Here is a 72,089-nt window from a genome sequence, read left to right as displayed (position 1 = left end):
TCTCTCACTTCTTTTTTTTTTTTCTTTGTTTATTTTTCTTTTTTTTCCTTTTATTTTCCCCTTATGAATGGAGAAAGAGGACATTAGTCACCTGTCGGGGTCCCTCCCCCTGCCATGTGGTCCTGGGAGAGGGGCCCTGGTGGGAGGCACGGTGTTTCCCTGGCCCTGGTCAGCCTCGTTCCCCATTGGTTGTTTTGTGTTCCCCTGTGCGGGCAAGGACCCTCGGGTCCCGGGATTGCAGCAGTTCCTCAGCAGAGCCCCGGCCATGTGGCTGGGGAAATAAACATCTCTCTGAAACAGCTATCAAGAATTGATCCATATCTATTTCTTTTCCATGGGCCTCGTTGATTGATACACGTGTTGCAGTATCCACACTGTAACAAATCCCCGATCCCTAAGGACAGCAACTGATTTGTGAGTAAACTCTGGATTTCTCTTCTTGCTTTTGTTTTGCTGTTCCATCTCTAAACTACGGAGGAACCATGGAAAGACTCTTGGCTCTCAGAGCCACATATGGATATTTATCTTAAACTTGAAAAGATTCTTGAACAACAATTTGTAAATTTTAGCTTAATTCAAGCTCAAAAGGAACTGAAACATTTCCTTTCATGGCTGTTTAAGAACTTTTTCTACACTTCTTGGGATTTGATTCTTAACAAAGACTTTTGGAAGACCGTTTGGACACAGTTAATTTCTGAGTCAAAATATATGCCGATGGAAGAATATTTTCATGAATATTATTTAATTACCAAAACTGTTGAGCAATGCCAGGTGTCCTTGCGAAGGTAAAACTCCTTCAGGGACCGTGGCGACCCAGGCCACGTGCACCGAGCGCTCTGCGAGCAGCAGCGAGGCAGTTCCCGCGCGCGGGCAGAGCCACGCGAGCCGCGGTGTCGGCGGCGGAGCGAGGCGCGGCGGGAGCGGCGGGACCCAGCAGTGCCCGCCCGGCCCCGCGCAGCGCGTGGTGGAGCGAGCCCCGGGAGAGGAGCGGCACACGGGCAGTGGCTGGCGATGAAGCAGAGCTGCACCCAGCCGAAACACACGCTGGAGCAGGGCGTGGGGGGGTCGTCGCTCGGGGGCCCGGCCGAGACGTGGGCGCGGCCCCAGGCAGCGGCAGCGCAGCTGAGGGCAGAGGCGGCGGCGCACGGGGAGCTGAGCAGTGCAGCACGGCCCGGCCCGTGCGGCCCCGAATGCGACCCCAGGAAGAGCGCGCAGGCACGAGCAGCCCCAGCAACCCTGGCAGTTCCAATACGGGAGTGACCAAAGGAGGAAGAGAATGCAAAAATGCAGCAAGACAGAAAATAGCAGTCACTTGGAAAAAAGGAAAAAATCATCGTAGCTAAGGTTTTAGGAATAGTAAAATGGTATAATGTTAAGCAAAATTATGGTTTTATAACGCGATGTGACAACCAGAAAGACATAGTCGTTCATAGAACTGCTATTAAAAAGAATAACCCTGAAAAATACATCCCAAGCTTGAGAGATGGAGAGGTGGTGGAGTTCAAAACTGTGCAAGGTAGAAAAGGGTTACAAGCAGCAGAGGTCACTGGGCCTGATGGTGTTTCTGTGAAAGGCAGTATATATGCTAAAAATCGTAGTCATGTTAGACAATATCTCCATTATAAGCCCCCCCTACAGTCTCCCTTTCCTAATCCCACCTTTCCCTTTTACCCTGTATCCTATTACCCCCAGTGTATTCTCAATCTGTTTTTTCACCCATGGTTTCCCAATTGTTTCCCCAAAAATCCCTTTCCAATGCCAAGTGGGGGATGAGGATGGGGAGGGAAGAAATTAACTATTGTTGTTTAGAGTTCCAACAGGTACAAATGGAAGAAACCCTCTCCTGCCTCAGTTTCCCCACAAAGCACACTCAGAAAGTCCTGTCTCCCTTCTGTCAGCCTTAAGATGTTCCAGAGAATCTGTTTGGACATTTAAAGACTCAGGAGAGTGGCTTGTTTTGTTTTGAAACTGTCCTTGTTATCTCATGTTTATCCAGTTGTTTTCAATGTTAAGTTTTAAATCTCTTTTTATTAAAAATAAATGGGTGAAATGTCGGGTCCCTCCCCCTGCCATGTGGTCCTGGGAGAGGGGCCCTGGTGGGAGGCACGGTGTTTCCCTGGCCCTGGTCAGCCTCGTTCCCCATTGGTTGTTTTGTGTTCCCCTGTGCAGGCAGAAGGACCCTCGGGTCCTGTGATTGAGCAGTTCCTCAGCAGAGCCCCGGCCATGGGGCTGGAGAAATTAACATCTCTGAAACATCTATCAAGAATCTGTCCATATAGATTTCTTTTCCATGGGTCTCGTTGATTGATACGCGTGTTGCAGTATCCACACTGTAACAGTCACCATGAAAACATTTTTATCGCAGAATCACAGAACCACACAATAAGCTGAGTTGGAAGAGACCCACAAGGATTACCAAATCCAACTCCTGTCCCTGCACAGCACCATCCCCAAGAATTACACCATGTGCCTGAGAGTGTTGTTCAATGCCTCTTGAGCTCCATCAGGCTGGTGCTGTGACCGCTTCCCTGAGGAGCCTGTTCCAGTGCCCAGCAAACCTTAGGGTGAAGAACCTTTTTCTAATATCCAACCTAAACCTCCTCTGACACAGCTTCACCCTTGAGTCCTGTCACTGGTCACCACAGAGAAGATATCAGTGCCTGCCCCTCCTCTTCCCCTCATGGGGAAGTTGTAACTGCAGTGAGGTCTCCCCTCAGTCTCCTCTTCTCCAGGCTCAACAGACCAAGTGACCTCAGCCACTCCTCACACGGCTTCCCCTCAAGGCCCTTCCCCATCCTCGTGCCCTCCTTTGGACACTCTCTAACAGCTCAGTGGCTTTTCTGTGTTGTGGCATCCAGACCTGCCCCCAGCACTCGAGGTGAGGCTGCCCCAGTGCAGAGCAGACTGGGATTATGTGTGGGTCATTTTTGTAATGGGCAGTAGTAACTCCAGATAAACCACTCTCAGCAGACAGCAGCAGCAGACTAATGACTTGACTACAGGTTTTGGAGTCTCCAAGCCAATTAGCAAACTATGGGGCTTCTCTGCTGAAATCACAGAGCCTATAAGCAGCATTTCAGAAGTTTGCAGCAGTAATGAGACTACGGCTGTTTGCTCAACTTTTGTGATTCTGCATGCTGACACTTATGCAGATGGCGCCATCAACATTCAGAACCTGCTTCAGAATAAATTTTGTGCTAAATCTGGAATAATCTTTGCAGTGACACCTTGTAGTGAACCTGTCTTGGAAAACTTACGTAATATTATGAATGGTTTAGCATGGGCTACTATGCTATCAACAAAATTTTCTGAATTAATGCTTTTATCTGTTTCAGTCCTTCACCTCCCTTGTCAATGCTTTTAACTGTATAAATTACAACTCTTCTGAGGCCATTAAGCAACCCGCTTACCCAGAAAATTTTTGTTTTGCAGGCTGTTAATGCACTGTAAGAAGATAGCCCTGACCTTGCAAAACAAGGAGAGAAAATTTTCCATGACTCTACATACAGGCAACAGTGAGAGATACAGAGGGAGGAAAGGATGAAACAGAAACTGTAGCACTTTCCATGGTGGAAAATTGTTAAAGCAGACCATGTTTAGAATAAAGCAGAAATTATATTCCTTGCTATTCCTTTATGAAGGGAGGGAAACTCTTACTTGACAAAACTAATGGTTAAGTTCTCTGTCAAGGCATGTTAATTAAGTACTGCTGAATGCATGCCATATATGAAGGCATGCCTGTCACTGTGTCTACTTAGAGGTACAACATGCTGCCAAATTGAAACCTTAGCTATGATTGGCTTTATCTTGTGAGCTCTGGCAGACATGTATTGTTTTCCATTAGCAATGTACAGCTTTTCACATCTTGTAGCTGATATTGGAAAATACTAATAAAGGACGAACTCTTGTCATCAAAATGAAATCAATGCATTATAAAAGCATTCTGTGAAATATATCACTGCTTTGGGAAATAGGCCTTTCAAGGTTATTTTGGTTTTGCGACATTCGAAGGTTTTGTCTATAAAGAAAACATTTGCTGATGTGCTTTGTTATATCAACAAACGTTTTCCGGGATCATTCTGAGTAAACTTTGCTTGGCATATTCTTTACAGGAAAATATTAGACAATTATGTTGTAGAGAATAGTGAGAGAGACTCTATTTTTCTGCAAGGCAAGTGTTTTGATCAGAGGCTGGAACAGGAGAACAACAGAAACGGCATCAGTTTGAAATACTTTTTTTTTTTTTTTTTGCATTTCATGTATTATAGTTCTCAAGCATATTTGAACAGATATAAGAAAATTCTTCAATGTTCTTTTCTCCTCCTGTACTTGACTTGTAGGACTGCTAGCAGTGAGTTAGTAAGCCAGCTTGCATTATGTATCACTATAGTTTTGTATTGGTGATGTGAAATGTAATTACTAAAATAGCATTGGAAACCTTTGCTCTTTCTGGTAGAAATTAGATTAAACATGATGATTTATTATTTTCTGAACACCAAAAACTGGCTGTTCCAAATTTAAAGACAGTTAGCTCTGAGCAACAATTAGTTCCTTGCTGAAGACAAATGGCAGTAAAAGGGGCTTTCATGTCTGGATCAGCATCGGTGATGTTGCTCCTGTTGTTCAGCACCATGCTTGTAGGAGGTAGCTGGTGTGCTAGATGTGACAGTGCTTTCATGAGGTGTGATTTTTGATACATTGTTTTGTGCCCTGACTGTTCCTTTTGTTGCAAATGAGGAGAATACCAGCTGGGTGTCTCTGTCTCAAAAATTTAGGCCAAGAATCATCTATGGACACGCCATGTGCTTCAGCCACATGCAGGCTGTGCCCTTGTGGTGCAGGAAAGTAAATTTGTGGAGTCGAGGGGCTGTTGGGTATCCACAGCCCTTGCAAAGTGCTCTCAGTGCAGCCAGTCTTGGTGCCTGGGATTGCAGAGAGACCTGAGCAGAGTAAGAGGCCTTCTCAGTTAATCACCCCCAGTACTATGAGTGGTACCTATCAATGACAGACAGCTGCCTGCAGCAGTGCAGGATCACCATAAGCAGGGTGGGGCTGGGCCTCTGCTCCCCTCTGCTCCTCTCTGCTCCCCATGCCACAGTGGGGTGGCCGGAGCCACCCAAGCTCCTTGAGGAGAGCCACAAGCACTGTGAGCAAGGGTGGAGAGCTTCAGCTGTGGGAGGCTTTTGGCGTTCCTCTGCCAGTGCTGATTCACTGAAGTGCTGTCTACAGTATTTATACCCTTTTTTATTTTTCCCCACAGTGTAAAAGTACTTTTTCCTGTGATATTTAAAATGGTAAATGTAAGACAACATGTCTATAGCATACAGTCTATAAATTACACCAATAGGAGGTTTATGTGAAGAAAACAGAAGGAAAAGAAAATGGGAAGGTATCTAAGAGAAACAGGGGTAGATGCAGCCTGTCCTGAAATCTTATGCAGATGAATGTTTACAGAGGGGAAAAACAGGCTTGAACCAAACCTCAGCAACCCAGAGACTCCTGTTCTTGAGCTCCTGAGCTGTTCCATTGTTGTTGCTACTTATTTGTTCCACCTCTATAAAATCATTCCCTCTGTGTGGTCTCAGAAAGTACCAGTTGCTTTGCTGGTGAGAAGCCCATACTTGCAGGTAGTCTCCTACTGTGTAGCTCTCAGCCAATGTTTGGCAATTAAAGTCCTCAGGTCGTTTACACTTTAATCCTCTTTCAATAGCGAGTTCAGAAAAAAAGTGTTCCCGCAAGTGTTACTGTCTGCTCATACTGCTGCATAGAGCCTTCAAGAACCACACAGACAGCTGTCTTGAACTCTAGGTGCCTGCAAATAAAAATTACTGTCTCACTTCAATGCAGAGATGTGTTCCTTGTCACTACTAACCACTGCCCATACTACTGCCACACTTACCCCGATGCTTACTGTGCTGACCGGCTGGCTGGCTACTGCTGCAACTCCAGCCAAATGAAGCTCCTGTTACTCCTGCAGTCTGAGGCTGCACTCACTGCTGACTGCAGCTCTGCTGTACCTCTCCCAGGGAGCTGCCTTCATGCTACGTGCAGAGTTTCCTGAGCACTGCAGCAAAATGCAGCACTCAAAAGGGTATGCAGGGATACCCTGGCAAAGGGTGGAAATTTGTATCCTTCTATGAGAAAAGTCTAAGAAATGAGAATTTCATCCAGTTGTGACCTGATCCCGCTCACACAGTCACTGATGCTAGTGCTGGAAACGCAAGCTGAGCAACCCTCCCCTGTGTTTGGAATGGTAAAAGAAAAAGAATTCCAGAGTTCTGACTACAAACCAAATATATGGAATCACGACTAAAGCTGAATTACTGCTCTGAAGGAAAAGCTGAAGAAAACCGTTGCCATGACTATTGCATTTGCAAGGGAGACTCTCTTCTGCATCTCAGAGCACTCTGCAACCCGCAGCCTCCGCATTGTCTCCTCTCTCTGGAGGTTCCAAATGTTACCTTGATAACACCTGTCCCATTTGTACACTTAATCCTGGCAGGAGTGAACAAAGGTTCAGAGATGGGGAGAGACCTTGGGGATGCTGAGCATCATGAGGACTTGAGTGAAAGGATACTGGCCTGGGTGGCACAGACAAGGAATGATGGTCACCTGGTTCAACAGCAGTGTTTGAAGCAGGCGCTTTATTAATGGTTGGAAATCTGAAGTGCCCAAACAGATGAGGAAAGATTGTGGTGAGGATGAGGGATCAGACAGCAAGGCAACACACTGGAAAACTGCACTCTGGCATCAGTCTCAGCCCCCTCTCCCCAAAGGAGGTTACATTTTCAGAGATGGCCCCATGCTCTGCTATGTTCAGCTTTTAGATGAAGACAATGATCCTTACGTCACAGAAGGCTACATGTATTTTAGTAACAAAGTCTTGTAGGCATTGTACAATGGAAAACAGAGCTAACATATTTCATATGCCTAATGACTTACTTGACTTTCTCTGCAGCTGAATATTTGTGATTTTAATTTTTTCTTTGTTCTGCCTGAAGGCCTTGTAAGGATTTCTGCAAAAGCACTGAGACATATTAGCTGGAATAAGCCATTTTCTGGGAATTTTTTTTCTCTCTTAGAAGTATAATCCTATTGCAAAATTTCTGGCATTTATTTTACAAACAACTTGACCTGCGGAAAGTGTGAAGTCTTGAGGCTGCCACCTTGTCCCACACTGTATCCAACCCCTAGAGAAAGGGCAAGGTAAAAGCAGCAGCTCTTCGATCTCAGAAAACCATCAGTCTCATATGATGTAACCACTAAATGGGAGGAAAAAAAGCAAAACTCAAAGCTGAGACAAGGCAGCTTCTTCTCAGATTTCACTGCTGGGGATGGTCTGCCTGCACTCCCTGGCTGATAGGCAGAGTTCAGGGGTACCCAGGGTACCAAGGACAGTACCTCGGTACCCTAGGTACCAGTGGCATATATCCCAGAGATTTATAATTCTTAAATAAACTAAGCAATCTGTGAAGAACAGCTTTAAAGACCTCAGCGCAGTTAGCATTAAAAGCCAAGCAAGCATCTCCACTCTGCTCTGACTGAATCTTCTGAGGCATGCTTGCAAGAAGCCTCAGTAAAATGTGTATCAGTAATTCAGCTTGCAGAAGAAAATGGAGCAGAAGCTTATACGCTGCAGCAGTGGAACACACAGCCTAGATAAGGAAGGAATTGGTTACATGAGTGTCAGTTGTAGACTAATGCAGAAATGTGAAACCCATTGTCAAAGGGCAAGTGCTAAGAGCTTGTGGACTTTCCTCAAGCAGGCTGGTTGTCTGGATATGAGGATGTGGGACAATGCCAAGGGGATGGCTGTGATCAACAGCAGCTCCACAAAGAGAACTACTACTGAAATGAGACCAGTCCTTCTTATCAGAAAATCACCAGACAGGCAGAGACACCTCTGCACAAGGAACTGAGAAACTCAGTAGCTGAGCCTTATATCGTTTAAAAAAACCACTGACCCTCTGCTTCCTAACAAAGACTTAAGCCAGGTTTGCAAATAGTTTTCCTGTTAGTCCACGCCCTGTCTTTCTTCAGGGTCAAGCTAGAGTCAGCAATCAGAGATAGACTAACAAAAGAGTCCCTAGTCATGATTTAGTAGGAAGGTACCTCCAGAGAACTCTTCACTAAAAGGCCACACACTTGACTCTGACCAGCTGCTTATGGAAACGGTTAGAAGGCAGAAAATAAGAGCAGAACTTTCCAAAGCATGTAAGCATGTGACAGTGTGCATGCATACTCACACACACACCCATGTGGCCAGAAACCACTGGGAGCTGGGATTCTTTCTGACAGACAGAATGGTTTCAGGATATATATGGCAGTGTAAAAGGTCATGGTTAGTCTGAACAGCTCGATGCCTTTGCAGATTTCCAGTGACAGTTACAGCTGCAGATGACTAAAATGTAGGGATGCTTACGGCACTTGCATCTGAAGCCAAGGACTGAAATACTACCCGTGTGCTCCCAGCCACTCAGCAGCTTCCGTGAGAGCTGCAGCGCGTGGCGTGCTGCAATCCAGACCGTTGCCTAGCACTCGTACTCTGTTTTGTTTGCTCTCTCCAGTTGTGCTGGCTGGGGCTTACGGTAAATGGAGTATTCATCCAATTACCCCTGGGCACCCCTTTCTACTGCCATCTATTTGAGGAAAAGTAGCTTTACCACATAGATGTTTGCTCCCAACTATTTTGAACTCCCTGGAGCCTTTAGAACATGCTGTTAACCCAGAGTGCTTGCTGGCTGATCAGCTCTGTAGTTTTTCTCTGCAGTGAATTAGTGGAGGGGTCTGTAAAAATGCCTGGGAGTTAAGTATGCATATTCCCAAGTATCATGACTAGCCTAGTAGGTTTCATTGTAGGTGAAATGTCTGTTCTATTCTTGGAAAGCAGAGGATGTAAAGTATTTTTTATTCCACCCACTAAGGAAATCTTATGAATTCAATAGCTAAAATTCTGTTTATCAACACTGTTGGGCCTATCTTTTCTTTGGCTTGGGAGATAAGAAAGGAAAATAACAGGGAAATAATTTGTGTCATGTCAAAAAAGGGCAGCAAAGAGACTGTGAGCAGTCTGTTCTGAAAGTTTCACATCTATAATATACCTGAATGGGTACAGCCTGAGGGACACCAGAGGCTTCTGATGTCAGAAGGGCACAATCTGCAGTTTAACAGAGATTAAATATTAGTCAAACCAATCAATTGTAAACAAAATCACAGTGCATTCCCAAAATGTCTCTGGTAGAAGATCACACCATGTCAGAACACTGTTCAATCCCAGCATGACTAGCAAAATGAACACGCCTGACTTTACCTAATAATGGCCCAGTTAAAGTACCATGAGCTAAGGCAGCTTATTTGTAAGCCAAAACTATTTTTTTATGCTTGCTTTTTTTTTCTTTTTTAAACTGTATCTTAGACAACTGTCAAATTTAAACCACTGTTCTGGTGAATCTGAGGCTATCTCATATTTTGCAGATGTTACTTTGGTAGTGAATTTTACTCTGGTAGTTGATTTTGTTACATTTAAATCCTGCCCTGTAAATTTACAAGTCTTACTGCTCAAGATCTGCTATGGAGCCTAGGGCAGTTTCAACCAGGATGCCATACTGGCTAGCAGGAATGTCTTTGGATATATGAGTTCAAACATGTGGGTCTTTTACAACGTGTGCTATGGATTGCCAGGAGAGGGAGAAAATTTTGTCTTCTGGGAGAGAAATTCAGCTTTCACAAGCTAGGCAAATACTGCCTTAAAAGTTAGGTGCACCACTGCCGCTGATTTTAAAGATATAAATGTTTGAATTTATGAAAATTGCAATCTGTCAATGTACTTTCAACCTCTTGAAATAATATCAGGGCAATGGAGAGAGGAAAGGAAATTTTGCCGCTTGCACATCAAATACCAAAATAATGTGGAAAGCTGTAGGTTAACTAGAATGTATAAAACCCCTGAATTCCTTTTATGAGGATAGTTGTAAATTTGCCTTATTTATGTCTGTTAAAAATTCTTGCATCATGTGGAATAGCACCTATGTCCTGTAGCATGTTTCCATTACTAAACTACTGTGTGTATTTGAGGGAAGTTAATCTATAAATTATTTCTATTATATGAAAATATATACATGCAGGCATACAGCTATACAAATAACTTGTAAAATTAGTATTCTTTGTAAAACTTTTTACAGATTGTAAAAAAACATAGCTCATTATCTTCTTATTTCCATTTTCACAGTACAGAAAAAATTAGTCAGCCAAATACTGTCATGGATGGTTGTGACAAAACCCTGACTCCCCTGGAAACAAGATGTCACTCTTACACTCCAGGGTGAATAGGCAGAAATCCTTATTTCCTCATAAGAAATGAGGCACCTCCAGAGACCAGACTTCTCTGTCTCAGTCTGTGTCCACAGGCAGACTGCAGACAGTTTCTGCTGTCACCTGTGAGTTAAATGCCAAGGGACAAGGAAAGCTCACAGCTTGCAGGGGTTCAGCAAACATGCCAAAACTTTTCAAATCCTGCTGACTCATATCTCCAGCCATCTCATAATTTCTCAGGATGTTAACACCAATCTGCACGAATCTATTTGCCTACATAACAACTAATAATTCAGCTCCCAGAATTTTATTGACAGGATGATAGAAAGAAGAGTTTCCAGTTAAAGGAAGAAACTTTGTCATCTGGCTTGTCCAGAGTGCACTTGCATATGAAGAGATGGGTTTTTAGACCAGAAGCTGAACATCTAGATCATTAATGTCACCTAATGTGTGCAAACACATTTTAGGAGATGAAGCCTATACATGCAACTACCTCATGTGTACAGTCTCCCCTACCTGAGGGTGTGTCTAAGGCACGTGGTGGTTGCTGCCCTGAGGGAGACAGGGTTATTTTGTGATACAGCACACACAGACATTGCTCAGGCTTAGGCAAGGTGAGCAAGTCCCTTGAGCCTTCATCCTGGCCCTGGCCCAGGGGTGCGGTTTGCATCCCTGGCCAGCCAATGCAGGGGTCTCCCTGCTGTGTCTCAGCCCCTGGCAGCAGACATTTCCAACACGGGTGTCTCTGCTTGCCCTCAAAAGCTCTTCTGCTTTATATGAAAATACATAAATATTCATGGTTAAGGGCAAATTTCAGTGATTGCATGTAGCATCAGTGGTGGCATCTGTGACACCATGGGGCGTCCCAGAGGTGTGGGCAAGCACTGGCAGCCTGAAAGGGGCTTTACTAAGGTAAGTTTGGCAGCAGCTGACAGGTGTTGCAGTTTATTGAATCATTTGGCCTTAGCTCACATGCAGGCAGTTGCACAAATGCTTTACACCCCTCTCTGCTCAGCCTGCCACTTGCTCCAGCTCCCCTTTTTGGAAGCATTCTTGATCTAATATCCTATATTGCCTTCCTGACCTGACTGTCAGCCAGGTCTGTGTAGGCAACTAGGTGCCAGTTTAGGGAAGACACAGACTGCAGACATAATACAGAGCAGCTGGAGTGCCTGTCCATCTTGCAAAATGTAACATGTTTTTCTGAGTTAGCTCGGGGCCTGACAGAAGTATAGTTATGGTGGGGATACTAACTGTTGTATGAACAAAAGCAGGATAAAGAATTTGAGGAAATCACTGTATTAACACATATATATAGCTTCTAGTGGCAAAGCTAACAACTGAGATGTGGATTAGATTTCTCATTGCTGAGCATGACCTGACTTGAGGATGAAGAAATCTCTGCAACTTGGGTCATAGGGATAAGGAGGTGAAGGGTTGAAACTAAATACAGCACTTTACAACCACATCTCTTGCTGAAATCAGAATCTGACTTCCAAAATATTATCAATAGTGATCTTTAAAACCCTTCAGCTGGTTCAGACCAAGCTCTGTCAAGAATTGTCTAGGGACCTGTAGCTTTTTTCTTACGTTATTACCATTGGTACACAGAATGAATATCTATTCTTCAATCTGGAATGAGGGACGTGAATGCACTGTGAATGTGTGTATGAGACACAATGCTACTGAGCTGTGACCCAGACACTGAGGGTGCAACTACTCCACAGCAAACCAGAGGTGTCTGCAAGGTGAGTAGCACGTTAGTCCCTTGCATGTGTGACAAATCCCTTCTGCTGTCTTATGCGAGCAGCTGTGAGGACAAGAATACCCTGAGGTGAGAACTAAGTAATCACAACACTATTATTTCCCTTAACACCATTCTCCACTCATAGCTTTCAAAACCAGACGGTTTTGAGGAGTGTCTTGGTTTGAAAGACAGGTGTCTGCCAAGGAAGGCAGGAGTCTCCCTTGAAATGAAAAAAAAAAAAGGCAACCCCCCTTCCCTCCGAATTATTACAATTTTGAAATCAAGGGGCTTTTAGGCAAAGATGTGGGAAAATAGGAATAACAGTTCTTTACTATGATATATCTCTATGTGTATAACCAGTCAAGCAAACAGCAACAATTCTGGCAGTAGCAGCAAACAATCCCAAGCCCAGTGCCAGCCCTCTGGGCTGTCGGGCCCTTTCCCCTCGGGTGCAGTTCCGCTCGCAGCCGGCAGGGGCGCTGGCGGCTCCCGGTGAGCAGGGCAGGTGCGATGGTTCCCCCGCGGCTGCAGGGGGCGCTCCGGAGCGAGCTCGGGGAGCACGCGGCCCTGGTGGCCTGGGATGCCGGGAAGGGATGGGACAAAGGCTTCACAAACCGCTGGGCAGCCGATCCCGGTGTCCGGCCGGACCCTGGGCAACAGCAGGCTGGAACGGCAGGCTGGAGCGGCAGGGATGAGCACAAATCCCAGGTAGCAGACGAGATGTATTGAAGTCAGGAGCTGCAGCAGGAACCCCCGGAGGTCTGGGCAGGCAGGGTGTGCGGGGCTACAGAGTAGCAAAGGCTTGAAGCAACGGTGGGGGCAGGGCAGCCGCAGCTCGGCTCCCAGCCGGGCAGGGAAGGCGGGCTTGGGAGTCCCGGGGTTTCTCCGGTAGAAAGAAGGCAGCCAAAAAAGCATTAGTCTTCAATGCTGACAAATTCCTTCCAGCCTCTCCATCCAAATGCCGGGAACTCACAGCCCACAAGCCCAGGTGAAAGAGAGCAGCCAGATGGACCCCTCCCCTGTGGGGTATGCCCAGCCCCTGCCCTGGAGGGATCTCTGCTGAGATAAGAGATTTCACAATCACCCAGCAGGACTCCCTGGAAAGGCAACCACTTCTTTGGTCATGGTGAGAAAAGACAAGCCCACAATCCTTTAGGAGACCCTATGCAGATTCTTTGTAACCCATTGGTCCCCACCCATCCCCTGTATCCCTATAAAAGCAAGCCCTCTGCCCCTGTGCAGAGAGAGTTCTCATCCCTGGCTCTCCCCTTCGCTGGAGGGCACCAACAATAAAGCTCCCTTCGTGTGGAACCAGCCACACGAGCCTCTTGTCTCTCTCTCTGGTCTGGCTTGGCCTGGAGGCTGCCCTGCAGAGCTGAGCTGGAATCACGAGCTGATATCACTAAAGAGCTGACAGTCTCTGCAAGGGCCCCTCTGCCAGCAGCTGAGGGAAGACACCGGGCCTTGGGAAGGCGATTCCTTTCGGGACCATCTCCCCGGACCCCGTCACCTCTTCCTGGGTCAGAGCTACTGACCCCTCCACCAGCTGTAATACTCCCCCTATGGCCAGGTCTTTTGCTTTTCTTAAGCACCCAGTAATTTGTCCCCCTGGCAACATGTATGGGGAAAATTCTTTAAGAGAAAAAGAGAACAGAAGGAGAACTCCTAAAACCCCAGCAAGGAGGGAAACTTCAAAACTGAACAAGCATCAAGACCGATTTGCTCTTTTTCATGGCATGCATTGTGTTTGTGGCACCACCAAAGATCCCAGCCTGCCATCAACACTCCTCTTCCCCATGGGCATGGGGCCATTTTTCCCACATCTGGCATGGGGCCGAAGAGAGGGGGAGGTAAGACAAATAAAATTGTCACTGGAACTGTGTGCCCATAACAGATTGACTAGCTATGAATGACTGAAGTTGAAACCTTAAAGAATGGATTGGTATCTCTTATTTTTCATGGTGCTTCTGGTACACTGGGTCAAAATATTTGCTTTTTTACCTCTGGTAAGTAGGGCTTAGGTTCATTCTGGGAGCCAGAAAATAACTGCAGTAGGGAAGTGCAGGCTGGGGCCATACCATGCTAGCTCTCAGTGCCCCCAGAGCCAAGTACTGCCAAGCTAGTGCTCCCTCCACAAGGCAGTATGAAAGCGTGAAACCCATAAAACAGAAGTCAGGAAGCAGCCACATTGTTAGACCTCCTTAAGTCCACTTATGTAATCAGAATGGCCTCCTTAAAATATAATTAAATTATTCTTGAAGACGTATGTATAATGAGATAGGAAAGAAAGATGGCAGAGGGGCACTTAGAGAAGTATAACTCCTGTAAAATTTTCTTTAATAATTAATTTCTCTACTTGATTCATAGATGGCTACACCTAGTTACTCCAAGGTAGATTTCAGAAATATCCAGGCAGACTTATTATTTGCCACTGGAGTAAGATATTCTTACATAAAGAAGCCCAGTGGTCTGATAGGCAGTGCTTAAACTCCCCATCAGTGTGCCTTGTGGTTTCATGCAAGGGCTTATATTCTGCCACAGTCCACAGATTACATCTCTGCAGAAGCCATTCCTATTCTCCTCTGGCCTAGTTGACCAATATTCCTCCCCCAGACCCTGTCCCAGGACCTTGGCCTAATTCAGAGCTGGGAGGGAGTGAGGACAGGCTGTGTTTGACACCCACAGAAGCATTAGTGAGCCCACTGCCCTGCAGTTTGCAAGCCCATGAGTGCTGACTGCACTGCTTGCTGCCTGCCCTGAAAACTCCAGTGACTGACAAGGGGAAGGTCAGTCAGGTCATCATCTCCGTGCTCCCTCCAGCACAGAACTGTTCCCTAGAGTACCTTATTTATAGCTATACATGCTGTACATGCTATGATTTGCACAGCTCACCATGACTAACAATTAGCTCCAACAACTTTCAAATTATTTTTCTGGCTTCACAGAGCCTACCTACCAGGATATTATTTTTGATGCTAAGTATTCCTTTTCATCTGTTCATTTTGCTTCCAGCTGCTGTTGACTACACCTGGTAAATCTCTTCAAACAAATTCTCCATTGCACTCACATTTCTTGAAAAAGTTATTTTCTTCTTTCCCCCATTTTCTTTTAATTTAGCTTTTTCACACAGTTACATCTTTTAATCCCTCTCCATAAATTAATACCACCACTTCCATAAAATTTTTAATGGTCTTACTCTAAATTCCCATTAGTTTCTTATGATCTTTCTTCTTCTGAGTCTGGCAGACAAAATAATCAGCAGCTTATGCACCATCTTGCCAGCACTGGGTACAAAGGGACAAAGGGCCACCCAGTCTCTGATACATTGCTTTTGTACATAAAATTGCAAATAGAACTGTTTTCTCTCTCTCTTCTTCTTTTTTTTTCCTTTTTTTTTTTTGGAATGAGGAAGCTACTAGATTGCACTTCAAATTGATATACAAATTACTGCCCATTAATGCTTATGGGCCTTCTCTGAGCTTGTTTCTGGATGTGGCTCCTTTCTAAAGCTTGCAGGTAACATCTTTGTTTGTGATAGAATTTACATTCCCTTGCTCAGGTGCAGCTCTTAGGAGTTTTTTTCCCTTTTAGGATTTTTTTCCCTTTCTATTGTCATAGGAACGAAGTAAATGCCACATCCTGAGCCTGTAGCAAGCCATGCGCAATCTCAATCAAGAAAACCAAATTTTGCACCAAACAGAAACATTGTCCAGGGCCAGAACATCCTCTGAGCTGCAAAATTTGGACTTCTAACCCATTTTTTTTAGTTAGTGAAGCATATATGTACAGAATCACAGAATCATAAAATGGCTAGGGATGGAAGGGACCTCTGGAGATCGTCCAGTCCAATCCCCCTGCCAAAGCAGGGTCATCTCCAGCAGGTTACACAGGAATGCATCCAGGTGGGTTTTGAATGTCTCCAGAGAGGGAGGCCTCCCTGGGCAGCCTGTTCCAGTGCTCTGCCACCCTCAATGTAAAGTTCTTCCTCAGGCTGAGTTGGAATTTCATGTGTTTTAGTTTATGGCCATACTCCTTATAGTATTACTGGGCACTACTGGAAAGAGTCTGGCACCATCTTCTTGGCACCCGCCTTTGAGATATTTGTGTGCATTGATGAGATCCCCTCTTAGTCTTCTCCAGACTGAACAGGCCCAGCTCCCGCAGTCTCTCCTCGTAAGAGAGATGCTCCTGACCCCAGCTCATCTTTGTGGCCCCCGCCGACCCTCTCCCGTAGCTCCTTGTCTCACTCGTGCTGCGGAGCACAGAACGGGACCCAGCAGCGCCGGTATAAAGCAAAGATACGTCCGTACAGAGTCCATGGCGTGTCCATGCAGTGCAATGCCCAAAGCCCCGCTGCGCGGCCCCGGCGCCCTCCGGCCCCCGGCCTCCCCGCGCTGCTGCTCCCCGCCGCCCCCTAGCGGCCGACTGCGCCCGCGCTGCGCCCTCGAGCGGCGGCGTAGTCCCGCCCCCGGCCGCGCCGGGCGTGGCTCTGATTGGCCGCGGCGGGGCCGCGCCGCCCCCTGCAGAGGGCTGGCGCTGGCGGCGGGGCTCGGCTGTCATGGAGGCGCCGGACGGAGCGCGGGCAGCGGCGGCAGGCGCGTCCGTCTGAGGGCGGCGGAGGCGGTGGGAGACGGCTCGGAGCGCCCCGGGAAGGTAACTCGCGGCCTGGCGGGCCTTTCCGGCCGGCTCCGAGTACGGCGGCCGCGGGGGTTGGGTGCGGTGAGGGAAAGGAGGGAGGGGGATGGGGCCGGCGGGCTCTGGGCGCCCGGGTCCGGTCGTGAGGCGAGCGGAGGGCTCTGGCTCTGGCTCTGGCTCTGGCTCTGGCTCTGGCTCTCTCCGCCGCTGGGAGCTTGGCCGGAGTGTGGCCGTCACCTTCCCCGCCCGGCTCCCTTGGGGTTGCATGTCCGCGGGTCTTCTGGCGGGAGCCAGGTGCTCTGTACTTGGGATACGCCCCGAAGCGACTCGGGGGTGCAGCTCACAGAGGAACGAGGGAGAAGAGGATCGTTCTGTGTCTGGTGTGGATAACGCGCTGGTAGGATCAGCCCCCTCCTTCCCGTAGCTTTCCTCAGGGGCCGCCGCGCGGCCCGGGAGAGTCCCAAGGAATGCAGCTGGACACCGGCGCGCCACAACAGCGAGTTGTTTGGGTGTAGCTGTGGGAAAATACAATGCGGTTACTTGTTTGCGAAGTAGGAGGTGAAAACATCGAGAATTCTCCTTTTTGCAGATTTATGATAAGCATAGCCTGCCCTTCGTCAGGACCCTGTTCGGAGTCTCCATGTTGTCCTATCTGGACGAAACTGATCTGAGAAGAAGCTGGGGACATTCTGTTTGGGCTAAGCAGTTCCAGTAAGCTCTTGACTGAAAAAATCAGGTGTGTATCTGTCAGGAAGCAGAGAGGTACAGACTAAATGGATCTAAAGACAGCGGTCTTCAACGCAGCTCGTGATGGCAAGCTGCGACTCCTTTCCAAGCTACTGGCAAGCAAAACAAGGGAAGAGGTGGCCCAACTGATGTCAGAAAAAACCAATGGTGCCACACCACTTCTGATGGCAGCCCGCTATGGTCACCTCGACATGGTGGAATACCTGTTGGACCATTGCTCTGCCTCGATAGAAGTTGGTGGCTCGGTGAATTTTGATGGTGAGACCATCGAGGGGGCTCCGCCGTTGTGGGCAGCGTCGGCCGCCGGCCACTTGAAGGTTGTTCAGTGTCTGTTGGATCATGGTGCATCTGTCAACAACACAACACTGACAAATTCAACGCCGCTTAGAGCTGCCTGTTTCGATGGTCACCTGGAAATAGTCAAATACCTTGTGGAGCACAAAGCAGACCTGGAAGTATCAAACCGTCACGGGCATACGTGCTTGATGATCTCATGCTACAAAGGCCACAAAGAAATTGCTCAGTATTTACTTGAAAAAGGAGCTGATGTGAACAGAAAAAGTGTTAAAGGTAAGTTAGTTTTTTCACTTTCGTTGTGGTAAATAGGGGTGAAGTTACTAATTTACTTCTTCAGGAGTTTGATATAAAATATTATTCTGCTCTCATAAAGCTTAAGAGATAAAGTGTTCAAAGCTATGTTTTTACTTTTTAATGCACTCTTTTGTTAACATGGATTATAAAATTTGGTTTAAAATTGATACCTTTTAATCTTAAATTCTTAATTCTTGAAAGACTTAGTTATATGAAGTGTTGCATTTATGCATGTGTTAAAAGCTAATAAACTTGCTGAGAACTACTCTGTGTAGTAGGTTGGTCTAGCAACATACTCAAATACGTGAGCATGTGTTCTTGGATTTCGTACTATTTCTTAACAAATCAAATATGTTGTACATAAAACTGATCTGTGCCAGGAAGGCTGGTGTAGGAAATGCACATAAAGGAGAAAAATTACTTTCTGCACTGGAAAATGAATAACCACCCTTCACCCACTCCCTCCAAATTATTGAGTAATTTTGTACCTTTTTCAGTGTTAGTAAACAAAAATATATATTAGGATTAAAGAAGTGAAGATGCAGGTGACTGTGATCTCAACAGAAGGACTTCCAGTGGCTGACAGATCTCAAAGGACACCCGTTTGCCCCTATTTACAATTGCTCTTGTGTTACCACTCCAAGTGAAGATTTTTGGCTTTTTTTTCTGTGATCATAATTACTTGGACATATAAATATTTTATTACATAATAAACTTGTATTTGGTTGTAATATTAGCCTGGAAACCACATCAGTTATTGCAAGTTAGAGTTAATTTTTTAGCTAACTGAGCCAGGATTATGTTTCATCAGGTTTTGGGTTTTTTAATATATATCTATATATAAAAAAACTAATCTGCTAACCATCCTTTTTGTAGCGTAATACATCTACTGCCTTTTTCAGGCAAATTACATTTGTACCTGTATACTGTACCTTCCAGTTATTTGTGTTAAAATACCCTTTGTGTCTAGATTATTGTATGATGCTGGTAAATACCAAATGTGAGAGTAATCCTTAGAAAAGCTGCTTGGTTAAATATGCCTTTTTTTCAGAAAATCATGCAGATATGTGGGTTTAGCGTAAAGAAAGCTAAACTACAGATTTGTCATAGAGGTGGGCAGAGCAAAATAAATCTTCCTTTGTAAGGGTTTGAGGTTGCTTATGAATCATCATGGACTTGTGGTAGGATAAAAATGTCATTTTTCTACATAACTTTCTTGGAATAGCAAGCTAAATATAAAGTGTGTAAGCAGCTAAAAACTTGGGTTTAGTTTTAAACCTATCCCTTTATATGATAGGTGTGAACCAAGCAGTGCTGTTAAATATTTGATGTATTAGGGAAAAAGATGTAACTGCAGCTCTTTTTCTCCCTCATTTTGTGTTGGTGGAGTAGGCTTTACTTTACTCGTCCTTTTTATTCACTTTATTAGTGCATTAGCATTATTTGTCTTTGTTTAAATGACTGAGGATTTTCTCAGGGCCGTCAATTATTATCTTAATTCCTTTCTCTCTCTACTTCCTTTAGTTTCTGTGTGGCTTGCATCTAGGTACATGAGCAAAGATTCTTAAGGTAGATAAATGATCCTTAATTAAAGAAGTTGGATTGGATATGGTTCAGCTCATTAAAACTCATTTTATACTTCAAACTGTCATGTGTGCAAATGGATGGGTGTACGTAATAGCCATCTATTGGTAATGTGTGGAAATCCCCTCTGGTAGGACAGGAGCATGCTTTTTGGCGTCTTAAAGAAGTCTGATCTCTGAAGTTACTGAATAAGCAGTGGTGAGGTAAAGCAAGCAAGAAAGTACTATAAACCCTGAAAGTGAAAGTCGTCTATGGAAAGGCAGAAGAACTGAGGAAAATAGGTAGCCATAAGTATTGTAACAGTGACTGAGATTGAGCAGGTAACCTCCTCAACTTTGTTTTGCAAAAATGCTATTAATTTTAAAATTAATTCAACAGGAATAATTCTGCATTGTCACCCTCCCCCTCAAAGGGTCTTGTGCATTACTTTGTTTGTACTCCTCCTTGCTATGTACTAAATAGCTGACAGTGTGTCCTGTGCTTGTAGCAGGAAGATAACAGAGCACCTTAGCATTCTGCTCCTGAGTAGTAGAAGTTGTTGCTGCCCTTGTATGTGAGTTCTTTTTAGACAGGCCCCTTCCTGGGCCACGTATAGAGAAGCCTATTGTTCTGTGAAAGATGTAAAAAGAAAAAATTGTTGCATTTAAAATTGCAGTGCTCCTTATAAGAGCAGAGCTATGTAGCTTCAGTAGAGTTGCTGTTGTTGGAGACTACTATAGATCCTTTTTCAGATATTATTCTTAGAGCCTGTGTGAGGGTGGGGGGCAAAATTACTTGAACTATTTCTTGTGGTTTTCCACTGGATTTTCATAATACAAAATAGAACTTAGTACACATTTTAAACCTCAGGAAAGTATAGATATGAAAGTGTTTCAAAGTGTTGACAGTTCCAGGGAAAAATCTGAATACTTTGATACGAAAAAATAGGTATGTGAACATACATGCATCTAAATGTATAAAAGAGTAGGTGAAAACATGTGGCAAAATCCTGCTTCTAAAATGCAGAATCCCACAACTGTGTTTTGGACTATGGAAATTCAGAATGCAGAGGTCTTTGAAAAATGGTTCCAAAAGTACAGAAGTACAGCCAGGAAATTAAGATGTTCATAAAGATTTCAGAGTGTGTCAGGTAAGATGCTGCACTGAGGCGAATGAGGTGAAGTGCAGGTCTGGCAGTGTTGCGTGGTAGATGGTGCTGAAGGAGGTTATAAGATATTTGGAGTAGATAAGTCCTCAACTGTGAAAGATGGCCAGTGGTTCTGAATTTAAAGTGTGAGCACTTGTTTGTATTTGTTCCTACTGTTTTTCAGATCTGGACTTTCACAGTTTCCTTGAACTTCTGTGTAGGACATAGGCCACAGAACTGTAAGCAAAGGATTTAAAAAAAAATGTTCTAATTTACGTGAACAGTGTAAGCAACGGGGACAAACTGATAGCTGGGGTAAGGAGGGTGGACGGGTTTTACTATTTTGTAGTTGTGGAAAGCAGCAAAGATATCAGTAGATAGGAAGCAGCCAAAGCAATACTTTACAGAGTGAATTAATTTACCACTGTCGCTGATGCACAGCTTTCTCCAGTGTACTACTGTCATGGTTTAACGCCAGCCAGCAGCCAAGCCCCAGGCAGCTGCTCGGTCACTCCTCCACAGTGAGACCAGGGAGAGAATTGGAAGGACAAAGATGGAAAACTCACAGGTTGAGATATAGACAGTTTAATAGGGAAAACAAAAGCAGTGTACACAAGCAAAGCAAAACAAGGAATTATTTCACTGCTTGCCATGGCAGGCAGGTGTTCAGCCATCTCCAGGAGAGCAGGGCCCCATCATGCGTAACGCTTGCTTGGGAAGACAAACGCCATCACTCCAAATGTTCCCTCCTTTCTCTTTCTTCCCCACAGCTTTATGTCACATGGTCTGTAATGTCCCTTTGGTCAGTTGGGGTCACCTGTCCCAGCTGTGTCTCCTCCCAGCCTCCCATGCAGCCCCAACTTCCTCACCAGTGTGGAAGTACAAACAGCAGAAAAGGCCTTGGCTCTGTGTGAGCCCTGCTCAGCAATAACAAATACAACTCTGTGTTATCAACCCTGTGTTCAGCACAAATCCAAAACATAGCCCCATGCCAGCCGCTGTGAAGAAAATTAGCTCTGCCCCAGCTGAAACCAGCAGAACTACTCCTCGTTTAAGAAGCTGCAAATTAAAAATAAAGCTCAATGAGTTTCACTTGTGGTTTATGATCTCTCAGATGGCAAGGTTTTATGCTGTTCCTAGAAGTAGGAATAGTGTGGATAATGTTTGAGTAGCAGAAATGCAGTTTTTTCTGGAGGTAGAATCCTATACTAAACCTCAAGTGAAGCATAGCTTTGTCTCTGTGCCAGATGAGGAACACGTTCTGTGTTGGCTGCATGCAGTTTTCTGTTCTGCTGCATTATGAAGCCTGCCAGTGATTTGTTGTTACAGTGGTGCTCCCTTACTATTACCTTCAGAATAGACCACTGAATTCTCAAATACAGGGTTTTGCTGATGTGTTTCTGTGCAGTCTTCATTCGGCAATGTGTAGGCAGGGAAATGCTTACTCTCTTAATACAAGTGTCAGTCATCTTAGGGATTTCAGATTACAGACATGGGCTCTTTGGGGCTATATTTCTTTGGTTTTATATTTAAAACACAATATTTCATGTAAATTCTCCAATAAAACTATTTTTTGCGCAGGATGTGAAGAAATCTTATACATCCGTTTTAATTACAGACAGGACAATTAAAGTCTTGCATTTTGAAAATTTGCTGTGTGTATTTTAATAGTTTGTGTTATATTTTATTCTCCTCTGCCAGATCTGCAGAAGGGAAGGGAAAAAAATACCCATTATTGCAGCAATTACTTAGTTAAATTATAGATAAAGTATACATGTGCTGGTAACCAGGATGGGCTGAATGCAAGGAAATAGCAACTTTTTTTCAAAATACTTGCTTGAAAGGCAGGTGTTTTACCTGAACATAGCTGGTAAGTCTTTCCATTGCTTGGTGGCTTGGTACATGGTCTCTCCCTTCAAAGTGTTTTTTGTGGTTTTGTTAGTGATTTTCACCAACTCTGCCTCCCTTCTGCAGCTAACAGACTCATCAGCTAGCCTAAAGACTGGTTTTTCTCCTCCAGAGTATTAGAAAACCTTGTGAGAAATGCTGGATTAGGCATTCTCTTAGGTGTCTCTGGAGATACACAAAGGAGTGTTTGATTGCATTAAAAAAAAAATACTGTGATTCTTAAATTCCACTGGTATATTATTTGATAGTTTTGTAAAATAATAAGGTAAACAAGGTTTGTTGACTTTGCTTCCTCATTTTGGGAAGTATAGAAGCATACAAACCTCTGTCTCTATGGGTACTGTATCAAAGGCTAGTGCTATTTCAGTATTGTTGTTTTTAAGGGTACTGGAAGGTGTAATACTCAAACCTCCTGGTAAGGGAAAAAATCTTTTTTTTGGCAGACCCAGAAGTAGGGGGATTATAGAGTCATGCTCTTTCCTTTATGATAAGTGTGGTTTAGTATGTGTTGAAAATAGTTAATTTTCTCTTGCTGTAAACATTAAGGAGTCTTGACAGGTTTGTTCTCTTCTGAGAGTGTTTGTCTTGTCTGCTTGACAAGGTTCATAGAATCATTGACGGGGCAGAGAGGGGGTAAAAAAATCACAGAACAAAGGTCCTTGGGTTTTATTTCTGCTTGTTTGTTTTACTTGCTGTTGTTGCTTTTTTTATATATTTTTTTTATTCTCGCTGTGAATAAACACTTGCTCTAAAAGTATGCTGTTATCTTTTCTTGGGGGGGGGTTGCTTTTTTTCCTTTTTTGGTAGGTATTACATGGTACGGGGCACTGAAACTTGTAGATATTTTGTGTTTGACCATGTGTGGAAACTGAACTTCAGAAGGAATGTCTGTAAGTTAAATAAGGAAGATGAAGATACAGTTTAATTCTAACTAGGAAGTTTTTGTTTAAATTAAATAATTAACAGCATATTGTTATTTATTTAATAATTGATAATCTTGGTAATACAAGTTCTCATGAAGTACTTCAGTGAGCAAGACAGCAATTATTCTCTTACAGCATATGGAAATTAGGTTAAAATAAATTGTTGAGATTAGCAGTTAGTTGCGTTGTTTAGTTTCTTGAAAGAAAGACATTTAGTTTTTATTCACTAGGCATACTATGCATAAGGATGTGTAACAGTTTTCTTGTGCACTGCCCATGTTTGTATCTATCAGGCAATACTTTTAAATGAGTAAAGACTCTTGGAAGACTGAATTATTTCTAGTGCTGTGATAGAAAAACTAATGAATGTTACATGAAAAATTTGACTTCATGAAAGTGATTGATTCATCTGTAAGGCTGCAAAAATATATACATGTGGTTAATTTTGCACATTGGTCAGTCATTTAACTGAAATACTTTTTTTCTTTTATGTTTAATGATCTTGGGTATAAAATCAGATTGGCGTTAAGTTTTAATGTAAGTTTTACAGTGTGGAAATTTGATAAAGCATTTTACATGAATACATGAAGTATTAGGAAGTGGATGCACTTAATTGGTTGCAAATCAAGTCAAATCACTTTCTGTGTCATGGATTCATTTTCTTTCATTCCCTTGTCACAAGCTATCAGTCTAATTTGGGAATTATTTGCTTCTGACATAGAAAGGCCTGTCCTCCTTATGAATTAGAATACCCACCCCCACTCCAGTAAGCTTTTGGAAACACTGGGTAGCTAGAAAACTAATTCTGCGATACGTGAAGTGTTTCTGTAATGCTCATAACTACTTTTAAAGGAGTGCTGTTAAAAAAAGAGTGAAGTGTGAAGATGCGGTGCCAACAAGCCATACCTTTTTCCTGACTTTGTATCTGCAAGATTTGGAAGGACTTGAGTTCGGGTTGTTCTGTTTCTTTTTGCTATTTATACTAAGAGGAAGTTATTAGGTAATGTGAGTAGTAAAGTTTATACGGAGAGAAGCAGTTTGTAAGCAGTATTAGCAATACTATATAGTGACACTCGATTTTTAGCAGTGAAGTATTGGGACTATCAGAACATCTGAAGTCCAGTTTTTTGTCTGTGCAAGGAGGAGCCTTTCATGTTATGGTAACACTAGCTATCTTTGATACATGATTAAATTCCTGCTGGTCATTTTGCAATTAAAAATGGATTTAAAAAATTAAATGAAACCTACTTTGAAATAATCATTCCCACCTTTAAAAAAATACTTTAATTTGACCAACACCATCATATGTGCTGCTTGGAAAATTGCTTATCAAAGAAAATGACTTTCAAATTACTTTTACTTAGTTTTAGCCTTTTTTCTTCTTAATACAGCAATAGATATAATGTTGGTTTTTAGGTTTTTACTGAATAGATAATGTTACAAAAATGGAATTAGCTGCTGAATTGTGTCCAGACACTATTTATCACTATGGACAATATAGTGACTATAGTGACACTACAGACAATGTAGTGTTTTGAAGTGGATGAGTTAATTCACGGAACAGTGGTTGATTTGCTGTATTTATTTGAGCTGTTCAATTCCTGGTCAATATGTGGCCAAGCCTTTGATTTACACATTAAAGCCACTGCCATGTTTTCTTTCAAATTCTTCCTCAAATTTAACACTTGATGCTTGCTAGGTGTAGATGGCTGGCAGTGTTATTTCTTAAGGTTTGGGTTTATGTTTGGGGTTTTTTTAAGTTGGCAGCTCTCAACTATCTGTCTACCCTAGGCACTTTTCTATGGAAACTTGTGTTTCTTACAGTGTATTCTTCCCACTGCTGTACCTGTACCATCCAGTCAAACTTCAGTGAGGTGCAGCCACTAAAAATAAGTGGTGATTGCCTTGTATTATTTGTTTATACCTGGCATAATATAAACTGTGGTTATTTTAATTCTAATTTAATTTATACTGCAGTATAAATAACTGAAAAATGTCACTATTCTGATAGGCTGTCAGTAGCAGCTGTCTAAACTGAAATTGGTAATTGTAATATCAATAAAAAGACTAAATTGTTTTAAGTTTAGAGCATCCAGTTGGAAAGAGGAGTGAAATTCCTTGGAGTCTTAAGCATATTTCCACATGTTCTACATAGCTGCATTGTAAATTAATGACATACAGACTTCTGGATTGAGTTTACCTGGACAATGGCCAAGCTTATTTCGTGTGGATTTATTTCAGTCATAGCATGTACGCCTAGCGATTGATAAAAGAGTGTCAAAAGCAGCATTACATGGTGGTGGATCTGGAGTATGTAACATGAATAGCTGACACTGTTTCAGATGTCAAAACATGTATTATTAGTTGTGAAACACCAGTAAGAGCTTTGTTGTTACTGATACCTTTTGGCTTATTTGTCTTTAATATGCTTTTATGTTACATTTTTTAAAATATCTTAAAAATACTGACTTGAAGGTAGAAACAGCTGCCTTGCAGAGCTCTGCTGTGAAGGATGGTGTATGGAGTTGAGTACACCCTGAAACATCTGTGTTAACTGCTGGCTCAGCCAACACCCATGTGCATCTGGTTTTGCCTTTATCACTAAGTGCAGAATTGAAGATGTCTGAGGGACCAGCCATTCTTTAGTTCTGGATTGACTGCTGTAGTTTCATTTTAATTAGACTTTCGGCAGCATACCAAGAAGCATTAAAGTGTATATGTGTGTTGGTAAGTTTCTGTATTGATCTGCATTTGACATTGTCTTCTCTTAGGAATGTTAAGATCTTGTCCTTTTTTAGTTGGCGTATTGAAATTTTCTAGTCTGTGTTATCACATAAAGACAGAGGGAATTATAGTTGGTAAGCTATGTATGCCAAATTCACCAACTTTCAATCCACCTAAATTTGCTTAAATCTCTGCTCCTGCAATAGAAAGTTTTGTTGGTCTCTGTAGTGATTGTAGTGTGGCCAGACCTATAACTGACTTAATGCTATTAATGTTAAAAATTGCCTGTGGTTTTAGAAAGGTGGAAAATCACTTCCCTTTGTATGAACTAGATTTAGCTTTATGAATCTTGATCTAACAGGTAGTTTCAGGAGCTAATTTCTGTTGGGATGTCTTCCTTAGCTTACTTGTTAGTAAATGCTTGTAAAATCACTGGCCACTATTCAGAAATTTTTCAGGAAAAGAATATTTTCCAAATTAAGTTCTCTGTCAATAAATGAAGTGATCTAATATTTTCTATTGGTTTTTTTCCTAAAATGTTTGAATTTTGCACTTAAAATGTGGTTCAGGGGACAAAATATGTTCATAACTCTGCTGTAATTGCAAAAACCTGAGTCAGAAGCTTTTGAAAATAACTTTTTATTCATCTTTTGTATGAATTTGATTAGTGTATCAGCTAAATTTTGACATCTGCTGTGCCTGGACTGAGACTCAGTTTGTTCTGGATAACTCTGTTCTTATTCTGTTACTGGTATTTTTCTAGTTGCTGGAATTGAGAGCAACAAAGAGGCTTTAAAATGTGCTGTGAGTTCTTTTTCAGATAGTTCACAAAACAGTTTGAGGAAGAAGCAGGAGATAATTTACATGTGAAGTTTTGAGAACTGAAAGATAAGGGGAGGAGTGAGGAGTGGATGTTTTGGATCCTAGGGATGAAACCACAGCAAAATGCCCAATGCCCGTTAGCAAATAGTCATCTAAACAATCTTTGAGTCGCTATGTTCTTCTGCATATGAAAACTTGCAAAGCATTAGACAAACATTTTCTGTCTCAGTGGCTTGACAACAGAAGATAAAAACAAGCTGCTATGAGATAATCTGCTAATATAAAACACGGAATAGAGGTTTACATTGTGGACCTAAGGTGTCTGGATCTCCTGGTGAAAGAGGATATTAGAGGAGAGTAATTATTGTTTGACCAGATACTTCTGAATTTTGCTTTCCTATTTTTTTTTCCTTCAACTTTATTTACTCTTACTGTGCCTTGTTAGAAAGGAGATGTGTGCAATGAAGTCACATAGGTAAAAGCTACAAGATTTCAAAATTATTTGTGTAGATCTACATTAAATTCTTATAATTGATTTGTAAATGGGACATATTTACTATTTCTGAAGTGTATTTAGTAAGTATGAAATTCTGTTTCTTATAAACTTAAATATGTATGAATTTCATGTTTGGTTTGGAATTTGACATATTTAAGCCAGTGTAAACAATACATTTTTGGCAGAAAGAATGTATTAGTAGAAAGACTTCACCTTTAGTTTTAATTTATTTCTATACACTGTTAGGCTTTTAAAACAGATCTCAGGCACGCTTTTGACTAGAGTTTCATTAATTAAATACTTTAGTACAAAGAGTGAAGTATGCAGTCTAGTTATCAGAGCCTGGAAAAAAAAATGAAAGTGTATGAAGATAAATAGGAGCTGTTTAGATCCGTAGACTGTACAAATATGTTATCCCTCACATGACCTGAAGATTTCTGGTGCTTTCTTTCCTAACCCACCGTAGTTTGCTTAGAGACTAGAAATACAACAGCAAGGTGCACCCTGTACCTCTGTTTTGTCGGCATTTAAAACAAAAGCCTACTAAAAATAGAAATAAGGAAGTTTCCTGAAACTCTTAACTTTTAAAAGCCAATCTTATTACTAGGAATGGGCAGAGAACCATTAGAAAAGGAGGTGTCCTTTGTGAATGAGGAAACTTGCTAGCAGTGTAACAGAACCTGATGATTTGATGAGCAGTTAACTGAATTTGCAGGGCTAACAATATAGGATATCTTGATCAGGTTGGGGGGTAGATACTAACATGAACTTTCTGTTAATTAATTTTTTGTGAGGCTGAGAAGCTTCTATGCCTGAGTCTGTAATACATATCATATAATATAAAGAAAAAGGTAGATGTAAATCATGTGGTTTTAAAAGCAGTCAACCACATAAGAGACTTTATGTTAGGAGGGGGCCTGGAGAGTTTGTCTCCATTTTTTCCTTCTCCTCCAGTGAAGTGCACATATTTGAAGTTAAGTAAAACCTTCATCTAGTTGCAGCCTAATAGTTATTTAGCTGTGGTGTCCAATACTTGATTTCTAATTTTCTGTGAATATTTTCAAACAGGTGGCACTAGTACTTACTAGAAATTTTCCCACATTGTATTGGAACCTGAATGCCATTAAATATAAAAGACTGTGCTATGTCATGCTAATGAAAAATAATTTGCATGTAAATCATAAGTTGCTTATAACATAGATGTTTGCATGTTGTGTGTTGAGGGCATTTTTTTTCTTCTTGTCTTTGGGAATCCTAGCAAAAAGAGCATAGGGGTTAAAGTGGGAGTTAAGCAGAAAGGCCTAAGAATGTATTAAGAATAGTTTGTCTGGGTGTATACATTCCCTTGAGAAAATATCCTACTCCTTTAGGATATACCAGCAATCTCAAAGGTCCCAGCTGAGATAAAGGGTCTGTTGTGATGGATTGTGGTTTCCATTGTGTAAAGTCATTGCTTCAAAACATGAAAATCAAAAGATGTGGCAGGTGAAGAAAGGAAGAACTATGGGGTAGGTGAAAACAAAGCAAATACTGAGTTAGCCCAGCTTTACTTTTCATACAGATCCCACTATTTTTTAATAATTACTGGAGATTGAGAGGAAGGGAAATTTAGCAATGAAAGTGGAAAAAGTGAAGTAATGTGGAGATAGCCAGCTTAAGTTTCTGTTTCATACTTAAATGCGGATACAAAATCCCTTATGGAATAGATTATTCCAGTTGGAAGGGACTGGAATATGAACACTGATCATCTAGTCCAACTGCTTGACCAACTTTTAGCTAACTGAAAACTGAATCAAATTAGTAAGGACATTGACCAAAGGCATCTGAAACACTGGCAGGCTTGGGGAATCAAACACCTCTGGAGGAAGCCTCTCCAGTGTTTGAACACCTCTCTGCAAGGGAAGTTTCCTCATGTTAAGTCTGAATGTCTCCTAGCACAGTTTTGAGCCATTCCCATGTATCCTGTCACTGGATACCGAGGCACCTCCCCCTCCACTTCTTCTCAGGAAGCTGTAGAGAGCAACAAGATGACCCTTCAGCATCCATTTCTTTAAACTTGACAGATCCAAAGTCAAGCAGCTCCTCACAGGACATTCCTTCTAGCCCTGTCACCAGCTTCATTACTTTCTTTTGGGTGCATCCAAAGACTTTCACATCCTTCTTAAATTGTGGGGCCCAGAACTGCTCACAGCACTCCAGCGGCAGCGGTGCCAAAGCGGAGAACAGGAGGATAATCACCTCCGTGGGCTGGCTGGCTGTGCTGTGTTTGATACACCTCTGGATGGGGTTTGCCCTGGCACGCTGGTGACTCACACTGAGCCTGCTGCCAACCAGCACCCCCAGGTCCTTTTCTGCAGGGCTGCTCTCCAGCCACTCCTCTCCCGATTTGTATTTGTGCCAGGTGCTGATCAATGCCAGGGACAAGGTCCAGTGTTTGTTGCTAGATTTCACGCCCTTTTGGAAGGCCTCTTGCCCCATGAGAGAGTCAATGGCACATTCCAGTTTGGAATGATCAGCAAGCTCTCTAACGATGCAGTCAACTCCTGCATCCAGGTCATTGATAAATACGTTGAACAGCATTGGCCCTAGACTTGAGCCCTGAGGAGCAGCTCCGGTGACCAGTCTCCAGCCACCTGTAGCCCCTTCACTGCAATCCTTTGAGCTCTGTCCTTCAGACAGTTCTACACCCAGTGCACCATGACCCTTCTCATCTCACAGCTGGACAGCTTGTCCAGAAGGATGTTGTGAGGGACAGTATAAAAGGCAAAAAAGGCAAAACTCACTAAAAGGCAAAAATCCTACATTCATTGTCTTCTCTTCATCTGGATGGGTGACCTTATTCTAGAAGGATATCAAACTAGTTAAAACAGAACTTATCCTTTGTGAACCCAAGTTGATGGTGCCCAGTGATTGCATTGTGCACCATTTAAATGCTTCACAGTAGCATTCAGTATAATCTTCGTAATTTTTCCACGTGTTGAGGTGAGACTAACAGGTCTGTGAGTTCCTGTGTCATCCCTCTTGCCCTTATTATATAATGCTGTAACATTGGTTAGCTTCTAGTCAGTGGGGACCTCCCCAGACATTTGGTAGCTGATGCAGAGGGGTACTGCCATATCATCCATCCGCTTCTTCAGTACTCTGGCGTAAATACCATCAGGTCCTGTGGACTTGTGAATAGTTAGCTGCTGCAGCTAGTCCCTGAGAAGTGTCTAAACAAATGGGGAGTCATTCCTGAAGTCAGGGGACTGGGCAGAAGACAGTTTATCTGTGTTATTAAATACTAAAGCAAAAAAAAGTATTGAATGTCTCCACACTTCTTCACCCTTAATAGTCAGATGACCATCTTCAACAAGTATCAATCTAGTATTTTCTGTAGACCTCCTCTTGCTGCTAGTGTACTTTAAAAAACCCTTCTTATTGTCTGACATAATACTGATCAGCTTCAACTCTAATTGAGCTTTGGCCTTTTGCATCTTGGCCCCTGCATATATGAGTCACAGCTCTGTCAAATTCCTGCAAAGCCTGTCCTTGTTTCCAGAAAACATAAAATTTCTTTTTCCTTTTGAGCTCTGTGAGGAGTTCTCTGCCCAACCAAACTGATCTCCTGTCCCATTTGCTTGACTTTTGATACAATGGAATTGCCTGCTCCTGTGCTTTTATGTAGTGAAGAATTCCATTTTAGTTCTGGTTTGGTTGGGTTTTTTTTAATCTATTTATTTTTTTCAGGCAATGATATGAAACATTTTGATTTTTATAAGTGCCTGGCAGCCTTGCTTTCATATTACATAAATGAGGAAATAAAAGCCATTTTGAATCTATTAGTATTTGATTTTTAAACTTTTTGTACCTATTAGCATGGTGAGATTTTGACTATAATTTGATTTGTGTAATTGTATTTGTTCTCTTGCAGGAAATACAGCTTTACATGACTGTGCAGAATCTGGAAGTTTGGAGATCATGAAGATGCTTCTCAAGTATTGTGCTAAAATGGAAAAGGATGGTTATGGAATGACTCCCCTTCTGTCAGCCAGTGTGACAGGCCACACAAATATAGTGGACTTTCTGACCCAGCATGTACAGACTAGTAAGGCTGAGCGCATAAATGCCCTGGAACTTCTAGGAGCAACATTTGTGGACAAAAAGAGAGATCTGCTTGGTGCTTTGAAATACTGGAAGAGAGCTATGGAGATGAGATACAGTGATAGGACTAATATCCTCAGCAAACCTGTGCCACAAACACTAATTATGGCTTATGATTATGCTAAAGAGGTAAACAGCTCGGAAGAGCTAGAAAATCTTATTGCAGACCCAGATGAAATGAGAATGCAAGCATTATTAATTAGAGAACGTATTCTTGGCCCTTCTCACCCAGACACATCCTACTATATTAGATACAGAGGTGCTGTGTATGCAGACTCTGGAAACTTCAAGCGTTGCATCAACTTATGGAAGTATGCTTTGGACATGCAGCAGAGCAATCTTGACCCACTGAGCCCTATGACAGCCAGCAGTTTGCTATCATTTGCTGAACTTTTCTCCTTCATGCTTCAGGATAGGGCAAAAGGCCTTCTAGGTACTACTGTCACTTTTGATGATCTGATGGGTATACTGTGCAAAAGTGTTCTTGAAATAGAACGGGCCATGAAACAAACCCAATGTCTGCCTGATCCAGTACAGCTGAACAAAGCCCTTTCCATCATTTTGCATTTAATTTGCTTGTTGGAGAAAGTACCTTGCAGCTCAGAACAGGAACATTTTAAGAAACAAACTATTTACAAGTTTCTTAAGCTTCAGCCTAGAGGAAAGAATAACTTCAGTCCACTTCACCTTGCTGTTGACAATAATACTACATGTGTTGGTCGCTACCCAGTTTGTAAATTCCCCTCTCTCCAGGTTACTGCTATCCTGGTGGAATGTGGTGCTGATGTAAATGTCAGAGACTCTGATAACAACAGTCCATTACACATTGCTGCACTGAACAACCATCCGGACATCATGAATCTTCTTATCAAGTCAGGTTCACATTTCGATGCCACAAACTCATGTAAACAAACAGCTAGTGATTTGCTGGATGAGAAGGAAATAGCAAAGAATTTAATCCAGCCCATAAATCATACCACTTTGCAGTGTCTTGCTGCTCGTGTAATAGTGAATCATAACATATCCTATGCAGGGCATATCCCTGAAAAACTGGAGAACTTCGTTGTGCTCCATAGATGATAGTGTGGTGTCCCAGAGTACTGTTCCTGAAGCACGACATGGTGATATTTTCCTTGAGCACTGTTGTGATACACCAGCGTTCCCTTAGCTTGCTCTATTTCGCTCTCGTTGGCTAGTGTTGTTAGCATCAGATCTGCAGAGCTGGTTACCCAGTATTTAATATGAATATGCTATATAATATATTTTGTGGATTATTTAGAAATGTAATGCCATATTTAGACTTTTTAAATTGTCTGCCAAAGGCTTGTCTTTTCTGGTCTTATTTGCCTGTTGGGTGTTCGGGACTGAATTGAGTATTTTCCACTGATGTCTTTTTACTATAACTGTTATGTGGATTTTATACGGTTGGAAGGTCATCTTTTTTTGGTTTTGCTTGAGCGTTTCTACTCTTACTCTCTTCTTTTTCTATGAACTCATTGCTAAACTGTGCAAGTTGTATGGACTTGTTAACATTTGCAACTACCATAAGTGCTTTTACCTTCTCTATGCACTGGCTTAAACATGACTGTTGTGTGTGAGCATATTTCTATGCAGCACTTGGCCAATTTCAACTTAAATGCCAATCTTGTTTTGCAGTTTGTTTGGAGCTCTCTTGAGAATGCTGTCTTCATAGCATGATGAATTTTGGAGTTACTTATCAGCTCTCCAAACTTGGGTTTGACTTTTTTGACTGCTGTAACTGAGGTTGCTTTCATTTTGATCCTCTGGAAATTTGTCCTAAATTTGGGAGAAGAAAATCTTGCTTTTTCTGATTGTAGTCCACTTGAACTTTAAAATCTGAAAATTGTTCTATTGCATCATGCAGCTGGGGGAAGAGTCCTCATTATGTACAACTGACACCTTCCCCTCTGCACTAATGTCTTGCTTGTGCCGGTTATGTGACTAGATGTGAAGTTTGCTCAAAGTTTAACCTCAAACCTTAATGATAAACTTTTAATGAGAAATAGGTCGAATATATGCTCTGCTTTAAAATCTGCAAATCAACTTTAGCTACAAAAGAAAACAAAAGCATGTTGATGGCATGGTGTTTATCAGTCCAGATCTAGACATCATCTAGTATAGTAAGTGGCTGTCTGCCAGGGTATCGAAAGTTCTATAGCAGTGTCCTTTTTTCTTCATTTTAAGTATCTTTATAAATACTTGCATGGATTTTTCATCTCTACTATGTCAGTTATACTTAACAAAAGCAGAAGTTCTGTTGTGTATATAGCTCCTAATTAAAGTACCTATTTTTTATAATATTTGCACAACAGCTTAGCTTTTACAACAGAAAGGGCTCTTTTGACTTGATAAGAAGTCTATAAATGAAGATCATAAATGTGAGTGCGATTCAGGTAATTAATATAATTCAGCACTTTACTGTTGCTTAATAGTAGGATTTATTATGGCACATTAGCCCTACAAATGTCTTAAAGTGAAATTAATTTCTGTTGGATAGGATACCGTTTACTTGCAGATTTAGTCGTCTAGCATATTGGGTATTTTTGACTCTGTGGTGGGCGGTAAGTGTATCTATGGGGTTCTTGCTCCAGAAATCCAACAACTTGTTTTATGCCTTTGTCAGAGATAAAAGATATTTAGAATCCAAATTAATTAGGTTAGGAGGGTCTTTTTAATACTTTAATTTTTAAGTTGATGTCAGAACATTTGTGTCATTTGTGATTGAACTTGAGGAAGAACATGTCTTGGGAGCACATAAGAATAGCCCTTCCTTGGTTTTGGTCTGTTTTGGCATTCCTGCCAGTGTACAGCAGTGTACAGGTGCCTACTAGCTTAGCATTCTTGCAAAAATTATGGGGATGTTTTTAAGCAAAGATATGCTGAATGCAGTGCTGTTTGTGTGTTGTCACTATCAGACTTGCTGTTTTGAAACAATTTTCACCAGTTTGTCCCTTGCTGTGTCTATGTTGTATAAAATTTTGAGAATCATAGAATCATTTAGGTTGGAAAAGATCCTTAAGATCACTGAGTCCAACCCTTAACCCAGCACTGCCAAGTCCAGCACTAAACCATGTCCTTAAGTGCCACATCTACATGTCTTTCAAATACCTCCAGCCGTGGTGATTCAACTGCTTTCCTGGGCAGCCTGTTCCATTTTTTAACCACCCTTTCCATGAAAAAGTTTTTCCTAATATTCAATCTGTATCTCCCCTAATTCAACCTGAGGCCATTTCTCCTTGTTGTATCACTTGCTACTGAGGAGAAGAGGCCAGCCCCCACCTTGCCACAACCTCCTTTCAAGTAGTTGTGGAGTTCTCCATTGAACCTCCTTTCTTCCAGGCTGAACAACCCCAGCTCCCTCAGCTGCTCCTCATCAGACTTGTGCTCCAAACCCTTCCCCAGCTCCACTGCCCTTCTCCGGACATGCTCCAGCACCTTGATATCTTTCTTATAGTGAAGGACCCAAAACTGAACACAGCACTCGAGGCATGGCTTCACTGGTGCCCAGTACAGGGGGACAGTCACTGCCCTGATCCTGCTGGTAATATTGCTGCTGATGCAGGCCAGGGTGCAGGTTTCTCTTGCATAACAGAAGACTAAATTCTACTCAATTGACTGAATTGCTGTGATTTGTAATGCTTAAGACACATGCCACTCAGCTTTTCATTTGTGAGGACATGTAGTTTGGCTTTTGAATTTATATATTTTAATGCTTTTCTGCTACTCTGTAAATGGGGATAATCAACAAATCATACCATGCTAGAAATACATTATACATCAAGTCATAAAAGTAGTTATTTTTGTATAGGTCACAGAGAAAGGGGATTTTAGAGTTTTTTACTTTGGAATCTGTTCTGCTTTTCAGTGGTTTTAGTTTAAATTTTTGTCTTTCTAACTGACAATTGCCCTGTTTAAATAGTTGGCTATTATAAGTTGGTTGTTCAGCCTGAGGAAGAGAAGGCTACAGGGAGACCTTATAGGACCTTCCAGTACCTAAAGGGAGCTACCAAAGAGCTGAAGAGGGACTTTTTACAAGGTTGTGGGGTGAAAGGACAAGGGGGAATGGCTTTGAACTGAAAAGGGTTAGATTTAGCTTAGATGTAAGGCAGAAATTCTTTACTGTGAAGGTGGTGAGCCACTGGCACAGGTTGTCCAGAGGAGTTGTGGATGACCCTGGAAGTATTAAAGCCCAGGCTGAATGGGGCTCTCAGCAACCTGGTCTGGTGGAAGGTGTCCCTGCCTATGGCAGAGAGGTTGGATCTAGATGATCTTTAAGGTCTCTTCCAACCAAAATCATTCTATGATTTATGATCATTAGTCCAGAAATATAATGTAAAAATTGTTAATTTTTAGCAATTTTTTAAATGGAAAGCATTCCCAAAAGTGAAAGCATATCACTATTAGTTTTATGTAAATCTAGTGAATATTGCTACAAGAAAGGCTTACTGTGTTAGCTGCTCATTAGAAACAAACCAGTCTATTAGCACATGCTGATTTATTGCACGAATTTCTGTCTAAATATTTACTGATGTGCATCAGTCCGAAGGATTTATCACCTTCATGCTGAATGTAATTTTTCATGGTGATGAAGCTCTCTGCTGAAGAGAATACTTATCTTGCCAGATAACTTGGACTTAGGTGTCCTGGCAGATGAGTTCATGCATATATGGCCACTTTGCATTTAGACAAGTGTGTTTACACTACTCTGTTTTGTTTATCTTAATTTTAATTTTGTAATATTTTTAACTCATTCTTTTACCATTGTTCTCTTTTTTTCCTATTTGGCCTTTTTTTCTGATGAAACATACTGCTTATAAGCTACTGACACAGAAAAATGCTAAGAACACTGCAGAAATAATTATATGCCCTGCAGGGATGAAACAGATTTTAAATTGATTAAGCAACTTACAGGTATGGCTCCCTAGAGACAAAGCAACTGATAGCTCCTTGCTTGTTGAGACCTCTCAGGTACATTTTTTGGGGAGAGGGATAAATATGTAAAGCAGCTTTTCTTCTAATCATTGTGGGTTTCAACTGAAGTCCTTCAACGAGGAAGATGAAAAATATTCTAATTTAAAAAAATCTAAAATTATATTCCTATTTTTGTATCACTTAGGCTGGTAACAAGATTCCAGCTGTCTGCAGTGTCTCTGTTCTGTTTGTTTAAGTGTTAAAGACACTTTCTGAAATGCAAGGCAACATTGTGGTTAATTTTCCATATATACTTCACAAGTGGAAAAGAAGTAGTTTTGTGTGTTTCCTAAGTCCACAAAGAGCTGTCTTTTAACACCTGTTTTGCAGCTGGTTAAAATTAACCTCTCCATTTTTACAAACACTACTTTAAAGAAAGGAATGCAGTGCTATAGCAAAATCCTTAAAGGAGGATTTGTAATTAGATAAAAACCTTTTGAGGAAAAGCGTGCCTCTCTTCAGTTTTGTATCAGCTGCAAGGTGACAGTGGCAGGATATGGCTGTTCTTTAAACAGCTTCCTCATGCTTTGAAATATAGAGTGGAATGACTGTTACACTCTAAAAAGTTGAGAAGCATGAAAAAGTAGACTAAACACTAATTTTACCTTCTGTGACTACAATGAAGCCAACTGGTATTTAAGACTGCAAAGTAATTTTGGTCATTTTGATGAGAGACATACTAGACTGCTCATATTTCTTGGCTTTGAGTGTAAAAGTAACTTTTGAGCCTTCACTGAGGGCAGAGCAAAAAGCTGTTGTTGGTTTGGTTTTAACTAACATTGTACTTGTGTTCCATTCTATCTCAAAGACTTCCTATGCAGGGCTACTAGCTCCGTGTATGGAAATATTGCAGTTTCTTTTTTACGTGAAGTAATTTAGCTTTAACAGTAATGTAAAAAAGGAATAACAAGCATATTTCTCTGCTCTTACTCTCTTTAGGCTCCAAATGCACATTACATTAAAAATATGTTTTGGAGAACACCTGTCCGAGTGTATATATCTGTTTTCTCTAGGGTACTGCAGTACTGGTTAGTAAACTACTTTTCTTGTTGAGTACCTAAATGTGAATGCTGCAGCTTTGACCTTCATGTCATTAAGAATTGTACCTGAAGCAAAAGGTCATGTTTCATGCTGTTTCTTTCTGTGAAATGGTGGTCTGGCAAAGCCTTTAAATTTTGGTGGTGGGTAATAATAAAGAAAAGGCTTAAACTGGATGATGCAGGAGAAATTATTTTCCAACTTTCTAGAAAAAGTAATTAGTCATACTAATATTAACTGGGTGGAAACATTACTTTCAGTTCGTAACCTGAAAGTAGAGATAGCAATGCCTTGTAAGATGTAAACAGCAGACAGTTTTCAAGAAAGTTGGATGAATTAGTTTCTTCTTCAAGCTTTTGAAGGATCTTCTGCATTGCATGAACGATTTGAAAAATAGAGGAATAGAATAACTCAAGGGTGAGAGAAGCAGAAGATCCTTATTAGAGGCAGGTAGAGAACTGAAGAATTTGAGTAACATTGCCATTGTAATTTCAAAATACCTTTGTAGTTAGGCACAGTAGTCACAGTCCAGCCTGTAAGGAAGTGTACATTTCAGAGAGCTGGAACTTTAGATTAGGCCTGATCAGTAACAACAGGATCAAAAAAGATGAGGTTCTGGATGAAGAAAAACTGCTCCAGAGCTTTCACAGGAAGATAGTTGTCACACAGATGGCTTTAGTGAATCAAATATAGATTCTCTTAATTGGGAAAAACTGGAAAGGATCATTTACGTCGTTATTCATCCCTCTGCAGTTGCAGCTGATGAAAGATGTCTGCTGTTAACCTAAGCTGTGCAACCATGCAAAAATGATTCTTGGCAGTAGCAAATGCTGGCTGTCAGTTGAAGACCAAAACTCATCATACAAAGCAGTGCAGGATTAGGGTAAAAGAGACCAGGTGTGAGGTGTGTCAGTCTGTCAAAGGCAAGACTTTTGTTTGTTTCACACATAATATCCAGAGGGCTAAATGCCATCCACAGTGAACAGTAGAAGGCCCTTCTCCCTCACACCGCAGTCTTACCTTGCAGTTGATCTCCAGCATTCAGAAGAATTGAGAAGAGGCTATACTCAGAAGTTAAGGACAACAGTTTTATGCACAAACGGGAAAAAAAGAATTGCTTTTGGATTCATGTAAGTGCCTGTCAGAAGCCAGTGAGTGTGAGGCAATGTAAATTACGAAAATGGCAACCATGTCTCCCATCAGATCATGAGACATGATCGTGAGACATGATCAGATTCCTCTGTGAAGTTCAAAGGATTGGTTCTATCATATCTCCTGAAGATTATCAAGTCATAAGTTCTTTACGAAAATTTCTCCTTAGAAGGTTATTTGGAACTCCTGTCTATCAGTAACTAGAAACCTAATTCCTGTTGGAAATACACGTTTTCATAGGTTTATATGTATTAACTTCTCATCGTTCCAGCACTTGTCTGTCCCTCAGAGAGAGTTGTCCTTTCTCAGCCTTCATGTGGTTAGGCTAAACCAACCAAGCAAAAGAACCCCCACGCTGTAAGAATGAGCAAAAACCAGAATAATCCAGTTGAATAAGCTGACAGAATGGTTCGGTTTTCTCTTTTCCTCTCTCGATGATATGCTACCAAAAAACCCCCAGGATCCACTGATTCACTAAACACTTTTTGCTGCTGAACCTGCGATTTAAATTGCCAATTATTTCCTTTTTACAATGGGAGGGATTTTTTACAGTAAACAGTTGATTGTTTTCAGATTCTGTAGCTTGTATTGTGCTATCCTAATATTTTAGGTGCCTGGATGTCTTTTGTTCCATTCACGTACAGCATTATCCTAACTGACATGTGAGGCAAAGTGTTCAGTGAATGAGCCAGACTTGGATCATTTTTTGTTTCCATCCCATAGTTTAAAAACAGTGAACTTGCTTTTTTCTCCTTTTCTTTCTTTTTTGCGTGTGTGCTACCAGGCTTTCACTGTACTTTTTATTGGCTAGCTTGTAAGATGGGGTCCTCCTAAGATGACTGTGCTCTTTCTTGTTTTCTGGCTAAGGGAACCACATCTCCCGCTTTATCACGCTTTGTTTTCCTGTAGTGCATGAAGTGGAAACTTCAGGGAGTTGGAAACCAAAAGAAAAGAGCAAAAAATCCCAAAAAGAAAACCCAACAAAAACCCAACAAAACAGCACCCAAACAACCAAAAAACAACAAAAAAATGTTCCAACAAGACCCTCAAAACCAAACCAGAAAACAGGACCTACTGTAAAGTAACAAAATAAGCTGTGTGAGGCAGATGAGTTGCTACATGAGGAGTGTGGATGGCTCACTTCCAGTCCCACCTTGCGGTAACCTTAGGGCCAGACGGGGGGTAGTTCTGTGGGAAGGCTGGTCTGTGCAGGGTGCACCCACCCCAGCACTGCTGTTCAGATCAGGGATGTGCTTTTCTAGTCTCCCCGTTGTTCATCCTTAGCTTGTTTGGGTTCGTGTCACTGAATTTTCTTAAAGCACAACTTGTGTTACTTTTGAATGCACCTGAGCTTAAAAAAGTGCTCCAAAATCTCACCTAACAGGCTTTGACCACTGAGGGGTGTCCAGTTCATGGGAGCAGACTATGAGTTGTTCCAAATAACCCCTTTATCTTCTCCCATTCCTCCTTGACTCTCACAGAGCGTCGCAGAATTTTGATCCTTGGCATCAAGTCCTCCATGCTACAAATCTCCTTTCTAATACAAGTGTAACCATAGTTTTCAGTTTCTCTTCTGATGTTAAACATAAGTTGACACATACACTGGCTTGTTTTTCCTCTTGCTTGCAGGTGGTTACTGCCTATCCAGCATAACATCCCGTAACCCATGTTCTGCTTTGAGCTGGGTCATGAAAATGAGATAATGTAGTTGATTGCTAAAGGTGGATCTGCCACATCATTAACTATTTGAAAATGAGTCAGCTGTGTCACATGCATCGCTGATACTTCCTCCTGACACCATGACTGACCTTAGTACAAAGTGCTGTTGATGTGTTGCAAAGAAATACTTGCTCCATTATGCAAAAGCAGAAACTAAGGCACAGACTCAGTGACCTCTTAAAATGACCACAGGAAGTATGGGCTGTAGCAAGGAACAGGCTTCAGATCATCTGGCTCCTGGGGCTTTAATTTTGAGACTCTGCTCCAGGTACGGTTTGACATTGGTAATTTCATAAATGAAGGCTCTGCTATCAAACAAAACAAAACCACCAAGAATTTCTTAGGGAAATCAGGCTAATGTTATTGACAGTTTTAATGTATGTGTCTATCCTTCCTCTCCCTAATTTTTGAACATGTTAGGCCAGTTTGATAAACTCAACAGAAATAGAGCAGCCTGTGTGTGTCTGTAACTTCCTTGAGAACACACAGAGTGAGCAGATGGCAGTATCTGTACTAACAGTTCCCACTGAAGAAGAGGATTTGGCAGGAGCTTGACTCTTACTAGGCATGAGAGAATCCACACAGGAATTAAAATACTTAGGACCATGAAAAAGTCTGATCACAGCCCAGGCTTTACTAGAGAGCAGCAGATCTGGTCACTATTCAGGATGTGCCGTGCTTGCACTGCATCATATACAGTCCCTGAACCTGTTCATCAAGGTGATAGCATCTGACCAACAGATTATCCTGGTTTGTACAGTCTCCCTCATTAGGCACTCAGTGTCCTGAGTTTGCTGTAATGGCACAGAATGTAAATGAAAATTGGCCCAGCTGCACAAAAATGAGAAACTCTAGGCTATTCTATGGCTGTGTACTGAGTATATTACTGTACTTGCCAAAAATAGTCTGAAGTTAATTCTGTTGAGTAGTTATTATTGCCTGCTAAGAAGGATGGGGGGAAACCATGACTCCCAGTTCATCTCTAAGAGTTCTGACCTTGTTTGCATCATGATTTCTGTTGACCTAGGTACAAGTAATGAGCGAGACCAGACTCCATAATCACCCTTTTTCAAAATCCTTCATTTCAGTTCTCAGATATGGAAACTCTGGTATTAAAAAGCTCAAAGTGACATGAAATCTGTAATAGAAAACATGTATCTGGTGAAGAACTTTTCCGTGGAAAAAGGGATCTGGCACTTCTGCCCAGTGATGTCTCTTCTCTGCCACACCTCCAGCAGAAATTTTCAGGAGATCCCTGCTTCTGACCATGCCTTCATGAATTCTTGGTGCAGCAGTGTTTTTCCAGCTGTGGTGCCTTGCCGTCATGCCCCTTTGAATGCTGCAGTGCGCAGTGACTGCCCCTGCCCTGGGCTGCCACTGAGAGCCAGCTGCTGAACCAGTCAGCCCTTCTGTGACAGTGATGCCTGGTAAAGTCCAGTGCAGGTGGTGCACAATGGCAGCTATTTAAAAATAAAAACCGAAACTAAATGCTCTGATTTCCCTTCATCCTTTGTGACCCTTTCTAGACCTGTCATCATTGCTTATCATCATCATCATCATCACTGTGTTCCCTGCTTCCTCCCTTTATTGTTCCCTGTTGCTCTGTGGAGCTTCTTACCTGCCACTGTTCCCCTGCTGCCACTGTGGCTGAGTCAAGCCTGCATTGAAGTGGGAAATGCTTGGGGAGATTTGGCACTTGCTATGCCTTCAGCAGCTTGTGCTGTTTCTAAGCTGTGTCAGTTGGGAAGCAGGAAGGCTGGAAGAAATGCAGGATTCAGCTTGCTTGTCCTTTCTTCATATGCCTGGTGGGGGTGCTTAGCCTCCTGTCATGGTTACACCCCAGCCAGCAGCCGCTCACTTACTCCCCTACCACCGGTGTTCAGGAGAGAACTGGAAGGGTAAAGGCCAGAAAAGCCATGGGTTGAGATAAAGACAGGTTAATAGGGAAAGCAAAATCCACACACGCAAGCAAAACTAAACAAGGAATTAATTCACTGCTTCCCATGGGCAAACGGGTGTTCAGCCACCTCCAGGACAGCAGAGCCCCATCATGTGCAATGGTGACTTGGGAGGATAAACACCATTACTCCTAGTGTCCACCCCCTTCCTCCTTCCCCACAGCTTTATGTACTGGTCATATGGTCTGGAATATCCCTTTGGTCAGTTTAGGTCACCTGTCCCAGCTGTGTCTCCCCCCAGTCTCCCATGTAGCCCCAGTTTCCTCACCAGTGTGGCAGGACAAACAGCAGAAAAGGCCTTGGCTTGGTGTAAGCCCTGCTCAGCAATAACAAAAACATCTCTGTGTTATCAACCCTGTGTTCAGCACAAATTCAAAACACAGCTCCATACTAGCCACTGAAGAAAACTCTACCTCATCTGAAACTAGCACACCTCCTCATTAGTATGAAATGTAGGCTCTGTTAATCACACTGCACAGTGGGTTTTGTTTCACATGTTGCAGATGTAGTCTGCAGGTATTGCTGGTGTAAGCTGTTAAAGATTACATAAGCAGATCTCATCCTGGAGTCAGTAATAACTGGATTTCTTCCCATGCAGAAGGTACTTGAAAAGCTTTGCGCCTGTTTAAACACCTGTACTGTTTCCTAACTTGCTGATTTTTTGCTCTTGAAAATCTGCCTTTAAAATTGTCATTCTCTCAGTGTCTTTCCAGATCCCACTACTTTGTCCACTGGGTTCCTGCTTCATGACTCTTTCGCCATTCTCTGCCATAGAAATATGTGGTAGTATCAGGAATGTGACATTTCATGTGTTTCTTCTGAAGATTTTTGTTTATTGACTCTGCAGAAGTGGAAAGTGCATTAAAATTTCCACTTACAGGGTGTTCTTCTCATTCTGTCCTGCCATTAACAAGGCCAGGGTCATCTACCTCAGAGGATAAGTTCTAGTAGACTAAAAAGAAAATTTTAAATTGGTGATAATGAAAACTTGTAAATTCCTACTGTAGAAGAATGTTTTAAGAACCTGAATTTAATATGGAACTGTTTTCTTAAACCCAAAAAGGGGAAAATAAAAGGATGCTGGGCATACTTCTACTAAATGAAAAACCAAATGTGCTATGCTACTGCTGGAACTGGAGAAGCAAGTGGATTCACTTCTGGCCCTGTCACACTCAGACTGCTGATAAATTAGATAATTAGACCCTCCTGTACTTAAATGCACAGATCTAGCTGAAAGCTTCTTGGCAAAGTAGGCAAAAGAAAATCTAATCTTGCATTGACACAGGATTGTATTTTGCAGCAGAAGAGGAAGAAAGGCCAGAAAGGGTTTTACAGAAGGAGGAAGATGTAGTGGCCAGTTGGCCACTACATTCCAGGCTATATGTAACTTAATGGTGCCACAGAGGGATGTGTGTCAACCCCTGCATTCACCAGCTCCTCATAGCCGTTTTTCCTCTCCATCTTGCATGATGGGCAAAGGTTTGAGCTCATTCCTGTTGCAGCGAGTTGAGGGATAAGGCTGAAGAGTGTACATTCTGCTCTTGCTCTGGCAGCCAGCATTGATGCACCACAGATAGCGATGGCTACTGCTAGAAGTCCCTTTCACTGAAAAGTTCACTGAACACAGCAGCTGTCCCTCAGTTCTCCAGAACAGGGAGAAGTGAAAGAGTTGATCTAGGCAGCCCCCTTCTTTGAACTGGGCTGTGTGATATGGAGTTGGATGACATTACCAGTCAAGGTGTCTGAACATACTGCTCTAAAAGCAGTGTGACAAAAAGCTGGGGCAGTACCACTCTTTCCTAATAAATCCTTACACCCTGCTTTATTCAGTCTTTGGCTGTGTGACATTGATCTTACACCAGCAGAAAACAGCCGAGAAAAAAGTGAAAGAAGGACACACAGCTACTACAAAGCCAGTCTGATTTAGCAGGCAATAGTAAATTTTATTTGGGGCGTGAGAAGGTGCTGGAACACTCAGTGAGAAAATGAAGCCAGTCTGATTTAGCAGGCAATAGTAAATTTTATTTGGGGCGTGAGAAGGTGCTGGAACACTCAGTGAGAAAATGAAGTATTGCTACTTGTACTAATAGTGCAAGGCACTAGACACAGAACACTACAGAGAGAACAGGGTCTGTGCTCACATATTGTGAACTGCCAGGCTTGAAATCTGGAATATCACCTCAGTAATTTTTAGCAAGGTTTGATCTCAGAAAAAGAAATATGAGTAGAAATGTAGCTTCCTGTCATTTCTAAGCAGTTAAGATTTTGTGTGTAGTCATAGAACCATTCTCTGACATGATGCTAAAAATTCCTTACATTTCCACTGTGACTGATGCAAAGTGACTGCAGTGTCTTCTGTAAAGGACTTCTCAGACACAAGCACTTTACCTTCTAGGCAAAGTTGTCTACATAGTCAACTGTTCAGCAATCTGCTCAGCTGAAACAACACTTTTGAAATGAGGAAATACTCCATGAGACACAGAGACAGAAATGTTCTAAGCATTGTGTAAAAGCATTCGAAACCTAAAAAGCCCCTCAGTCCTGAATAAGTTCTTGTTCAAAAGAGAAATTTCAGAAGGTGGGTAGAAATGTACAAATTTTCTTTAATTCAGGGAATCTGTCTATCCACAGCTAACCCAACATTTGTTTTACCTGTAAAAATTGGATAAAGACCTCTAAAAGAAAAAGATTAAGTAATGTTACCTAGATCCTTTTTATTAGTTCTCTGGAGGATGGCTGATGATTCTTCTTCTTCCAAGAAGAACTTACTTTTATTCAAATCAGCAAAATCATTTGCTTTCATACAGAAGTGGGATTTTTAGTTAATCACAGGTATCGGAAAGACTTACAGATCAAACAATTTCACAGAATTTTTACTCCCTGTTTCCATCCTGAGTATTTGAACCACGCACACTGCTGAAAGGTGTCTTGAAACTCCTGTACTCAGCACCTGGAGTTGAGTACCTCTGTGATGAACAACAGGATGAGAGAGGGTAAGACATTCCATCCTTGTTAACCAGGCAAGGCCCAGCAAGCATGCCTGCATTACATCAATGTATGTGTGTATAGTTCATGGCATAAATATGCATGTGCATGTGTAATAAAACGCTGAGTTCATGGGCATGCACGTACTCATAGACAGAGAGCTGTGAACCTTCTTTAGTCGTTAGCTGTGCTTTTAATGTGTCTCTTCATTTGACCAAAGTAGCAAGGACAAAGTAGAGTGACTTAGTCTTTGAGGCCAGTGCAGAGGTACTGGATGGCAAAACTGAGGCTTTAAGAAAACCACAAGTGTTAACCACAATCAGTGGTTTATGGCTTATGTGGCTTGATGTGATACTGGCCTTGGGAAAAACATGCACGTGGGCAATAATTAAATTAAATTGGGTATTAATTAAAGCACTAATTTTTGTATCTATCGCCATATTCTGTATACTTAGTGGCATATGATGCAACTGCATATATGGATAAGGAGATACTATTTTTTCTGGTTTGGCATGGTTAGAAAAATGTGTCATAACCTAGTGTAGAAGGGAAAAGAAATCCCAAACTGCTGTTGTTTTCATTTTGTGCTGTGAGCATTTTACAATCAATTGCAAGCCTCCACATATACTTTTGCCCTGATGCCCCTGCAGGTATCCTTTGGATTAAATCTGTCAGGTATTCACAAAACATCTCCATTGAGGCTGCTTATTGAATGGAAGGAGGAAGAAGGGTGTTTTCCAATATTGATAAAATAAAGATGTTTTTAAGAGGAACACCTACAGACTCAAGTTCTGTAGGATTTTTTTCTTACAATCTTTTGTCAGGTTTTTTTTGAGTTACTGCAAGTAAAATAGAGGTACAAGAAAACAACTGTGTTTTACCTCAAAATGGTCATACTATCTGAAAAGTGGAAATGCTGTTTGCTTAAGTATCTCACTTGCAAAACAGTTTAACTAGGAACTTACCTGGTTCTACACAGAAATGAAGATGAACAATATCTTTGTCTTGCCTGCAGTGTCTGAGAGAGGTCAAAGCACAGTAATTCTTTATCATGTCCAGAGAGATGCTGCAATAGAGAGAGCATCATTTAGTTGGCATTTATCTCAGTATGTAATTGCTATTGCCAAAGTATGTCCCTAGCTGTGATTTGTGCTGCAGAACATGTACTGGGAAGAGGCATGTCTGAAATTGTGCAAATTGCAAGTGTGAATTATCAACAGCAGGAAAGAACAGAGGCAGCAGGTTGCAGAAGTAACAACTATCCCTTTTACTCCCTCCGTAACTCCTGACCTGTGTGTTTTAAAATGAAATGAAGAATGTTGTTGTTAGTGGTTGTGATGCTAGCATTAAGGTAGAATTCTCCTGTTCTTATGTCTCTGAAGCTTTGGCATTTGGAAGCAAGTTGTTCTCCAGCTTTGTCTCCAGGATGACGATGGTGAAAGCTCACAATGATACACAGCATCATTAGCTATACAAATACCAGGTAAAGCTCCTAGGAAAGACAAAGAAATGTCAAGGTTATTAATAGTGTTGCACTGGCTCCCAAGACTTAGTGAAGCTTAGCAGGTTGCCATCACATTCCTAGTTTTTCCTGATTCCTGCTGTCTCCCTCCTGGTGCTGTGAGCATGCCCCCATGCAGTTGCCACAGCAGTCTGCACATGGCTCACATGCAGTCCCTCTACAGTATTTCTTCAGACTTCCTTCAGCTTGCGCCATTAAAGATGAGCTGTGAGGGTAACGTCTCCCTTGGAAGGGTCACACCTGCTGTGGAAGGGTACTTGGGCTGCTTTCTTCTTCCTTTTTGGAACAAAAGTCACTGGTTTGCTGGTGGCAATGTGGTTGTCCATCTGACATAGCCATTTTGCTGCCCTTTGAGGCTGAGAGTCTTCTCTGGGAGGAAGTCTAAGTTGTGCTAAGGGCTTGCCAACACAGGAAGTTTGTGCCATCAAAACACTCATGCGTATAAAGCACTACCATGGCAGGCTACTGGGACTCTCCCCATCCTCCTGGAATTCAAGGTATTTCTTAATGTTTCAAGGCACTCCAGCATCTGATTTGATAGATTTTGCCCGCTAGAATACAGACAGCATTCAAAACTAATGACGTAGCCTAGCTGCTGAAGGGCAGAGAAGGAAAGAGATGCAGTGCCTTAGCGGAAGGGAATCCTTATGTCTTCCATCGGTCGGATTCAGGCTTCATAAATCAGGGACGGACCTTTGTGGTAGCTGTTTGGCACAGATCCCCTGGAAAGTTAAAATTTTCCCAAGTCAGAATGGGTGGGAAGCAGCTGAATTGGCTTTTTTTCTGACTGTATTGCACCTTGTGTATGAGGTATATAATGGAGACAGTAATATCATCACCATGGACATGGGAAATGGGGTACATGTGTCTACAGGAGTCTTCCTGTTCTCAGCCCCAAAGAGTGTTCTTGTAAAGTGCACAGGGGTAAGGCCATGTGATTACTTTGCTCCTTTCTTGTTCCTGGGAAGATTTTACATCCAGTAGGTGCTGAATTATTGGTGTTCCCACATCTTATCAAGCTACAATATGTTGAAATAGGATTAAACTGTTCATACAGAGGTAAGAGTTCACTGTGTACGCAGCTGTGCAAAGTGAAATTTTGCCAGGCATGTTAAGACATGTAATACTAAAATTTTCATGGGGTACAGGGCACTTCTGATTAAGCTAACAGCAGTTGCATTTTCAAAAATGTATTTGCAACATGCTTTGGCGAATACCTGGGTTTAATGGTCTCATGCTTTTCAGCCAACTTTCATTCTTGTTCTGCTCTTGGAAGCTCACAAATCAGAGTGGTTTTGGAACAGTGTATTTTAGAGCATCACAGCCCATCAAACCAGACAGATATCTAAGCATGAGCTCCTGCTCAGCTTCTTCCTGTGAGTAGCTTCGCTGCTGTCAAGGAGACTTCATGTGTGACTGTCAGCCAAATTCTAAGCATGCATAAGACACTGTGTTTTTTCTAGCTGTTACTGCCATTAGTTAGTCTTTCACAGGGTCATGCAGGCTGGATGGGTGCTTAGGATGTCTCTTATCCAACCTTCATCTGAAAGCATGACCAGCTAGTAATCTGGGTCATGTTGCCTCAGTGCTTTATCCAGTTGGATCTTGAAAATCTTGATGGTGTTTCTCATAGAATCATCTAACTTCTCTGCTGCTTATTTGGAGAAAAAGACTTCTGTTTCAGGAGTCAGACCAGTGTATGGGGTATTTCTGCTTTCTGACCTGCTTGGCTCAGTGCACCAGCCTCTGGAAAGTAAGCTCCATGAATGCATCATCTGTAAATTGCATGCATTTTTTGAGAGAACAGAGATACAGAATAGAGTGGATTGGGTTGGAAAGGACCTTAGAGATCATCTAGTTCCAAACTTCCTACCATGGGCAGGGATGCCACCCACTAGATCAGGTTGAACAGGCCACATCATCACATGTGGCTTTCTTACCCTAATATTTATTTAATAGACCATCAAACTGCAGGTTTCCTTCCTCTACATTTTCCAATTGTCCGTAGTGGTCTCATTTCTCTTTTGTGCTTCCTCGTTGCAGACTATTCTTCAGCCACCAGCTGTATTCCAAATACCCTTGTCCTCACCTCTCTGATTCTACACTTCTCCCAGCATATTCTAGTCACTGTCTCTGTTCAGCTTCTTCTGTGTAATTTTTCCATGTGGTAAGACAAGGGTATATATAATTATGCAGAAGAGCAAAGTTAACAGAAAAATACAATGACAAAGTCAAACAAAAATTTAGTAAGGGCTGGCAGCAGTCTCACTCTCTGTTCCCACATGTACATGGCTGATCAAGCTGATGATAATTATATGATCATGCTATTTTATTCCCCAAACCTTTCCTTGTTCCTTGGACAGGATGTGATTCTGGGTGTGAGTCAGGGCTGTGCATTGAAGGAAGCTGTTTGCTGTTACAGGAGCTGAGATATTTGTAGCAAAAAGGCCCAACAATTGCAGGAAAAGCAAAAGTATAGCCTTGTGTTTAAGGGGACTGACCCCTGCCCCTGCCATTTGGATGACTCTGGTCCAAGATTTTGGTGATGCAAAGCAAGTGACTTCCACCTAAATTCTGAAAGGCAGTAACAGCAGGCATTTCACGTTTTCCAAGTGCTTACCTGCTTGATACCTGGTGTTGGAAAGTCTCTTCACAGATATAATTGAAGTAAATGGGAAAGGTTTGCTTTAAATGTATAAAGATGTTTTCTGTATTCTGTTAAAAATTTTCTGTATTCTTAAAAAATCGGCTCCTTCACATTTCAAGTAGGAAATCAAAAGCTTAAAAGAAAGTATGGCACAGCTAGTTTAACACAGCATTAGGAATGTTTCTCAAGCTCTAAAATTAAAAGAAGGTCACAATCAGATATGATAGGCATGCTAAGAGGTCTCTATTAATTTTCATTTTGTTAGGCTTGGGGTCTTTTATGTTTTGTGGGTGACAAGCTGAGGCAAGGACAGGATGTCAGCATGGATATCAGTGACTCTTAAGTTCCCGTCCTTCTGGTGTCATTCACTCTGTTATTACAGATACTTGAAGCCTTATTACATAAGTCTGTTACTCATTTAGTATTTACTGGCACTTCAGCTAATTTTGGAGTTGAGTGTAAGAGAAATAAGCCAGTATACTTGGACCCATTGTCTACCCCAGAGTTTGCAGTGTCTGCCACACACCTCCAACCTCCACACACAACCCTTGAGTGCACCATGTAACCTCCAGCCACGGAATATGAAGTGTGACATTTTCAGGACAGAGCCCTTCCACTACATGAGTGGGACTTCAGTGTTCAGCCCCTCTTGTGGGTGTCTGGGGTGATCTGACAGTGCAGGGCAACTTGCTGGTGGGAAGCACTCTCCTTCAGATACTGTCTCATGTCCTTGTTCACATGCAACTGAGTGATCTATTTTGATACGAAGCGTGCAATATACCTTCAGCTTTCACCAGGGATGGACAAACAAGAAACAAATGTATCAGCTGCCGTGTGTCTGGGGAAGGTAGTGCTTTACTGACTCTCGCCTCTGCAGTCAGTCTGACGGCTTGGACGTTGAAGTGTGATTTAACCAGCGCTGGTGTGAGATGAGTCAGAGAGGATTGCACACATGTTGCACGACTTCCTTGTAAAAAAGTGTTAACCAGCTGGAGTACAACATCAAGCCTGTCATTTCAGGACAGAAATTGCAAGCATGCAAGAAACAGGTGTCCCCACAAAATGCTGCACCCTTCAGGAAAGGCTGCTCTTTAAATACACAAGTGAATGCATTTGTTTTGGTGTCAGGTCACTAAGCAACCTGCACTGCACCAAGAAAATACAACCTCTGCAGTGCTTCTCAGTACAATCGGCATCTCTGGCGTTGAATCACCGTACCATGAATTAGCACTGACAGTAGCTGCGGGGCCCTGTCCACAGCAAAATACTGGGGGCAGATACTCAGCTACACCAGTGATTTCAAATACTAATTAAAAAGCAGATATGCAGGTTTAGAGTAAAGTAGTGGTTGGTGTTTAAATCTTACAGAGTATTGTCAGTTCTTCTAGGTAGTATAAAGGTGTATTAATAGTTACAAAAGTCCATAATCAAATGTGGTGGGTTGAGCGTGAAAATTACTCTTACCTAAACACTGTCAAAGAACAAGTTTTTGTTGCAAAAATTGGGGGCAACTAAATAGGCTGAAAGAGTGTTGGAGAGGGGAAAGAGGGACGTGATCTTTCAGAGGTTGGGTGTATGTGAAATACAGTAGTGCATACCTCTGTGACTGAAACACAAACAAACTAGATGGCCTCACCCAGTTGTTCCTCAGTGAACTCATCATCCTCACCTGTCATACCTAACCATGGCAGTCAGTCACATGAAATTTAGTTCAGTGAAGCTAACAAGTGGGTTATTTGTCATTGAGAATGTACATCTTTTTCAACTTCTTGTAGGGCTTTATGTGACATGCCCCCTAAAATAAAAATTTTCATAGCCTCTGCCCCAGACATGAGAGAGGTATGTCTGTGGATTGGGACAGGACATAGAGGATGTAGTTACAGCTTGCCTATATCTTACAAACATCTTTATGATCAATGAAACCTGTAGCTAGCTGATCTATAGCACATCTTAGTGCCAGACCGCCAGAGGAGACACAGGAACTGTTTGCTGTCCTTGGAGAAGCCACTTTCTTGGGAAACCAGCGGCTACAGGGTGCTCCAGCATGCTGTAATGCAGATGGGTCCATGCCCTTACTTTTGTTGATATAACACTTGTCAATGCTTCTAGAAAGCAAAGCAGTGAGAAGTGTGAGGTCTGCATAATACAAAGCTCTCCTTTGCTGATGGGAGTGAGCTACCTCAGGGTCTGGTTTGGTTTGAAGCTATATGAGAAACTGAGGGAGGGAGTAAACCATAACATTGAAAATTATCCTAGGAAACCAGGTGACAAAGCATTACACAGCCACTAAATAGAACTTACACAGTAAAATGAACTGGCATGAGTGGGAAGTCTGTGTGTTGGGACTGATGGTATGCTCAGTCATGGTCTCAAGGTTTTCTTTTGTAACAGGAGGAGTGGCCTGTGTGTAATCCTTCATGGTGAATTTACTATTTCACTTCCTCTATTTCACCACTTCAGTGTTGCCATAGCATTTTAGCATGTCTGCATTTACTAAAATGTAAGTTGCTTGAGCATGGAGACATTTAAATGGGAAATATTTACTTGATGCTCCCTGCTCCCTGTGGACAGTGGCAGGACACAAGCCCCCAGTGAAGTGTGTGATTGATGTGAAACGAGTGTGATGCTAATCTTGTCCAAAGGCTTGTGAGGAAGCAATGCATGTTTCGTTTCCAAAGAATACTGGTTTCAAAGGAGGTTAAAATCAGATATTAACTGGAAGTGACACTGCAGTTTTATAAGAAGACTCCAGAAGGCTGAATTTGTTAGACAGACAGCTGTTTATCTTGCATTTCAATATTTTTTTAAGACCAGTTCCTAAAATGTATTTCTTACTGCTCACCTCATCTTCTAGCATCACAATCACAACTTGATGAGAAGGACTAACATTTGTGGGATGATAAAACGGAACAAAGATTATTATAAACTTCTGAGAGTGCAGCTGCTTGATTATGTCACCTGCCTCTCCCTCTTACCATGATTATATTTATATGAGCTCTCTGGTTTATGGCTCTATACATTTGTTAATACCAAATATCTTAATATTGCCAACAGCCCACTTGACTAATCTCCATGGGTTGTGCTGCAGTTCATTTGTCTGGTCACGACTGAATCAATACTCATCCTCAGGAGGAAAATAATGCAACTAACTGCAACAAATACAAAACACAGAGAGGTTTTCTCTTTGTCCCCTTCTCTTTTCCCTATCTCTCTCCCCTTTTTAAATTTCCTTAGTTTTAAAAAGGTTTGGGAATAAGGACTCACCATAGGTAGGGAAAAAGCAGATCCCCCTTTTTCTCTGAGACCAGCAGACACTGCTTATAACATGACATGTAAAGGGAACTTATCTCCCAGGCTGTCTGCCACTATAGAATGCTGGCTGAGTAGTGGCAGTGACTGAAATGACTTGATGGAAGATCTGGATGCCTCCTGCCTGCCACCTGCTCAGCAGACAGGTCTGGTGGACCAAACTGCTCAGCTGGGGCTATTTTGAGGGAGGTTGTTTATTCTGGGGAGATGTCGATGAAAGGAGCTGCTGGTGTGCTCTGACCTGCAGTGGCAGCAGGATCTCCACATGTGAGTCCCCTCTGGTGCCTGCTGAAGTGGCTGGTGAGGTGTCAGTGCTCCTCCACTACTAGGTAATGACAAGGGATGAAATGGCACCTCCGTAGCAGCAGCAGCAACAGCAGCTCAGCTGGGAGGATTTGGCTAAGCAATGTACATATGGATACTAGCAGCACCTGTGCAATTCACAGTCTCTCGCCTGTAGAGGCAAAGGTGGTCTCAGCTGCCCTCCTGGACACTTCTCAGAGGGCTGCAATCTGAGAACTGCTGATTTAGTATGACATGGAGTGCTGAGGCCACGGGAGGGAACCACCCACACATTGAAAATATCATTTATGTTTATAATTATCTTTACTGAAATACCTGTGAGGCGAAGTGGCTATCTTGCTAGCACCAAGACCCATCAGCTTCTAAGAAGTTACTGAAGTCTATTCATTTCAAATGCATCTACTTATTTTTTGTGTCTCAGTTTCTGCATCCTCAGGTTGGAAAAGTGAAGCACTCAGGATGCAGCAGTGGGAACTGTGTGTTCAACAGCTGTGCAAGGAGAGCCTCAGACATTGCAAGCTGGGCAGAGGGGAAAAAGGAGATCCTTGAGAATGATAAACTGAGTTGATGCCTTGCAAAAACTCAAAGATATTAGGAGTTAGAAAAATTCTGGTGTTTGCTTTGCTTACTCTTGATGCTATTCTTTGATTAATAGTGCTAAGGGTTAATAATCCTTGGTGTCATTGTTCTTCATAGATAGAAATAAAATAACTGACTTTTAAAATAGATATGATTCAAGGTCCATTGCTGAACAAATCAAAATAGTATTTTTTAAATTTGACATGATCTTTTCTTCAAATTCCTTGCAAATCTGTTTGCATTTCTTTAATAGAAGTGTTTGTTAGATAGTCTTGCAAGGAATAATGCTGAGAATGAGATGAGAAAACATTTTATTTCCTTCAGCATGTATAAGCATTCCTCTAAAGAAAAAATCCCACCATTAATGCTCATTTGATGTTCTGCTAAGTGTAGCAAAGTAGCAGAGATTAGCGAGTGAAATATGACAAGGGCTGAGGAGCACACCTATAGCTGTGTGGCTTTGATTGTTTCTGTAGAGGTGCCATTACCTATTTGTAGCAGGTGCTGAACTGTGTGGATTAAGTTACACCCAGGCAAAATACACCAAAATGCTCAGCTGCTGCAGATCCCCGCTATTTTCCCTAGGTCTGTGCCTCCTCCTCTTTGTGCGAGGTGGGTGCTGGTGTGAGAAGGTTAGTGGTATTGCCCTGTTCGTCACTTCCCCTTGCATGCCCTGCTCTGCGAGGGGCAGCAGCCAGACCTCATGTGACCTGTGGGACCTGGAGGGATGTAAGTGAGGCTTCAGTGCTCCTGGGGCTTAGCTTTGAGGGACCCAGCTGCAGCCTTTGGGATTCCTGAGAAGGCTGCTCCTGGTTTGTTGGGTGTCTCAAATCAGCTCTGGAGTCTCAAGCAAAGGAGCATCTGGTCCATATGACATGCATGTGCCAGAGAGGGCAAGGCTTGAGATGGCAGCACCTGGCATGGCAGGGCGGGAGTGGCTTTGCTCTGCTGGGGGACAGTTAGGATGTGGGAATCCCTGACAGCTGCCCAAAGCAGGGGCTGAGGTCCCACGGAGAGAAGTATTAATATGATTCTGAGTATTGGGTTCCAGTTGCCTTAAGTGTGGTATCTCGACAGAAAGAAAATCTAGTTACTTCTCTCATGTAATATGTGTTCAAAGGTGTTACGGAAAAGAAATCTGAAACTAAAACGGGAAGGAACTAGGGAATATTTGGTCAGTCCTGTTTTCTCTGTACTACTGTTACTTTGCAATGTAGAGGATTTTCCACTTGCAAATTCAATTCTGAGGAGCTCAGTTACTTTTCCTAAAGAAGTGTACTAGGAAATTACTTAATTTCTTGTTTATTTGGATAAAATATTGCATTGCAAAAACCTTTACTAAAGCATTTCTGGAACTTAAAGCAAGAAAGGATCTTTCAGCAAGGTGTGATCTTCTAGAAACTAAAGTCTTTGTTTTTCAGGTTGAAATTTCCCACTCTTCCAAGGTGGAAACAAGTGGTTTTAACCCAGAGGAAAGTGGCTTTGGTAGCAGAATCTTGATTTTAGGCCAGGCACAGAAGCCAACTGATATATGAAAACAGATGAAATACCGCCAAGACTTGTTACACTTCTACCAATGAAGCTTCTGAATATAGCCACTGAAGTGAGAAGTAATAGCAGCTCAGCATACAGCATGAGCAAGTATGGCACTGCTTTGTTGCCTTTTAGAAATTAATTTAACATCTTGATGAGAAGAAAACAAGCCAACAATCCAACCAAGAACTCCCAAAGAAACTGTTAGTTGGATTACTCTTTGTTTTACTATTTAACACCAACTGACTGTAAACCAAAAGAATTACTTCAACTAAACTAAGCAATTTATGTTTTTAGGGGCCTCAGAATGAACAAATTAAATTGAAACTGAGGGCTACATTATTGAAAGATGTTTGTTTAGGTACACTGATTCAGTGTGAAAAAAGTATTCATTTCAGAAGAGCTGAGTGTTGGAAACTCTCCAGGAAAGTGTATGCTTCTGCTGTGTTCAAGAGCAGAATGCACTTGCTCAAAGTCAGATCAAGACAGCTGGAGCCCCAACACTGGCTAGGAGAGGGATGCTAAAGCTGTTGCTGTGGCTGCTCCATCACTAGGAAGCAACAGTAAGGTCCCACTGTAAGTACCAGTGCTGGCTGCCGCCTACCTGTGCTATTTTGCCTGCAGTTTGCAGTCTTTGTTGCAACTTTGCCACAGGGCGCAAATGACTAAAAGTACCAGTAGATCTAGAAAGGGATTAGATTGGTAAACTAGCACTTCAAGGAAACACTGCCTAGTCTGCATTCACCTGAGCCCCTCAGCTGGGTGGGAACCTATTGATTTCCAGATTGCATGTTAGGGAAAGGATTGCTTTATATTTGTCCTTTCTGCTCCTGCTGTAAGCAGTTATTGCTGGTTGATGTCTGACTGAAATATGGCACCAGACTGATCTCACACTAGTGAGCTCTTCCTGTTTTGCTTCATCTTGTCTTGTATTGCTGAGTGCATGCTGCCATTCTGCAGCTCTGCCTTTGGCACTCAGGATCCCAAACCTACAACCTGTGTGTCCTTCTGCCCGACAGCAGGGATCTGTCAGGGTCTGACCCGTGTCACTCTACATGCTGCTTGCTTAAGTGCTGAAAAATGGGCTTTTTCACCCCATGTTCGTTTTTGTAAAACCAGGACCAGCAAAATCCCTCCCTGGGCTTGCATATTTTCTTCCTGCTGTACCTCTTAGAACACAGTTTGCAGCTGTCTGGGTTGGCACTGAAAAGTGCCGATAACATCTGTGGATAATGAGCCTGAGAAGAGCAGTTAATGAAGATCTTGTTTCAGAGACTGTGCTTCTCTCAACCCTAGAATAGCCAGAGACACGTAGTACATGAGCACGATGTTCATTGCACAGTGCTATTTTCATCCCTTTCCCTTCTAACCACCTTTCAACAGCTTGCTGTGTGGGACCCCCACCTCGTCTTGGTCTGGTGGGGTGCAACACTAGTCTTCAAAGTGGAGGGGCATGAACTCCAGATGGTGTGCAAGACAACCCACTAGGGTACAGGAAGAAAATATCTTCTGTACCATTAATCAACAAGGTAAAATTATAGTTTTAAACCAGTGCTTACTTCAACTTTTTTTAATTTCTATTTTTATGTAGGTTTTATAATGTATGTAATATTTAGCTCAAATATTTTTTTACTAAGCGGGGTGAGCAACCAAAAAAATTCGGAGGCCACAGGCTTAAAAGACATCTCAGAAGGCTGACATCTGCAAACTCTTCTGTTTCCCGATCTAATCTGGTTTTTCTCTCCAAATCAATCAGCCCCACCAGGGCTATCATTTCCCTGATTGTCACCTACGCAGGTATTTCAAGACTTCCTGCCATGTAATTTTCAGTCCCACCTGGAGTCTGTACAAACAGTGGTATAATCACCAGTTCAGCTGGGATGAATTCATTGCATGTCACCAGCAGAGCAGGAAGTCAAACCAACTAATCTGTCAGACTTATGGGGGCCTGCAAAAGCCAGGATGTAGAGATATGTAATCATTCTGCACAGAAAGAGCAACTAAATCTCAACTACCAATCTGCCAGCTGGAGATTTGGCCGGGAAATCAAAATCTGTGTTAGAAAATGATACTGATAGCTAAGTGGTAAACCAATACAGTGCTGGAGCAGGCCTGGTGTACTGGCTGAGGACAGATTGTCCTTAGCCACAGGCTTGGGATGGACGTGTTCTCTCCTTTTTATTTTGTGCAATGAGGATCACCTTTCTTTTACATGCTTCTTTGTGGCAGCCTTATGGCTGTTGACAACAACTGTAGCTTTCTGAGAGGTCAGTGAGATTGATCTCATCCTCCTTAGGCTGACGGTGATCTTGGGTGGAAGGTTTAGACCCTACAGCAGTTCTCCCTGGGTAAGCATAGCTCAGCGTAGCCACAGGCACTTAATAAGGTTGGATTTGTACAGAAGGAGGGCAGTAACTAAATTCAGAATGACCTACTTAGACTATGTGTATTGAGTTAGTAGGTACTGATGAAATTCAGTGTTAAGAGCTACCAGGCAGTAAGAAAAGAAAATTATGGTGACCTGTGTAGGGTCACCTTCAGCTGTACTCTTTCAGAGCAAGCAAGTTAATGGGTAAAGGTTTGGAAATTGATGTATCTGAACCATGTGTGTGAAATTTAAAATTGATACATGCAGGGTTTATGCCTGCCTTTAGAAACCTGACTGTAAAAGTGCAGGAGGAAATCGTCCTCATTTGGTAACAATAAAGAAGTTCTCCCTTGCCCCCGATTTCAAAGTGTTCATCTCTGCCAACTCACGTACCACTAGGAAGGAGGAATCAGAAGGGGGTTAATGTGCTCCCCTTAGTAACATGTATGTGGATTTTTCTGGCTATCATTTGGCATTTGATGCACTTTGACACGATGGCAGTCACACTGGGACATAAACACATCTCCTTGGAAGGATATGCAAAATTTGGGTTCTGTACTCAGAAGTTTCTTCTCCACCCTTTGAGAACAAAAACTTCGATGTGGATGTTTAGTATGAACTGTGGCTGGCAAGGGCTGCTATGAAGAGGTGGGCTGGGGCCCAAGTAGTATACCATGTCTTGAGCCCCTAAGAGCTTTGCAGTTGAAGACCTTGATTGATTTTATGAAGTAAATTAGTAGGTGATAGGAGCCTGCAGACCAGAGGTGATTGATAGGGATGGGATGGCCTCCACATGTGAAACCTGAATGATGCAGGGTCTTGGAGCTGCTAGAAAGTTAGTTGCTGTAAAAAGATGAAAGTATGAAAACTGAAAAATAACAGAGTGATGTGTTTTCATATGAAAGGGTTTTATGTAACAAGTAACAATGTGATCAACACATTGTTGACACAGGTTGATTTATTTCAAGAGGAAAGAAACCCTACTACTGTTTGTGTTTCTAAGCTTGAAATCAACAGCTCCTGGTGTGGATAGAGCCTGGCTCTCAGTAAAGGAGGCTCTTGACATTGCACACGTCCTTGGACCAGCAAGGACTGTGCTGCACAAAGCACTTCAGTGTCTGAGGCCTGCTGTAAATATTTAGGACATCCCGAACAAAAAACAAGAGCCTCATCAAAATTAATTAAACTACCATTAGTAGGCAGAAAATTATTTATAATCAAAGATTTTCATGTTCCCAAGTATATTCCCAGCCTCTTGGTTCTTATCTATAATTTCTAATATAACTAGAAAGACTTCTCGAAGTGAAACATGGCTATCTCCTCACAATGTGCCTTTGCTACTCTTCAAAGACATTTTTTCCTGAGGAAATAACCAACCATTCTTTTCATGTAAGCCAGCATTTGATAGGGCTGTCTTTGAAAAGAGGTCACTGTGGGGAATTTTGGTCATTCCTCCCTAATCTCAGACATCATCATCTCCAGAGGGGAGAGGCACTAGAGCAACAGGCAGCCAGAACATGGCAGCTGTTGTTAGTGATCCAGGCTGTGTGACCTGTTTGTTGGTCGGGGGGTGAAACTCCTGAACCCAAGCCTTTTTTTCTCATTTTTGATCAAGTGAGCAGTGAAGCCGATCAATGTAAGATGAGTCACTGTGCCCATGGATTTGCCATGAGCCAAAAGCCACTCCTCGTCCGTGCATTAGTGCCAGGCAGTGCAACGTGTAAATGGTACATCACAGTATGCATGGACACAGCTTTGTCCTGCACTGAGAACAGTGCTGCACCTGGTCACTGTCTTCTGAATTATAATTCTAGAGCAACTCACACAGAACAACATGTTTAGGACCATATATATAATAATGAGCACAGAACTATTCAAGGCATTTATTTTATTCTTTAACTTGGATGTAATAACTTCTCAAATCAAAAGCAGTATGGCCAGCAGGTAGAGTGAAGCTTTTCTGCCCCTCTGCTCTGGAGAGCTGAGCCCACTTGGAGTGCTGCATCCAGTTCTGAGGTCCCCAGCACAAGGAAGACATGGATCTGTTGGAGCAAGCTGGGAGGAGGGCCGTGAAGGTGATCAGAGGGATGGAATACCTCTCCTATGAAGACAGGCTGAGAGAGTTGGGAATTGTTCAGCCTGAAGAAGAGAAAGCTCCAGGGAGATGTTATTACATCAATACTTAAAGTGGGCCTACAAGAGAGCTGGAGAAGGCCTTTTTTATCAGGCGATGTAGTGATAGGACAAGGGATGATGGCTTTAAACTGAAAGAGGAAAGATTTAGATTGGATACTAGAATTCTTTACTACAAATGTAGTGGAGCACTGGAGCAGGTTGCCTGGAGGTGCTGTAGGTGCCCCATCCCTGGAAGTGTCCCAGGCCAGGCTGGAGGGAGCTCTGAGTTACCTGGTCTAGTGGAAGGTGTTCCTGCCCATGGAAGGAGGATTGCAACTAGATGACCTCTGAGGTGTCCTCCAACCCAAACCATTCAGTGAGTTTACGTTTCTCCCTTCTGTCCCTACGATGCACACCCTCCTCCATGACTGGATTACATTTTAAAGAAGGTGGTTTAAATGCATCTTTCCATGGGCTGAATGACAAGTGAATGGTGATATCTGTTCCAGAGTAAACATCAGTAGGTTTGGTGGTTGTTTTTTTGTTTTTTTTTTTTGTTTATGTCAATATCTTTTCAATAAAGCCATGGGTCTGAAGAAAATAATTCACACAGCTGTTAAGTACTGCTATTATGGATTTCTTTCCAACAGGGGATGCAAGAAGAGACTTAAAGCTGAAGAAAACTTCCCAGGAACACAAAATCTTGCTAATTTATTGACAGAGAAATTTCAAAAAGACTGCAAAGAACATCTGGCAGCTTCTGGTTTATATTTCTTCTTCCCTAAATAATTGGAGCACTTTAATTAAATTGCAGTCTTGACTGTATTTATTGCCGGACTTTTATGGTACCTTTCATCCTAGGGCCTATGGCAAATGATTTAAGTCACAAAACATTCCAAAGAGATGCACTTTCATTTTACTATTAGGCAAAGAAACAAAACCCCCTAAATAGTCCACCGACAAGACAACACAGGAAACTTGTAGCAGAGGGAGGAAGGAAGCCTGGGGTCTCTTGGGGTCTCAGGCAGTGTACTCTAAACCAAGCTTGACCAAAAGATAATATTTCTGCTTTTTATTACTTCAAAGCCCTTTTACAGGAAAAGATGATTTGTAATATAGGAACTAATAGCTAAAATATGTATGTACCTTTCCAAGGGCAAAAGTACTTCTCTAACCTTCTGCTAATGTGGTGCTTTCATGAGGCAAGGTCACTGCACAGTTCCTTCTGCTCTGCTTAAAAATATCTCAAAGTAAACATATTGCCAGATCCTAGAATGAGCCTCTTGAGTGCTCTTGACATTACAAATAAAGTTGCCTCTAAATAAATAAACAAGTAAGTAATGTCATGTTGACCCTCCTGAATATTAAAAGCTTGCATTTTCCCCATCTCTCTCATTGAAATTACCATAATTTTATTTCAGCAGTTTTCAGAGAGCTGTGCTCTGTGTAAGATCTACTCTAACAAGGCCCCTAGTGAAGCTACCTCCATAAGAAACTCTAAAAATCATCCTAGCCTTATTATGAGCCTCCCACAATGCTGTCTGTGCTACCCTCCTCAGCTCCACTGAACTAATTGCTTACCTTTGTGACTGGCATTTTCCTGCCTTAGAGTTGCTTCATGCAGATACACAGCTGCACTTCAAGTGGCATGACTGTACTATTGCTTTGCAAAGAGCACATCTATGTTTGATTAAGTTCAGAGTGAAATTTGATGTTAGTGGTGCTTAAAGCAGGCTAGTTCTTACCCAAAGTGAAACTTTCTCGAAGTGGAAGGTCAACAGCTTCGTCAGATCCATCTCCAAAATGCTTTCCTTAATGAAAGGGGGAAAATATGCCCCTTTCCTACTTAGAAGTCAATTATACTTTGGATTAAAAAAAAAGGAAAAAAGCCGTTCCTCACCTGCCTGCCCATGAGACATTAATAATCCATGTAGTATGCAAAATACTCCTGAGCATAGAATTGCATCTGTTATTGAGCGCCATGTATCATTTCATGACTAACATGATTATACTTGCCAGGAGGGGGTCTAGTATAGCACACATATTAATACACCCACATGCAAGAGCTATTCCAACAGGTACTGCAGGGACTTGCTATGCTATGTTTTGATTAACTCTCCACTCTCCACTGTTCCTCTCTTGGAGTCTGTTGAAACTCAAAATCTCTTTAAACTAATCTGAGATAAAAAGCCAGCTTGAGAAATGTCATGCCTTTCTCCTTCAAAGTGCCATACTTTTGTGTATTTGTTGTGGTGCCTCAGGCACTAGCAAAAGTGCTCCCAAGGGATATTAGTCCTGGGCTACAGCCAGAGCAGTGGTGTGTTGCTGTGACAGTACTTTCAGAGCACTGGTGCTGGTGGCAGGGGTACCCTCCCTCAGAGGAGGGAGAATCTGGGCCTTCTGTGAGGATCCAAACTTCCTCCAGCCATGGTCAGTGATCACCGTGTCACCATGGCAGTGGTCACCATGGCATCCTGTGCCCAAGAAAGCCATTTAAAAGTCCTGTTGTCCCTTTTAAACTCCAACTTTTAAAGCAAGGGATGCAAGTCTGGAAGTGTCTTGTTTCCTCCCTGCTCTCCCCGTAGGGACTCAGGGACAGTTTATACCTGTTGTTGCTTTATAGTTGATTTTTCCTCTGGTTCCTCATAATCTGAAGCCAATTTCTGTTGTGTGTGCTTCAGCAGTTTTTGCTGGGAGAGGCACTGATGTCCAGGGGACAGATGATGTGTTGAAGGTGGCTTTGGTGTGTGTGCCTCATGGGACACAGAGTACTGGGTGCGTGCAGTCTCTCTTTTCTGATCATGGTCTGTAACCGAGCAATCATCTCACATGTATGGAATGGGAAATCTGAGCTGTAGTGCACTTATATTGAGAGTATGTGGGTATAGCACAGCACATATCTAGACAGATAGATGTGCATTCACACATGTACACGCAGCTCTTCATCTGTGTGGAAGAGAAAAACCTTTAGCTTTAGGAAAGTCACTGAACACGCAAAAGGCGAACTGACCTTTGTGCGTAACATCAGTTGTGTTAGGAACTGCAGCTCAGAAAGTTTGGTTGTGCTGCTGGAAACTGCCACATAGAGTGACTTACCACAAGAAAGAGCCTTTATTTTCTACCAAGGGGCATGTAAGAAAGGAGGGAAAAAAAAGTAAAAACACTAGAAAGGAGCATGTTTTGCTCTATCATTTCTCATAATAGCATGGCAAGAGGTTTTTTCTGGCAAGCAGTGTAAAGGACTTCAATTAAAAAAACCTCAGGTCATGATTGAAATGTAACATTTTTGTTCATAAATTAATCCCAAATAACAAAACTATGCATGTATCAGAGAGGAAAAAACAATGGAACAATAGGTGGATGGAGGAAAGAGACTGGTATTGTTAAGCTAATATCAGACATTTTTCCTATTCCTTTTAGTTGTCTGAGCCAGTGTCAAAAACCTAAATAATCAAAACTGAGAACAACTTCAGCAATAGGGGTCATAACTGAATAAGTATAACTTGTACCTGTGACTGTCCCAGGATTATTTAAAATAACTTGATGAACAGATGTTAAGGAACACCAGTGAGAAGCATGAATGTTAAATGACTCTGTCTCCTGTGCTGGATGTGGGGGCAGTGGCAGTGCCAGATCACATCTTCCACCTCCACGCCACTACTTGCTACAATTAACAACAATCACTGCTTTATCCCTTTCAAAGTATAGCCAGGAACATATGTGAAATCACTTAGTTGCTAATGAGGGATAATTTAATGACTGGTCCATTTAAGCCCCAGTGGAGCACTTGCATTTCCTGTCACCTGCATGCTGTGACCAGTGGCTGGTGGCCTCAGCAGAAAGACTTCTCGCTGAACAGAGGAGAGCTAACTCAAGTTCTGAGCCCCTCTCCACCAGTGCTGGTCAGCACAGAGGTAGAAGGAGCAGAGGTTGCCCCTGCTGTGATATTGTTCCTGTCTGCCCCTCCTGTAATGGAGCAGGATCTCACAGTCCCTTCCAGCGAGCTGCCAGCATCACTTCTCCCAGCCACTTGTGAGCAGTCACCTCTCTCACAGTGTCTGGCTGGGCAGCCCAGCTCATCCTGATATGGATGTGGCAGGGCTGCAGCAGCCAGTCCTATGGGGCTGGCGTCCAGAGGAGCCCACTGTGTGAGGAGACAAAGCTGTCTGTGTTCCCCTCCTGGGAGCCTGCCATGCTCTGTGCAGAGCTGCTGCTGACAGCTGGGTGCCAGAGAGTGTCTGTGAATCTGGGGAGGGGACAATGTGTCCCAGGACAGCATGGGGTGCCAGGCTTGCAGAGCTGGCTTTGAGGAGCAGCTCTTCTCTCACTTAAGCTGCAGGTGTCTAAAACCTCACCAGCACAGAAACAAATGCAGAACCAGCCCTTTGTTCACACCCACATTATCAAGAAAGAGCTCGTCCAGAGGGACCTTGACAGGCTTGAGGAGCAGCCGTTTGTATCAATACAGGCTGGGGGATGAAGGGTTTGAGAGCAGAGAAGGATTTGGGGGTACTGGTGCATGGAAAGCTGGGCATGTCTCAGCCATGTGCACTAGCAGCCCAAAACACCAACCATATCCTGGGCTTCATCAAAAGCACCATGACCAGCAGGCTGAGGGAGGGGATTTTGTCCGTCTTCTCCTCTCTGGTGAGACCCCACCTGGAGTGCTTTGTCCAGTCCTGGGGTCCCCAGCACAGAAAGGATGTGATCCTTCTGCAGTGAGTTCAGAGGAGGGACACAAAGATGATCAGGGGTCTGGAGCACCTCTCCTAAGAGGAAAGGCTGACGAAGTTCGGGTTTTTCCATGTAAAGAGAAGGCTCTGGGGAGACGTTACAGCACATTCCAGTACATAAAGAGAGCCTATAAGAAAGCTGGAGAGGTGTGTTTTACAGGGTTATGTAGTGATAGGATATGGGGAGATGGCTTCAAACTGAAAGAGGGTAGATTTAGATTAGCTATTAGGAAGAAATTCTTTACTTTGCGGGTAGTGAGGCACTGGAACATGTTGCTCAGAGAAGCTGTGGATGCACTGTCCCTGGAAGTGTTCCAGACTAGGTTGGACAGGGCTTGGAGCAACCTGGTCTAGTGGGAGATGTCCCTGACCATGACAGGTGAATTGCAACTGGATGATCTTTAAGGTCCCTTCCTGCCCAAACCATTCTGTTATTCAGGTTGAAGACTGCCTTAAGTGCTAATTCTTGGCTCTATTCAATAAACGATTTTGAAGTGCATAGAAGGACTTGTTTCTCCCACCAGTGCCTACACAGCAGCTTCCTTCCGCTGATGCGTGTAGCACCCTGATGTGGGTGCTACTACATCCAGATCACTCAAACCACCCCATCAGCTTGCACTGGATTTGTGTCAGGTCAAAGCTCGCTTTTCCACGGCCGGCAGCGTCAGTGCTGATCTCTTGAGCAAACTGACAGGCTGGGGAAGTTTGGCTGGATAGAGCCTGTGAAAAAGCCCAGCCAGCAGTGGACCTCTGCCTGAGCTGCTGATAATCCCATTCCTTTAGTTCTCCTTAATGCAAGTTAAAGCATAGAAACAAATTTGCAAATTGCAAAAAGGCAGTTTCTCATAAGATACTCAGTTACTATGCTAAAACAGCAAGAACAGGCTGTAATAGTTATTTCAGTAAGCAATGGAAGCATCAGTTACAGTGGGTTGGCCATTAAGAGCTCAGCTGAATTTCTGGTCAGTGCAGGACAGTGTGTTCCTGGGATAGTGGCTGATTGCTGCAGATGATTCGAGCTTTCCCAAATTGCTAAGCTGTCAGTAGAGCACATGATGTAACAATGCTTCTCACTACCTGTGACAGCAGAGGTGAAGTTCTGCATGGAAATGCAGCAATCACACAGCAAAGACACAACTGATGCTTGGTGGGGAAACTGAGTGCCTGGGGCGTATGTGGGTGGGTGTCAGGGGCCTGAGATGCCCCTTGCACTGGCCAGGTAGTGCTGGCATGTGGATGGAGGGCAGCTAATGCTGCACTTGTTTACTGCGTGCATGCTATTTCCAACTGTGTGACTCTGTCTGTGTTCCTCAGGGAGATTAAGGCTGCCCTTATTTCTGTGAGTCCTCAGCTGAGATCATCCACAGCTTTAGTATTTGTGCTTTAGTAGGGCTGGATCCCATCTTGCAAACAGGTTTATAATCAGTGCTGCCACAATGGCGATCATCTACGGTAAGGGCACCCAAGGATATGCTGGGCACTAACACAGACAAAACTGTGTTTCTTACCCAACCACTTTGCCGAGCAGAAGCATGCACTAGACAGTTGTTTCCTCTCCAGGCAGGCATCAAAGGGTAATAGCTGTAATAGCCGTGCTCTCTGACTGCAGCCCTGGCTTGGCTGGAGCTTCTAGCCAAGGTTCCCTGACATGGTGAGATCACACGTGCAAAAGGCTTGGTGGCCTCCTTGGTGGTGCTGTCACTGGGGTGACACATGACATGGAAGCAGCTGGTGCTAATCCAGCTAGAAAGTCAAACATAAATGTAAAAAGTTCTAGTTACTTTTGAGAGCATAGAGGATGGCCTTCAGGAGGCTTCAGTAAATGGGGCTGTGATGCCTGAGATCAGCTGTTCAGTGTGTGATGGCAATGTCAGCTCATGGAACCACCTGGATCTGGCTGCCGGTGCTTCTCGTGGTGCTCAGAGCACAGTATCTGCCTGGGGTGCCAGAGGCCTCTCCACCAGGCACATGTGGAAGGGGATGCTGTGGAAAGTGCTGCAGGTGTTCCTTGTTTACCACTCCTGTGGAGCAAAAAGATAAAGGCAGCATGTGTCTCTGCTCTTTTTCACTAGCCTTTAATAGGGCATTTTCCTTGTACTTTCAAAACCATACCATGCAATACTTGGAAAGTACTGTCCTCCCCTACTCTCAAATATATGCATTTATAGACTATGAATGATTATAGTCTATGCATTTTTGTCTCATTGTATTCCATTTTTTTTTCGTCCTGTAGAAAACTTTCAAAACTTGTATTTAGGTCTCCCGTTAGGTGTTGAGTATTCAAGGCACTGCGTCAGCTTGACCCAGGGTGATGACTTTCCTGCTGCTGGGTCATGCATTATGGTGGAAGGACAGGCTGCAACTGAACTGAAGCACATCTGTGTTTGCTGGTTTTTTTCTGAGACTTTTTTTGTCTTCCTAGGACCAAAAATTTTAAGACTTTAAATTTTGACTTGAAATGTCATTTTTGGCAAGCAGTTGTAGAACTACACTTTGGCAGACCTCCTGTGCCTTTTGCAAAAGAGCAAAACTAGCATAATCCTGTGTGGCTGGAAAAGTACGCTTGCTAACCCAGATTACTTTTGACCTAGATGGCAAGCTCCTGCCTGCCTGTCTGGCTTGGTTTTTAACAAGTCAGCTCCCACAGTTTGGGCAGCTGCTGTAACCCCCGTTCTCCAGAAAGATATTAGGCACTTAGGTGAAATCTAGGTCAGCCAAATTGGGGGAATAAAAAATCAAAACTTGTGTCTGAATAAAAATGTGGAAACACTGCATTTAAAAATGAAATTTCTCTGTTTAAGAAGTTTCTGTTGTGACAATACTGTTACAACAGGGCTGACGCTATTTCCGAAATTTTCAAGTTGTTTAAATTTCCTTATTTGTTTGTTGAATTGACTAAGCAGTTTGCCAAATGTCATGCCATTCAGGGCTGGTAAGTGTTTCTTGTGTATAAAACTTTCTTTTCCCATTTCCAGTGGATCACATTTTGAAGTTTCAAGAAGAGAAATTGTTTGTGGAGAGTCACAAAGGTGCTTTCTTTGATGACTTCTGGGATTTTTTTAATTGCCCTACACAGATGCACAAAAATAAATTTCCATCAGTACTTTGTTTATTTGCCCTAGTACAGAAAAGTAGTACCATCAGATCTTCACATAGGCCATGTTTGCTTGTTGCCCTGAGTGTTGTTCTGTAAATAATAATGCTACTTTTATAAAACCATAGGACAAGTCCTCTGCCCATCAGGTATGTTTCAGTGATGCTAAAACAGAAAACAATGAAGATTTCCTTGGACTGAAATCCAGTCCAATGGACTCACTGTCTCAGCATCTTAACATTTAACCAACAGGATATGACAAGAAGATGCAGCTGAGTTCTCTCAGTATGTGACATCTTTAAGCCTGCAGCTGATTTGCGTAAACAGTTATTTACTCAACAATCTCTTATATGAGAAGACTTCCTGTGAATTGTGTAATTTGAGGCAGAAAAAACACAGTGAACAAAAATATCACTGGGAGAGCCAGGAGCATGAAAGGAAAACAATAAGTGCTTTTCTCTCCTCTGATCACCAGCAGCAATATGTATTGGAAATATTCATCATATGAGTTTGGTCTCCCAAGGCTATGGCTGCAAATTCAGTTGCTTCCCCACTGCTGCCTTCAAGCTTAGCACCTCCCCTCACCACTAACTCAGCATGAGGTGTACACAGAAACCGGGACAGGTGATTGGGAAAAGCAGCAGGGACAAGTGACAGGGATGGAGCTGTTAACTCTGCACATTCCTGAGCAGTGGAGAAAGAGCTTCAGGGCAAAGGAGGGAGGAAAGGTGGAAGAGGAAACAGGAAATTCAGAAAAAGAAAACTGTCTGAGGAGTCCATAGCAAAGATTGACAAGATTGGGAGTATGGCACTCCCATAAGGGGCAAAGTCACTGGTTACAGGGAAATGAGGTGTGTTGTCTCCATAATCTGGAGGAGACCTTTATTTTTCCTTCACATGTATACATTCATTTGATTTCAGGTATCTGGGGATAAAGATGTTTCTCTGTCATTTCTATAGAAGGAATAAATCAGAATATATGTATTAATAATTAGTACCATCATCACTACATTTCCTGCAAACTGATCTTTAGATTTCACGGTACCATAATCATGTACACAAAAATTACCTCTAATCTCTGGTAGAGCTACCAGTTGGGAAGCAAGAAGCCCACAGATAAACCCACCAAATTAAAGGGTGCAGGGGGGCTATCCACCTCTCCACTGAGATGTCCCTGTAAGAAGGGCTGGTGCTGGAGATGGGTCTCCACACCTCCCACCCCACCACAGCACCATGAGCAGGTACATTCCCAATAATACAGCAAGCCTTGTGTCTGTTAGAAAGACAGGGCAACAACTTAAAAAATAAGTTAGTGAGGATGGCTGCAGGTTTAACATCAGTCTGTAATTTGGATTTGCTGGCTTGCTCAGGGGCTGCTGCCTGTCTCCACTCTGAAGCCTTGCAGCACCGAGCAGCACGCTGCACTCTGGTCATGCCCAGCACCACTCGGCGCAGGCCATGCTGCAGTCAGAGTAACAGCAGCTAAGAGGTTTTACAGGTTCCTGACCCTATCTCACACACAGCTGAGGCAATGATTTTTCTGCAAGGAGCTGTAGGCCTGGTTCCAGTGACTCCTCTCTTCCTGCAGTCATCTGTCCTGCAGAAGGCCGTGGTTTCAGCCCAGATACAACGCCTTTGGAGACATGACCTGACTGGGTCTGTTTTGGCTTACTTTTTTTAGTTTTCTACTCCTACTCACATCCTGTGTGCTTGCTCCTAGCTTGCTAAACCTTCATAGTGGTTGCAAAGAACTTCATATCCTGAGAGGATCCATTTCTTCACACTCCTACGTAACTTTAAAGATGAACTTTTTATGGGACATTCCAAATAACAAGAAATCCCCACAATGAATGTACTGACTGCTATTTTAGAGCTGTGCTATCAAAATCATCCTAGCTACATGCCACCACAAACAGAGTTGTGCATTTCATGGGACTGATGAGTTTGGTTGTGTTTAAGAGGAAGACGTGTGTTTTGCCAGTAGCATATTCTGGGGCATTTTTTGCCCATAGCATTTTCTGGCTTTCTCCCAAGGGCCTCTTTCAGTACACTGACAACTGTTTTCTTCAATAAGACAAGCACTAAGACAGAAAAACTTAAGGACATGTCCATATCCCACTTTGGCTTCTTTTACATGCCCTATGGGAAATCCTTTTGGTGTATGTGGCTGGCACTGCAGCCCAGCTTATATCAACCTCTAAAATGATGATATTTAATTGAATAAAAGGTGAGGTGGTATAGAAATTTGTGGGTAAACAGAAAGAGATGCACCATACAGACGTTCATGGAACAGTTACATACAGTCAGCAAATGTCTTTATGTGAACATGACAGTGATGAAATAAAGTGTTTCATCATGCTAATGCTGTGGCAAGGTCATGTGTAGCTCAAACACATCAGGAAAGAATACTAAGAAGATTTAATTGCATTGGTGAGTTTTAAGAACAACCTGCAGATTTAAGCCTGCAGTATTAAGCCCCTGGCCATCGCATTTATTTTATAGACCCTAGTTTTGAAATTATGATCTTCTGATGGGGGTGGTAGATAAGCAATTAACAGATCCTCTGCACAGAATAAGCTACTTGTTCTGCAGTAGTGCTCAGAGGCACAGAGGGTATCGCCATTTTTCCATAGGGTGTCTGTGTTTAATTGATATTCCCTAAAGGTGACAGACTCTACTGCTTGCCTTTTCCTTCTTGCTCACCCTTTTATTTCATTCTTTGATTTTTCCGCTGTAATCCCCCAGAACTGCTAAGGAGGAGGAAGTATTCTCTGCCCATAGCTTGCCTGTTTCTGCCATAAATCTCTTGGGTGTAATCAAATGTGTGATTGAGATGTGAAACTGTGATACTCATAATTGAATATTGTCATATTTCAGAAGTGTCCAAAGTGAAAAAAGAGATTGTTTTTATGGAGACTGTCATCATATTTCATTCTTCTTCCTGAAGAACAGTCTGAGTTCCACCTTTCAAACCCTCTCCATGTCATAAGAGATGCTTGTGCAGTTGCCCTGATGGTGTGGCCCAGGTGTGCAGCCACATGTGGGTGAGGGAATGAAGTCAGATCGAGTGCCTGGCAGAAAGTCTGTTATAAGCAGTGTGTCTCCCTGATCAGATTCTGTTTTACCACAGTGTTGGAAACTGTTTTGTGCTGCTCAACATCTTTTTAACTCTGTCTCATAGTTGCTGGGGAAGCAAGGACGGTTCCCATGCTGCATCAATGCACAATGCAAGCTTAATTAGGCAACCTGCTTCTAGCTACTGCCTCCAAACTCCTGCTGTGGGGCAAGTTATTTCTGTGCCTAAAAGGGCAGCTGTGTCATGATGCCCTTGATCTGCTTCTGACTGGGACAGCTGGACTGCCAGCCACGTTTTGGAGACAACAGGACAGACAGAGTCCTGATTTGAGCTCAGAAATCTCTTTTCTGCACAATAAGGAGTGCAGAGAGCTGCCAAGTTCCCTATGAGGGAAAAATCAGTGGATGAGAGGAAAAATCGTTTTGGATCATTGTTCTGTCTCAGACATACCCCTCTTTTACAAAATCTTCTGCTTTCATTCGCAATCCATGCCCTGTTTCTTTGTCTACCAGTTAAAGATTCAGGCAAGACAGAACGACTGCTTTGATTTTTGTGAAAGCTCTTGTCAGACACCACATGGCTGTGTCCTAGTTGCCCCAATTTGTTCTAGTTTGGGGCTAGGTTGTGTGAGTTACCTTATGTGCTTCTTAGCAGTTCTGGACAGGGACCTGCATTTTGGTTGAATTGGCCTTGAAAAAATCCTCACTCTTACGAATATTTTGACCTGCTGCTGGGCTATAGAAATCTATTCTTAGAGCAAATGATGCTATGGCAACTGTCCCTGCAATATGACACAGTAGCAAGAATTCTGTCTTCTTTCAATCTGTAGCTCCCAAAATACCTTCTGCACATCCCAAGCCACCTGGCTTTCCCCACCCTCTTCCCCACCCTCTTCAGAGCCAGGAAAGCAGCTCTTTCCCAATTTATTTTTCTAGTTCAGTCTGAGGCAAAACCATCTTAAACCAATTTAAGTAGATCTGAAATAACATACTCAGTCCCAGCTGTCATAACCTATATTGCAGGATATCCCCCTTACTTTTCTATGACACTTTCCCAGTTGCTCTTATGATCTCATTTCCCCTCGGGACTTCTTAAAAAATCCTTCGACATGGGATTTATCATACCCTATATTCCTCTTTGTATATCCCATGAAAGGTGAGTTGTCAACTTGAAATCTTCTGTTTGCACATTTTTCAATCAATAGAGCAT

General features: G+C 42.6%; 1 protein-coding gene across 1 annotated transcript; it reads left to right on the top strand.

The window, feature by feature from the left end:
• Positions 1-16,598: 16,598 nt before the first annotated feature.
• On the top strand, positions 16,599-61,010 carry FEM1C (fem-1 homolog C). Its single transcript, XM_082301639.1, has 3 exons — positions 16,599-16,711; positions 17,283-18,010; positions 31,528-61,010. The coding sequence occupies exons 2-3, from the start codon at positions 17,467-17,469 to the stop codon at positions 32,835-32,837; spliced, it is 1,854 nt and encodes a 617-aa protein (XP_082157765.1). The 5' UTR covers positions 16,599-16,711; positions 17,283-17,466; the 3' UTR covers positions 32,838-61,010.
• The last annotated feature ends 11,079 nt before the right edge of the window (positions 61,011-72,089 follow it).

Source organism: Coloeus monedula (assembly GCF_965178545.1).
Source record: "Coloeus monedula genome assembly, chromosome: Z".
In the NCBI taxonomy this organism is placed as follows: Eukaryota; Metazoa; Chordata; class Aves; order Passeriformes; family Corvidae; genus Coloeus; species Coloeus monedula.
Note: the sequence above shows the minus strand (reverse complement) of the source record. Positions and strands in the feature narration are given on the sequence as shown.

Bases quoted from the DNA above. Each gene is read 5' to 3' on its own strand.
- FEM1C (XM_082301639.1), top strand. From the start codon at position 17,467: ATGGATCTAAAGACAGCGGTCTTCAACGCAGCTCGTGATGGCAAGCTG. The intron at 18,011-31,527 runs GTAAGTTAGTTT...GTTCTCTTGCAG, and splicing joins GAACAGAAAAAGTGTTAAAG to GAAATACAGCTTTACATGAC.